Source organism: Brassica napus, chromosome C7 (assembly GCF_020379485.1).
Source record: "Brassica napus cultivar Da-Ae chromosome C7, Da-Ae, whole genome shotgun sequence".
Lineage (NCBI taxonomy): Eukaryota > Viridiplantae > Streptophyta > Magnoliopsida > Brassicales > Brassicaceae > Brassica > Brassica napus.
The window spans coordinates 11108633-11180721 of record NC_063450.1 but is presented as its reverse complement, the minus strand read 5'-3'; the positions used below and the strand labels follow the sequence as shown (position 1 = coordinate 11180721).

The window sequence follows — 72089 nt, the reverse complement described above, 5'->3', positions numbered from 1 at the left end:
ACTTTTACAATTCCAGTAGAATTGCATGGTATGGAACCTAGAATGGATAGATATACTTTGATGGGTCTTGTGTAGGGACCTTAAGTATTGGTGGTGTGGAAACACACACATTATTTGATATTGGAGCTACACATAGTTTTGTGAGTCCAAGTATGATTGGAAAAGGTTTGTTCCAGTATGGAACATGGGATGGTCCTGAACGAGTGAGTGCGGCCGGAGGGCAAGTTATGAACTCACTCGGTCTGGTTAAGGACATCCATGTGGTGATCTTGGATAGGCCGATGCCTGTAGATCTGATTGTTGTCCCCCTCAAGCATCATGAAGTGATCTTGGGCATGGACTGGTTGGGAAAGTATCGGGCAACTCTAGATTGTCACCGGGGAAGGGTGCAACTCGAGAACGAGTTTGGACCCCCGATTAAGTACCAAGGAATCAAGCCAACCTCTTGTAGTTTGGTGGTTTCAGCAGTCCAAGTAGAACGGATGCTTGGAAATGGTTGTGAGGCCTTTTTGGCTACCATTTACACCGATGAGGTTGTAGGGGCCTGTGACCCAGAGGGTATACCGTTGGTTCGGGAATTTCAGGATGTGTTTGGGGCACTACAGGGCATCCCCCTGATAGAGCTGACCCATTCATCATTGAATTGGAACCTGGAACGGCCCCATTATCAAAAAGTCCATATATAATGGCACCAGCTGAGATGGCAGAGCTGAAGAAGCAACTTGAGGAGTTGCTTGAGAAGGGGTTCATACGCCCTAGTGTATCACCTTGGGGAGCACCAGACCTATTTGTTAAGAAAAAGGATGGTAGCTTTAGGTTGTGCATTGATTATAGGGGTTTGAACAGGGTGACTGTGAAGAACAAGTTCCCTTTACCCAGGATTGATGAGTTGTTGGATCAACTCCGTGGAGCCAAGTGGTTCTCCAAGATTGACCTGGCCTCTGGGTATCATCAGATCCCCATTGCACCAGATGATGTGAGGAAGACAGCATTCCGAACTAGGTATGGCAACTATGAGTTTGTGGTTATGCCGTTCGGACTGACCAATGCACCTGCTGCATTCATGAAGATGATGAACGGCATCTTCAGGGAATACTTGGACGAGTTTGTGATCATTTTCATTGATGATATACTCGTGTATTCCAAGACAAAAGAGGACCTTGAAAGACACCTAAGGGCGGTGTTGGGCCGTCTGAGGGAACAGAAGCTCTTTGCTAAGCTAAGCAAGTGTAGTTTCTGGCAGAAGAGCATTGGGTTCCTTGGACATGTGGTGTCTGATAAAGGAGTCTCAGTGGATCAAGATAAGATCAAATGTATTCAGGAATTGCCACAGCCAAAGAATGCTACGGAAGTTAGAAGCTTCTTGGGGTTGGCTGGTTATTACAGGAAATATGTCAAGGGGTTCTCGAGCATAGCTCAACCTATGACTAAGCTGACAGGCAAGGACGTGAGGTTCACATGGTCTGAGGAGTGCGAGAAAAGTTTTGCAGCACTCAAGAACATGTTGACTAATGCACCTGACCTGGTGTTGCCTGAGACTGATCAGCCTTATGTGGTGTATACGGATGCATCCATAACTGGTCTTGGTTGTGTTTTGACACAACATGGGAAGGTGATAGCCTATGCTTCCAGACAGCTAAGGAAGCATGAGGGTAACTATCCGACCCATGATTTGGAGATGGCTGCAGTAGTATTTGCATTAAAGATATGGAGATCATATCTTTATGGTGGCAAGGTGAAAATACTCACAGACCATAAGAGCCTGAGTTAAACTTAAGGCAGAGGAGATGGATGGAGTTTGTTGCAGATTATGATCTGGACATAGCTTATCATCCTGGGAAAGCTAACCTAGTGGCTGATGCTTTGAGCCGCAGAAGGGCTGAAGTGTCATCTGAGAGGGAGGCGGATGAAATGGAAGGGATGATCAGGTCCTTGAACCTCAACACCTTGGTTGGTTCAGATGAGCCATTGGGGTTGGAGGCAGTGAACCAGGCCGATCTCCTGACCAGGATCAGGCAAGCACAGGGCCTGGATGAAAATCTAAAGAAGGTAGCCGCCAATGACAAGACCGAGTACCAGACAACTGACAATGGTACCATCTTGGTCAATGGGAGGGTCAGTGTTCCTAATGATAAGGAACTCAAAGAAGAGATTATGAGACAGGCTCATAAGTCTAAGTTTTCAGTTCATCCTGGACTGAACAAGATGTATAGGGATCTGAAAAGTTACTACCATTGGGTGAGGATGAAATCTGATGTTGCAGAGTGGGTGGCTAAGTGTCCCACTTGTCAACTGGTGAAGGCAGAACATCAGGTTCCCAGTGGTCTACTTCAGAACCTACCCATACCAGAATGGAAATGGGATCACATCACAATGGATTTTGTGACTGGGTTTCCCACGACCAGGAATAAGAAAGATGCAGTATGGGTTGTGGTTGATCGGCTGACCAAGTCGGCTCATTTCCTGCCTATCAAGAAAGGGGATGGGGTCGATAGGATTGTGCAAGTGTACCTAGACGAGATAGTGAGGTTGCATGGTGTTCCAGCAAGCATTGTCTCGGACAGAGATCCAAGATTTACATCTTATTTCTGGCAGGCTTTCCAAAAGGCCTTGGGAACCAGAGTGAATATGAGCACATCTTATCATCCTCAAACGGATGGGCAGTCTAAAAGGACAATCCAAACCTTGGAGGATATGCTAAGGGCGTGTGTGTTAGACTGGGGAGAGTCTTGGGAAAAACACTTACCCTTAGTGGAGTTTGCTTACAACAACAGCTTCCATACAAGCATTGGTATGTCGCCGTATGAGGCTTTGTATGGTAGGCCGTGCAGGACACCCCTATGCTGGACCCAAGTGGGGGAGCATAGCATGTTGGGTCCTGAGATTGTAGAACAGACCACTGAAAAGATCAGGATGGTCAAAGAGAAGATGAAAGAGGCGCAGGACCGCCAAAAGAGCTATGCAGACAAGCGTAGGAAACATCTTGAGTTTGAGGTCAATGACTTGGTGTATCTCAAGATGGTTACCTTTAAGGGTAGGACCAGGGTTTCTGGACGAAAGAAACTGGATCCTAGGTACTTGGGTCCATTCAGAATCATAGAGAGAGTGGGTGCAGTGGCATACAAGTTGGACTTGCCATCAGCAATGGATGCATACCACAATGTGTTCCATGTATCCCAACTCCGGAAATGTTTGTCTGAACAAGACATTGTCTTGCCCGAGATTCCTGCTGACCTTGGTAAGGACCTGGCTTTGGAAACCTTGCCGGTTCGGATTGTGGATCGGTCAGAGAAAGCTATGAGAAAGAAGACAGTTCCCATGATCAAAGTGGTGTGGGATTACAATGGTAAAGACCTCATCACTTGGGAAACAGAAGCAAAAATGAAAGCTATGTATCCGGACTGGTACAGACAATTTCTTCCTGAGGAAACACTTAACATGGATTCGAGGACGAATCCCAAGTTAGTGGGGGAGACTTGTCATGTCCCCGATCCTAGATAGGATCGGGGGGGACGGGCCATGGTGCGGGGAGACGCACCAGTCAGGTCATTGGACCTTGAGACAAGCGTATCATGGCCCTAAATGAAGGTTAAGGGCATCAGTCAGCTGAGACTTAACCAGGATAGGATGGAAACAAGGTTAAAGGAGTTGAGTGAGTGTTTAGGCAGATGGACGAGTGTTGGTTTGAGTTCAATCAGCTCGGTTCAGCTGGTATTCAGTTCAATAAGATCTGTTCAGCTCACGCGTGCTGGTGGACAAGCTCACTCAGCTGGGAACAGCTGGAGGTCAGCTCAATCCGGTGAACGGTGCGTTCTGGTTCGGATCAGTGTGGACGAGTCTGGGACGGTTACTGGGCGAGCCGATGGTCCAGGTGCGGGACAGTTCGACCAAATTGGTCTTAGGCTTGGGACAGGGAGTGGGCAAGCTTCCAGAGTGTGAGCTAAGGCTCAGGTTTCATTTGAAAAGGAAGGAAAAAGAAGAATAACCGCCATGGGCAGTTACTTGGTGGCGGTTATGGGAAAAACTGCCCCTTTTGGTACCTTTTTGGTAACTGCTCGTCCAGGCATTTAGGGGGGAGGTTATGACCGAATTCTTCTTCATTTTTCTGGTCTCTGGTCGAAAATATCATTAGAGAGAAGATAGAAAACTCAGACAAACTTCCAGAGAGAAAAGAGAGGCAAACCGACGGTTGGACGATCTGATCCGTGGTGGTTCCTGGTTGTTTCCGGTGGAGTTTGTTTGTGAGATCAAGAGGATGGATACTAGGCAGAAAGACAAGGAGAAGGAGACGGCCCCTGGAGATCATAACCCTAAGGTGAGAGGTGTGGCCAAGAGTAACCGGACGAGGCCGCGGATGATGGCCGTGTGAGTCTGGCCGGTTTGGATCGATTGGCCACTCCTTACTCTGACTTCTTCTACTCTGTTTCTTCATATATATTGTACTATGGATTGTTTTATGATATTACAGGGAAGGATCTATCGATCTTAAGGCCTCGGCCTGATCAAATCCCCATGAAAGCTCCTTGTTCTTGTGTGGGCTGATCATGGCCGAGATCACTATGATCTGAGCCGGTTCTTTTGAATCTGATTATGGGAATATTTTTCTTCTGAATTGTCATGATTTATCATGAATTTTATTTGGTATTTGGATCTCTTTTTAAAGGGGTCAGATTTGATATTTTTGATGATTGTTCTTGACTAGATTGGATCCCACCATGCAATGTGAACTGATTCTTGTTTTGTAATCTAACCTTGTGATTGTGTGTTTGTCTGTGTTGGATCCAGGACCAGAAATGGACCGTGGTAAGGGAAAAGCACCATGAGGACCGCGGCCATGGGAAGATGTGTGGTGATTGGGTTGATTCGGAAAATTGTGTAATTATTGTAGCCTATTGTGCAACTTGTGAACTTATGCGATTCTAGTGTGTGATCCATTTATTAGGATGATGAATGATGTATGAACCTTGGTTATTATCTATGAAATATCTATTTGCCCTAGTCGATGTTGGATGGTTTGAGTGTGAATGTTGGAACCTCAAAACTCTGAAAAAGACTTAGAATTATTTAACACTTGAACTTGAATATGTAAATGAAACTGGTTGCATTGTTTGGTGAGGCTGCGGTCTGGTTGGATTGGGGAATCCAGGATCGGGTCTTACACACCTGATGGTAACTATGTTCATTATGCAAATGATGATCAACCGGTTTTTTTTCCTGAAAATTACTATTACTACTACTAGCTTCATTCTGATCATAATTAAAACTTTCTCCTTGTTGAAACCAGATATAGTAATTTGGCGTGAAACCTCTATTTATTAAATACTTCCAAACATTTTCACGGTTTGCCAGTTTCGAATTGTTGCATTTCCGACAAGGACATAACATCTTACCACTTTCTTGGGCGAGCGGTGTTGAATCTGCTTGATGCATAAATGTCTCCAGACCCGCAAGGTATTCTTTCGTCACTCTCCCGTTAGCATCTCTATGCATATACATCCACTTCCGCAACTCGTAAATAATCCCGGAGCCAGCCATTTTTTTTTCTTTCACGTTTTTTGTTGTTGGTGTGTTTAAATGATGTTCAAACATCCATATTTATAGGAAATTTCGAATCTGGTAGTTGTAATTTTCCTATGAATTTACGACGAAAATTAATTAGGTGGCAAAAAAAAAATGTGTAACACCTACAAAGTTGGTGGATTCAAAATTTCCTCGCTAAATACACGTAAACTATTTCTTCGTAAATAACACGCAAAGTTTACGTCGTATTTACGAGGAAATAGTTTTTCCTCGTAAAATACTCGCCAAATTACATCCACTTTACGACGAAACACTTTTGTCGTTACGTTACGAGGAAATAACGATGACTTTATTTTTCCACGTAAGTTCCTCGTAAAATCGACGTAAATTTACGAGGATTGTTTTTCCTCGTTAAATTTTCTCGTTAAGCATGTGTTTTCTTATAGTGTCATTTTAACAATTCTAGACAAAATATAATATATATAACTAATATATTCAAAAATAACCCTAAAATAAATCTCCGATTAGTCTCTGATTTTTTTTCCGAGTTTCTACTAACTCGCTAGGCCCGGATCGAACGTACGCGTAGCGCCTAGCGAAGTTTTGAACAAGCGTTTATACTATTGGCAAAATAACGTTAAAAATGCTAAATCCATACACTACAAGAAAACACAGTTTTAGCAAGGAAATTTAACGAGGAAAACTATTCCTCGTGAAATTACGATGACTTAACGATGAAATTACGAGGAAATAAAGTTTCCTCGTAATGGCCTTGTAAAATACCGAGTAAAGCTTTTCCTCGTAAAATCGTCGTAAGTTGACGTGGTTTTTCCGAGAAAAATGTGTTTCGTCGCAAATTCGTCGTAATTTTAGCATGAGTTTTACGAGGAAATAACTTACGAGGAAAGAACGAGAAATCCACCAACTTAACACGTTTTTTTTGCCACCAACCTAATTTTTCGTCGTAAATTCCTAGCAAAATTCAACTACCAGATTCGAAAATTTTCTATATATATGGAGGTTTGAACATAATTTTACGCACACCAACAAGAAAAAAAAACGTGAAAAAAATGTCGGGCTTGGGAAATATTTTCGAGTTGCGGAGGTGGATGTATATGCATAGAGATGCTAACGGGAGAGTGACGAAAGAATATCTTGCTGGGTTGGAGCGTTTTATGCATCAAGCAGATTCTACACCGCTCGCCCAAGAAAGCGGTAAAATATTCTGTCCTTGTAGGAAATGTAACAATTCAAAGTTGGCAAATCGTGAAAATGTTTGGAAGCATTTAGTAAATAGAGGTTTCACGCCAAATTATTATATCTGGTTTCAACATGGAGAAGGTTATAGTTATGATCAGAATGAAGCTAGTAGTAGTAATAACAACTTTCAAGAAGAACCGGTTGATCATCAATTGCATAATGCACATAGTTACCATCAGGAGGATCAGCCGATGGTAGATTATGATAGGGTTCATGATATGGTAACTGATGCATTCGTAGCTCATGATGATGAAGATGAAGAACCTAACATAGATTCAAAAAAGTTTTATGAAATGTTAGATGCGGCAAATCAACCACTTTACAGTGGTTGTAGAGAAGGTCTCTCTAAATTGTCATTGGCTGCTAGAATGATGAATATTAAAACTGATCACAATCTACCTGAAAGTTGCATGAACGAATGGGCAGATTTATTTAAAGAGTATTTGCCGGAAGACAATGAGTCTGCTGATTCTTATTATGAGATTCAGAAACTGGTTTATAGTCTTGGGTTGCCTTCGGAGATGATAGATGTTTGCATCGACAACTGCATGATCTACTGGGGAGATGATGAGAAGTTGGAAGAATGTCGATTCTGCAAGAAACCACGATTCAAGCCGCAAGGAAGGGGACGTAATAGGGTACCGTACCAAAGGATGTGGTACCTACCAATTACAGATAGATTGAAAAGATTGTACCAATCGGAGCAGACTGCTGGAAAGATGAGGTGGCATGCCGAGCATACTCAGACGGATGGTGAGATGACTCATCCATCAGATGCAAGAGCCTGGAAACATTTTAACAAAGTACATCCGAATTTCGCTAGCAATAGCCGGAATGTGTACCTCGGATTATGCACAGATGGATTTAGTCCATTTGGAATGTCAGGGAGACAATATTCATTGTGGCCTGTCTTTCTTACGCCATACAACCTGCCACCGGAGATGTGCATGCAACGGGAGTTTTTATTCTTGACCATATTAATACCCGGTCCGAAGCATCCAAAAAGGTCACTTGATGTTTTCCTACAACCACTGATAAAAGAGTTGAAGGATTTGTGGTCAACAGGGATGAGGACGTATGACTGCTCAACGAAGAAGAATTTTACGATGCGAGCTATGCTTTTGTGGACCATAAGTGACTTTCCTGCCTATGGGATGTTGTCTGGATGGACTACACATGGGAGATTAGCTTGTCCATATTGTAATGGAACGACAGATGCATTTCAACTGAAGAATGGTAGAAAGACAAGTTGGTTCGATTGTCACCGTCGATTTCTTCCAGTTGGCCATCCGTACCGAAGAAACAAGAATTTGTTTAGGCACAAAAAGGTTGTGAGAGACACTCCTCCTCCATATCTAACTGGAGAACAAATTGAAGCGCAAATCGACTACTACGGAGCTAACGAAACAGTTCGCTGGGGTGGTAATTGGCATGTCCCTCGTAATATGCCTGATTCTTACGGTGTTCATCACAACTGGCACAAGAAGAGTATATTTTGGGAGTTACCATATTGGAAGGATCTTCTTCTGCGCCACAACCTTGATGTGATGCATATAGAGAAGAATTTCTTTGAGAACATCATGAATACAATATTGAATGTCCCAGGGAAGACAAAAGACAACATAAAATCGAGGTTGGACTTGCCGGATATTTGCTCAAGAAGTGAGTTACATATAAAAAGCAATGGCCAAGTTCCCGTTCCAATTTTTAGATTGTCTTCAGAAAAAAAGTCGGTTTTGTTCAATTGGGTGGCATCAGAAGTGAAGTTCCCTGATGGGTATGTTTCAAATCTTTCAAGATGTGTTGAAAAGGGTCAAAAGTTCTCCGGGATGAAGAGTCATGATTGTCATGTCTTTATGCAACGACTTCTGCCATTTGCATTTGCGGAGCTACTTCCAACAAACGTACATGAAGCACTTGCAGGTAGTTTACAATAGGACAATAATATTAAATTGGTTTAGTTTACAATAATAGTATTTGACTAACAATGTGTTTAATTGTTTTTGGAATAGGCATTGGAGCATTTTTCAGGGATTTGAGCACACGCACTCTTAAAGAAGAAGTCGTAGAACAGCTTCAGGAGAACATTCCTATCTTATTGTGCAACTTGGAGAAGATATTTCCTCCAGGCTTTTTTGACGTGATGGAGCATCTAGCTATCCACCTCCCATATGAGGCATTGCTTCGTGGACCGGTACATTACGGATGGATGTATCAGTACGAGCGAGCCATGAAATATTTGAAGGGAAAAGCAAAGAACCTCGCCAAAGTTGAAGGTTCTATAATTGCTGGAAGTTTGACAGAAGAAGTTTCTCACTTCACATCGTACTACTTTGCGTCAAAAGTACGTACCCGAAGAAGAGCTCCAAGAAGATATGATGATGGTGGCGTTGCGCCCACATATGCAGTTGTTGGTGTTCCAGAAATCTTTAGCCAGATTGGACGACTTGGTGGGAAATCAAAACAGGTTTGGTGGTCGAGTGAAGAAGACGCTCATAGTGCACACACCTATATTCTACTCAATTGCGAGGATCCATTGATGCGTTATTTTGAAAGGTAACTTAAATTGAGTATACATTATATAATTGAGAGAGATTAATTCATGTAAAATGTGAATTTACAGCATGTTTGTTTCACAAGTCGAAGAAACATTTCCTGGTATATCCACAAGTGACGTAGACAAAAGAAAAGATCAACACTTTGTTAAGTGGTTGAAGAATCAGGTATTAATCAAATACTTTTAAAATTTTCATACATGAATGATTTGTATTTCAACGTTCTTTTTATTTTTAAATAGGTTGATTATGACGACGATGCAGATTATCCTAAGTGGTTACACGAAGTAATTCAATCTCCACTTGTAAAGGTCACCACATCACAGATGTATTTCACACGAGGCTATACTTTTCACACATATGAGTATGGTAAACAGCGGGCTACCAGTAACTATGGAATTTGTGTGAAAGGAGAAACAGATTTCTACGGAATCTTGACGGAGATTATTGAAGTCGAATTCCCAGGGATATTGAAGCTAAAATGCGTCCTCTTCAAGTGTGAATGGTTCGACCCCGTCGTCAATAGAGGTGTTCGGTTGAACAAATTCGGTGTAGTAGATGTCAACGGTGGCCGGAGGTACAACAAATTCGAGCCCTTCATCTTAGCTTCACAAGCAGACCAAGTTAGCTTCCTTCCATACCCACGGATGAGAGAGTCGGGTATAAATTGGTTGGCCGTGATCAAAGTTACACCTCGAGGACGAATCATCGTAGGAGAAGAACCACCATTGCAAGAAGAACAAATAAATGAAGTTCATGAACCTGAACAAGAAATTGATGACATCCTTCTCATTGATCCGCATAATCACGAGTATGAAGATCTTACCGAAGATCCCACGGAGGAAGCTGTTGAAGACGAGTTTCATGTAAATGATGATGTTTCAAGTGATGACGAGAATGTCGATGAATCCGATTAATGTATTTCATATTTGTATGAGTTTGAATTATTATATATAATTAAAGATAATGGGAGTTTATTTATAAATAAGATATCGATATTAATTATAAGTAAAGGAATTGTGTTTTCATAGTTTTCGGTTTGGATTAGAATGAATTGCTTGAGGTTAAAGGATAGAAGTGTTTGATATATGAAGTATAAGATAAAGAAGATGTGGTTTGGGATTTGGGGTTTCGTTTTAGGGGTTTAGAGACATTCGTCGTACTTTCCACGTTACCTCACGGGAACGACTTATAATTCAGTCGTCTCTGGGAAAGTTAAAATTTCACGGTAACAGTAAACGTCGTAAGAGCCTCGTTAACTTACGTGGAATTAGAGACGATTTATAATTAAAAAAGCGGACATCACTTTTTCCACGTAAGACCAAAACGTCGTAAGAGCCTCGTTAAATTACGTGGAAAGAGCGAGGTTCGCTCCAGAAGACTTAATTTAAAGTCGTCCGGGGAAAGCAAAGTCGTCCAGAAGACTTAATTTAAAGTCGTCTCTGGGAAAGTTAAAATTTCACGGTAACAGTAAACGTCGTAAGAGCCTCGTTAACTTACGTGGAATTAGAGACGATTTATAATTAAAAAAGCGGAATTAGAAGTCGTCCAGAAGACTTAATTTAAAGTCGTCCGGGGAAAGCAAAGTCGTCCGGGGAAAGCAAACGCCGTAAGAGCCTCGTTAACTTACGTGGAATTAGAGATGATTTATAAGTCGTCTGAAGTTTTTTTTTTAACAAACAAAGCCGGACGACTTATAATTAAGTCGTCCCTTTTAATTTTCAATTGCAAAAGTGACCTCTTTAGACGACTTACCTCTTCTGGACGACTTAATGCTAAGTCGTCTGCGGCAATGTTTATTGAACTTCTTCATTTTCTCTATGTTTATTGAACTTCTTCAGTTGGGAAACCTTCCAGACGACTTATAATAAGTCGTCCAAACCTTCTAGACGACTTATTTGTAAGTCGTCCAGTTGGAAAACCTTCCAGACGACTTATTTCTTCCAGACAACTTATATATTTACAAATCTATACAAAGACAAGTTGAAATACAAATACTTCGCTCGTTATCCCTCATTTTCTTCGCGTTGCACCTAGCAAAGTCTTTAGGGTCAAAGGAGACCCCAAGAGCATGACATTCAATGTACTTTACAGCGTACACGGGTTTGAGGTTTGGAGATAAGAAAGATAGGGTTTGAGGTTTGGGGTTTAAGATTTTAGGGGTTAGCAAAAAAAGCCTCGCTATTCACACGTAAAATCGATGATAAAAACAAGAATCGTCGCAAGAACGACGTTAAATAAAAGACGGGCCTCTGTATATCCTCGTTAATTTACGTGGCCCTTACGACGAAACGAAAGACGGGCCTCTGTCTTTCCTCGTGATTTTGCGACGAATTTTCGACGAACACTAATTCTATATATAGGCGAAACCGCAGCCCTCTTCATTTCCTCTCTAATTCCACTCTACAGCCTCTCCATTTCCTCTGAAAATGGTAAGTCTCTCATTCCTCTCTAAGTAGTTTAGGGAATTTAGATTAGGTGGTTAGTTTAGGGAATTTAGTTTACGAAATTAGTTTACAAAATTTAGGTTTCCTCATTTTATTAATTACGTAGTTAATACTATTCATAATTTTTTTTAACTCTTGACTTTAATTTATAAATTTAAATTTTGCAGACTATTCGTAGGCACCAGCGTAGTGCTCACTACTCGCAGATGTTCGGTCCACCGGGTAGTCGGTTAGACCTGCCTTCACTTCCCGGTTCTTCTTCAGCTCCCGGTTCTTCGGGTCAGCAGGAGACCGTCCCCGAGACTCAATCTTCTCAGAGAGTCTCGCCTACTTCTACGGCATCGCCATCAGTTCCTCATGTGCCTCCTCCGGTACCTCCTCCTCCGATGCCAGCTCCTCATGTGCCTCCTCAGATGCCCGCCCATCAGGTTCATGCTGATTTGATGGTGCCAGCGAGTTGTCCTTACTCTCAGTACACTGTTGAGGACATTCTCGGTTTCCCAGGCAGAGAAGGCTTACCGATCATAGACCCCGACCGACCTGAAGGAACTCTTTGGTATGTATGTTACATTTATTTTTTAAAATTCATTTGTGATTTTAATAAATATTTAAAACTTTGAATTTGTTTTTTTTTTCCAGGTTTGGGGTTGATAACTGCCTTGCAACAGAAGTAACCGAGACGATTAAAGGTTACTTCTCCATGGCACATCCCAACTGGAAATCCACTCCGATCTACATCAGAAGGACGTGGTTCAAGATTTACGCTGTAAGTTTTTACAATTTATTCCTGATTTATATTTTTTTAAATTTTATTTTTCTAAACTAATTATTAATAATTTTTTTTTTGCAGCAAAAATTTAATTGGTCCATCGGGGTCACTGAGAAGGTGCGGAAAGAGTTTATCGACAAGGCGAAGAAACGTTTGTTGGACACGGTCTCCAACTGGAAGGGTGACTGGATCGTGAAGGGCTATGAGCGGGGCAAACCTTCAACCATCACCACGGACGTGTGGGATGGCCTCATCCGTTACTGGAGGGATCCTGATGCCATGAGAGTCGCCCAGTCTTGCTCCGCCTCCCGTAACTCGGTAGATGAGCACGGCCACAGGGCGATGCAACATAGTACGGGCCAAAAGCCACACGCCCGCGTCCGTTTGGAAATGGTACGTAATTTAAATATTTAACTTTTTGATTTTTAATATATATATATATCTATATATATATATATAATAAAAACTTTCTTAACTGTTTTTAGGCCAAGGAGTTGGGACGTTTACCGACTCTTATGGAACTTTTCGATCGGACCCACAAGAACAAGGCGGGCGCATTTGTAGATGAGAGGTCTGAGAAGATCTACAATGATGTGGCAGCTCGTATTGACGAGCGTGAGACCCAGCTGGCGCAGGAGTCCGCCGACGGATCACCCGTCGTCTTATCCACAATAGAAGTGGATAGAATTTACGAGGAGGTAAATTTTATATAAATTTTTTATTAATTTCATTTTACTTTAAAATTTAAATTTTAATATATATTTTATTGTTTTTTAAGGTCGCTCCTAAGAAAAAAGGACGTGTGTTGGGGATTGGTTCCGTCAACGATGTTCCGAGAGCGACTTCCTCTTATGGCCAGAGACGGGATGATGAAGTCTCTCAGCTGCGCGACGTGTTGGAGACGACACAACATCAGCTGTCGTCGACACAAAACGAGTTGGCCTCGACAAAATCATCGTTCACAGCTCGTATGACTGGTCTCGAGAACTTCTTGGACGTCATAGCGGCCACAAATCCGGAATGGGAGGCCATGTTCAGGACCATGAGACAACAAAACCCCATTCCAGGCGAGACATCCGTGCAAGTCAACGAGGAAGATCTCTCGAGAAGGAGCGAGGAATTCTACGACGCGGCAATGCAGCATTAGTTTTTTTTTTTGTTATTGTATTTTAAAATTCAAAACTTATTTATATATTATATAATTTCATTTTGATTCGGCCAAAAAAAAATTTTCTATTCGATTTAATTTCAATTAAAATTTTATTAATAAATTAAATAAATATAATTTTTATTTATAAATTCAGTAAATAGAAAACAAAGTAATTTTGTCGCTAATTCCCGATGTATTAACGAGGAAAATTAACGACGAAATATCGAGGATTAATTAACGAGGATTTTACGTGGATTCCGTTACGATTCTATTACGACGAATTCTTTTCGTGTTCCTTACGTTTTTATTACGACGAATTTGTTTAGAGGTTTTTTCGAGTCTTTTACGACGAATCCTTTACGAGTTTTTTACGAGGAAAAACAACGACCGCGTTACGTGGAAACCCAACGTGGTCTTTACGACGAAATCTTAATTCTTCTTTACGAGGAAAATTTAACCTCGCTAATTAACGACGAAATGGCGACGAATCTTCTCTTACGACAATCATATAACGACGAAACGCCTTTCATCGCCATTTCCTCGTAACTCTTCTTTTCCGAGGAAATAACGACGATTTTGGCCGTCGTTAAATTTGTGTTTTCTTGTAGTGATAGATTGAATACATGATATATTCACCAAATCTTATTGGTCACATGATGTTAAAGTTGACTAGCTTAAAGGTGGACTGAGGATCGCCACAAAAGACTGTGGAACTATATTTGATAAGATCATGAATCAAGTCTTTGTGAATTCACATATTATACTAGATCCACACTTGTATTCTAAAATAGATAATTTTTTTAATGCACTTTCTAAAATAAATAGATAAAAACTAGAAATACCAAGAAATGAACTCAAAAAAAAAAACTAAAGAAATCCACCTAAAGACTCATTTGATCAAGACATGAAAGTAAAACTTTTTTAAGAGAAAAGCTATATGTTTTTACTATAAATTTATTTGTTTACAATGAGGACAATTGATCTATTTTAAAACTCTTATAAATGTATATTTATAACAAATTTATATCAAAATAAATTATGTAAAGCTTAATTTTGTATTAAATCAAATAATAGTTTCTTGCTATCAATTTTGAATTTAGTATTTGACATTCATTGAGAATTATTTAATTTTTTGCAAATGATAAGGATGAGATTCTGGTAATAAACCATGTATTGAAGACAAATGGATAACTGGTTCTGATAGTACATCAATACACCTTCTTAGAAAATAATATAGCGACAAAATAAATAAATAAATTTAGTATTTTTATTATTGTGGCAAATATTTTGTGTTTAAGAAAATTATATTCTTAAATTGATTACCATTTAATAGTTTTATATTGTTTTCCTTCTATAAATGATAGAAAACAGAAACAAGAGCTAAATAATATATGTGTGCTTATTGCAAAATCTTGAACTGGCAAATACAAAATTTACAGATGAAACATTTTAATTGGTCCTTTTGTTACATGTATCCACTTTTAATATGTAGACTAAGACTTTATATATATTTTATAGGTTAGATGTATCTTTATAGACTCAAATTAGTATACAAGGTGAGAAGGAATGGAGTCACCAGAGAAAAAGACGCTCTCAATTTTAACTGAAGAACCAAAAAGAGCGAGATTTTCATCATCAGGCATGTCTTTTAAAGGGTTGTTTGCCGCAGTCTCCTACATGGCATCCGCTGGTATGTCATAATTGTATTTTTAATACTACTAGATCCGAATTCAAACTCAGATACTACGATACGTTTATGTACCACTCGGATTCAGATTCATATAATAAGATAAAGAGAATATGTATATATATCTCATATTTGTTATTCATATCCTATCATGCAGTTCTTCTAGTAATTTTCAATAAAGCAGCACTTTCTTCATTTAGTTTTCCAAGTGCAAATGTCATAACTTTGCTTCAGGTAACTTTTAAATTTTATTTTTGTTAAAATGTCTAAATGCTCAATTTCGTAAAACTCTAACAACTAATGATTAAAAGATTTCCATACATCTTTTTGTACTGCAGATGCTTTCTTCTTGTTTTATTTTGTATGTAATGAAATATTTTAAGATCATATCCTTCTGTACTGATAAGTCTAAGAGCGAGCACGACAGTTTGTTAACTCTTGTTTCTCCGAGACGCTTGGTTCAGACTATCCCTCTTGCATTCACGTATCTACTTTATATGGTATGCGTAGATTTTTAGTTTACTCTTTGATCATGAAATTATCATAAAAATACATTTTACATTACCGGTTTTATAACAGCTAGTTACGATGGAATCTGTACGCAATATCAATGTACCAATGTACACTACTCTTCGACGCACAACTATACTTTTTACAATGATCATGGAATATTTTCTTTCTGGTCAAACGCATTCAGCTTCAGTCATCTCCAGGTACTATAATATTACACAATCGAAATAAAAATGCTATTACACCATTAGTTAAAAATATATTTCTCCAGTCTTGTACGTATGAGATATTTTAAATTAATATAAGACATTATAGACTATAAGCATCAGTCTTCATAACAATCTGTACTGTATATACATAAATAAAATATTCGACTGTGCTATTTTCTAAAGATCACACACACACACAGATATATATATCTCAAAACAGTTACTGTAAAATGATCAATACATTCTTATTTAGATATAGATTTTTGACACAAATATGTATTTGAATTTATATCATATTTGAACTTCTAGTTGTATATGTACGTTACACAATGTAAATTCTAGTATTCTAGAAAGATCGATGATTCGTGAAACATATTTTAACTAAAAGAATGGATTTGAGATTTTTATACCACTAGCAGTAAAGGAATATAACTGTCTAAATAGAATATATCACTAATGATACAGTTATTCCTACCAGTGTAGGAATAATTCTATTAGGTGCTATTATCGCTGGAATCCGGGACTTATCATTCGATGCTTATGGGTATGGATTGGTGTTCACAGCGAATATATGTACCGCGACTTATCTAGCGTTGATTGCACGTACCGGTAATATGCCTCTCGTTTTACGATGTTCATTAAAGTAAATTTCAATTGCTTAATTTATTAGTTTTTTGTTGTGTTTATAGGAAAATCTAGTGGCCTTAACACCTTTGGGCTAATGTGGTGTAATGGTTAGAAAATTTACTTTCGAACTAATTCTATCAATCTATTTTTTTTTAATTTAATCAAACTAAAACTCTCTTTTCAAATATTTGTAACGTACAGGAATAATTTGCATTCCCTTTTTGTTGTTCTGGACAACTATAAAGGGTGAACTTAAAGCCATGTTATCCTTTCCTCATCTCTATTCCCTTGACTTTCAGGTACTTTTCTATTATTTTTATCGTTTTTATATGAAAGCTTTTCGTTCATTAGAAAATATCTTTACCACTTGTACATTTCTCATGTAATATAATTTCAATCAATATTCTAGCAAATGTACTTGCAAATCAATGATTTAACCCATTCCGTTGTATGGCATAAGTTATTTACTCAACTTGTTTCAGAAAATGATTCATATATAACACATCAAAATTAAATTCATAATTACGGATGTCATGTATAAAGTAATTTATTCGTAGATATAACAACGTATATATACATATTTTTGCTAAAGTATAATGTATATATACATATAACCCTATGGTTTTTAAACTTCTATAAAACAAATCATACAGATATTTACAAGAATATGTTCAATATATTATATCAGGATAGAGTTTCCTTGGAGAATAAAAATGATATTATTAACTGAACTTAATCGTTCAGAAAACTTAGAATGGGAAGAATATAATAAATGATTTATTTAACAAGTTGTGAATATTTTTGCAGGTGGTGATATGTTTTTCATGTTTGTTGGCTTTCTTGATAAATTACTTTGTGTTCCTCAATACAACAGTTAATTCAGCACTAACACATTCAATATGTGGTAATATGAAGGTATATTGAAGCTTGTACTTTTTATGTTTCACAATATTACGAGTTGCTAGAAAATTAATTATGTCCAATTTCAGTAAACATAATTTTCTCAGTTTAAACAGAGGTAGAACTGTTACGTAATATTCAAACACCCTTAATGTTTACTAATAATGGTATATAATATGGATGGCAGGATCTGTTTACAATCTTACTAGGTTGGCTTATATTTGTTGGACTTCCCTTTGATTGGGTAAGTTTGCATCATTCCGTTCTTCACTTTTCTTCTTCGTCTTCATCTTTATTTTTTATCATCTAGATATTCATATTTTCTTTCTTAATTTAATAAGAATCACAAAGCTAAAGATTGTAACCAATTATATCAATCTAATCTTTTTTTTGTCGTTCCTTCTGTTCTAATTTTTTTTTTCGTGGAAAATTATTTGCAATTTTTGCATTTATTTTATTTATTACAAATGTTAAACTTCCAATAGGACTAATTTGCAGTTTTATATGTGATACAGATTAACGTCGTGGGTCAATCTCTCGGTTTTGCTGGATCTATGCTTTATGCATTTTTAAAATATAAAGGCATGTAAAGTTACAAGTTTTTAAAACCAAATAAAATGTTAAATCAGAAGCTATTATGTCAATTTAGAAAACCTAAGACTGTGCTTGATTTGATAATTTTACCAAAACTTTTTGTAACGACCCGAATTTCGGTCTCGAAATTTTGTTAGCGGGCTAAGGCCCAAGAAATACCCGAAGTCCAAAATTTTTGTCTATAAATACTCCATCCTCATTGTTTTCTCCTCCTACACATCAAGAAAAAAAAATCAGAAAGAAAAAGAAAAAAGAAAAGAGAGAAAGAGAAAAAGAGAAAAAGTTCAAGGACAAGAAAAGATGGGAAACCTTTCTAGTACAGTCACCTGAGCTCGTCGCCGGATCTACCACACACAGAGTCGACGTTGAGCTCGTCACCACCATTCGCTGTAGCCTAGAATCGCCGGAAACCGCCACCTCATAAGCTTTGTTTTTGTCCGTTCAGTAATTCAGCCATATCTTCCTAACCGTTGAGAATCTTGCGCATGCAAAGCCACCACCATGTTTCTCTCGCCGAGACAAAGCCGTAGACACCGACCACGCCGCAATCGGAGCCCGGACGAAGCCGCTAGAGCTTCCGGAAGTATCGCCTCTGCGCGCGTGAGTTACACGCGCCACCGCCGGAATTCGTCGCCGCCGTTCCACCGCCGTAAATCGTCGCTGCCGTTCCACCGCCGGATCGTCGCCAGACCGTCGCAGGGCCGCCTCTTCGCCGCTGCCAGAACGCCACTGAACCGCTGTGACTCGCCGCTGCCGGCCGCCGTGACTCGCCGGTAACTCAGTGAGTCAACTCGTTGACCAGTTTAAATTGAATTTGAAATCGGTTAGGGTTAACCGGTCGGTTAGGTCAAATTGATTTCTGGTCAAGGGTTGACCGGATTGACTTTTGACCAGCGAGTTGATTTTTCCATATACCTTGACCAGACCCGTTTTAAACCGTTCGAAAGGTGTTCTAACTCGAATTTTCGCCCTGGTTTCAGATTTGGAGTCTATTTGAGCAGCTAGAGTTCATAGATACCACTTCTCTTCATTGCTAAGGTGAGGGCTACTCTGTTAAATCCCGAGCTAGTTTAGTACTACCGTTATGGAAAGTTTAGTTTCGAAACATGATCAGTCTCTGTGAATCGAGTCTGTTTGAGAGTCTTGCTTGTTCATTATTGATATTGATTGTTAAACCGGAAAGAGGATAATAGAGGATTCAACGGTTGCGTGAAATGGTTGATGTTAAGGACTGTTATATATATGTACATATATAGTTATATAGTAGGGACTATGTGACGAGTGCGGGGGTTCAGAGATGTCTGAGCTAGCGACGCAGATGTTTGGTGTTGTGCGGGGGCCCAGAGACATCTGTGCTAGCGATGCAGATGATGTTAGTGCGGGGGTACAGTGAGGTACCAGCGACGCATATGGTGTTTGTGCGGGGGTACAAAGACGTTTGTACTATCGACGCAGCGGGTGGTTGTGCGGGGGTACAGAGACAGACTGTACTAGCGACGCAACGGGTATGTATATCTTATGAGGAGATGCGTGGTGCAGAGAATACCTATGTACTATAAGCGCATGGGTTTTAACGGCTAGTCCTCTAGCTGCATATTGATTGTTATGTGTGGTGTAATAGGCACCGTATTTGTTTCATGCTAGAGCTAGGCCTACATAGTTGTAGTGCTATAAACTGAGTCAATGGTTTGCGGTTTAGCATCCCATACCTCGCTGGGCAACTCCCCCGTTGCTCACCCCTCATTCTTTCCCCGTTTCAGGTGAGACTGACGAGCAAGAGTGATTATCGGACCGGTGCTATTGGGCTTTTGGGCTTCTATCGCTTTTATCGTTATCGAGATTTTAGGCCTTTGGGCTTTTATCGTTTATGTTATTTCCTAGTTCAGACCTTCGGATTCATGTTATCTTTATATTTCGGACTAATGACGTTATCTATATTTTGGATGTTATTTTATATTATCGATTTCTCGCACGAATGTTGACTTTTAAGTATTTGTAAATTGAGATTTAAGAGCGATTTATTTATCGTAACATTTTATTATGTAAATCGAGGTGTTACAATTTTGGTATCAGAGCGATTTATTAATCGTAATATTTTACTATGTAAATCAGGGTATCACAGTTTTGGTATCAGAGCGGGGTTCCATCCCGGCTCTGACCCGGGATGGCGATTTGTTGGGACGTGATTTTGACTCGGTTTTAATTCGGTTTAATCAGTTTTAAAAGATTTTCTAATCTGGGGATTTGGGAGTTTTAAAAGAAGAAAAATACAGCATTTTTCCGTTCAATGACTTCTAATCCAATTGTCGTTTTTATTGACGATGAGTTTACTCATCGTCATCCGTTCTCTAGCTAACAGGATTTCGGCCAGATGTTCGACAGATGGATGATGATGTCACAGTTTGACAGATTGCGCAGGTGTGTATCAGTTTCATCAATCGTGTTCGGAGATTGTTCGCATGTGGATGTGTGACGTTGTTGCCACCACCCAAACTTCAAGCCATCGCTCCACGAGTTTTTGTACTGGAGATTATGTGGTATGAGATGTGAGCCATGAGCTGGCATGTGTTATTCGTGTGTATGAGTATATTTACTGCCTTGGAGGCATGGTTATTTTGTAAACTCGTGGGGATCGCTTTTGGATTTGGGGTTCGGCAGTTTGCGTTGTGTTGATATTGGAGTTACGCTTGGTATGTTTGCTAGTTTTTGGCATTGTTGATCGTGTCAGAGATGTGTCAGTTCGGATAGCTGACATAGGACGTTGGGAGCTATTTATATTCATCGTGGTGACATGTTGCCTCATTTATATTCATCTTAGTGTACCAGTAATGCTTGGAAGGACGATTGGTTCAGAGACTCATCAGAGATGGAGCTATGTTTTTACGATGTCATCCTTGGGATGGATTGACTGTCATGACCTCGAGAAGTGTTGGATTGCCTGAGGGTAAGAGTTCTGATTGCTGGAGCAGATGGAAGTTCTTATTGCATATATGCTACATGCATAGGAGTTATTGGATATGGGGGGTAAATGGATTTATGGTGATCATTTCGATGGTCAAGATGAGTTGCGGGATCTTATAGTTATCTCAGAGTATGGAGATGTATTTGTGGCCTTTGGAACGGCCACCACCAGTCACATGAGACGCTCTTGCGATTGAGTTGGAACCATGGACAGCACCGGTTTAACGGGCTTTGTACCGTTTAGCGCCAGCAGAGATGGTCGAGCTGAAAGAGCATATGGAAGATTCATCAGACAAGGGATTTATCAAGCCGAGTACTTCACCGTGGGGAACATCATCATTGTTTATAAAGAAGAACGATGGGAGTTTCAGGCTTTGTATCGACTACATAGACTTGAACATGGTAACCATCGTATATATGAATTTTTGGATTAGATGGAGGGATATTCATGGTTCTCGAAGGTTATCTTGGCATCAGGATACCATCAGATTGCTATAGCTGAGGAGTATGTACGGAATGCGGATTTATGTTATGGATATTATGAGTTTTGGTGATACTATTTGGGTCGACGAATGCACCGATAACATTCATGAAGGTTGTGAATGATGCCTTTCGTGAACACTTGGACAAGTGCGCGATTGTACTCATCGACGACCCCTTTGATTTATTCTTGGAGCAGAGGAGAATGATGAGCGTTTGCGGATGGTGTATTGATGCATAAGGATCAGGTCATTGCATATGCATCACGTCAGTTGAGACCTCACGAGACCCACTACCCTATTCATTATTCGGAGTGGCTGAAGTGGTATTTGAGTTATAGTTTTGGAAATCGTAATTGTTCGGGAAGGAAGTTCAGATTCTCTGGGATCATCAGAATCTGAAATTTATCTTCATTCATTAAAACTTGTACTTGGACAGTGCAATTGAATTGAGTTTGTAGCAGGCTACAGTTTGAATATCGCATACCATCTGGTAAGGACAACCAGGTGACAAATGCCTTGGGTAGGCACATGAGCGATGTATTGGGAACACCAAGGAGTACAAAGATATGAAGTGTTACTATCATTGGCCTAGTATGAAAAAGGTTGTAGCTATATTGCGTCGCGGTGTCAGACATGTCAGATGGTTATTTCTGTGGATCAGGTACCTTTCAGGTTATTGCTGAGCTTGCTTTTTTCGGAGAGGAAATGAGGTTTTCTGATTATGGATGTTGTTATTGGATTGTCGATCACCACATGTGCAATGGATGCCACATAGGTAGTCATAGATAGACTTACCAAGTCAGCCGCCATTTCCTGTGATTAAGAAGGCAGAGAGAGTTGAGCAGTTGGCGCAGACCTACATCAGTGTGATTGTGAGGTTGCATGGAGTTCCTAATGTGAGTTCACGTCTGCATTTCGGAGAGCCTTTTGGAGGGCGCTTAGGAAAAAGGTCTATATAAGTACATATTATCACCCGCAGACAGATGATCAGTCAGTGGCGACTACTCAGAACTTAAAGGATATATTCAGGGATTGAGCCTTCCAGTGGCATGGAAGTTCGAAAAGCATCTACCTCTACCAGAGTTTGCCTACAACGACAACTATCTTTTGAGTATTGAGATATCACTATATGAGGGTTGTTTATGGTAGACCTTATCGTATACCACTTTGTTGAACCAAAGTGAGGGAGCGACATGAGTTAGAACCAGCAATGGTTCAAGAGACGGTAGAGCAAATGGAAATGCTCAAAGCTTGGGTTAGGAAGCCCATAACCGTCAGAGGAGTTATGCAGCTAAGCGCCGCAAGGATTTGAAGTTACATATGGGCAATCTAGTGTACCTGTAAATAAATACGTTTCAGGGAGGATCTAAGACTCAGAAGCTAAAGCAACTTAAACCAAGGTACATAGGACTGTATTCCTCGGTGGAGCGAATTGGAGCAGTTGATTGCAGTTATTTTGTCAGCAGAGTATCAGCCCTCCATGACTTGGTTCATATGACAGCATTGCAAAAGTTAAGAAGCTGCCAGAATTATTTTGCAGTAGACGTCAAGTGATTTCAGAAAGATTTTATGGACCTTTGGAAATTTTGGATCACCAAGTGAAAGTAATTCAGGGAAGGTCGACCGTGTTTGTCCGAGTTCGTTGGGAGAGAGATAAAATTCAGGAGGAGCCCTGAAAGGCCGAACGAGGATTAGTATTCGAGGTTTTGCTACGATGACATTGGGCATGTCGCTTATGACTTGAATTCGGGGACGAATTCCTTGTAAGTGGGGGAGAATTGTAACGATCCGAATTTCGGTCTCGAAATTTTGTTAGCCGGCTAAAGTCCAAGCAATACGCGAAGTCCAAAATGTTTGTCTATAAATACCCCATCCTCATTGTTTTCTCCTCCTACACAACAAGAAAAAAAAAATCAGAAAGAAAAAGAAAGAAGAAAAGAGAGAGAGAGAGAGAGAGAGAAAAATCAAGAACAAGAAAAGATGGGAAACTTTTGTAGTGGAGCCACCTGAGATCGTCGCCGGAGCTACCACACACAGAGTCGACGTTGAGCCTCATAAGCTTTGTTTTCGTCCATTCAGTAAATCGGCCATATCTTCCTAACCGTTGAGAATATCGCACATACAAAGCCACCGACGTGTTCCTCTCGTCGAGACAAATCCGTAGACACCGACCACACCGCAATCGGAGCCCGGACGAAGCCGCTAGAGCCTACGGAAGTTTTGCATCTGCGCATGAGTTACACGCGCCGCCGCTGGAAATCGTCGCCGCCACTTTCGCCGCCGTTCCACCGCCAGACCGTCATCAGACCATCGCCAGACCGTCGCCGGGCCGCCGCTTCGCCGCTGCCGGAACGCCACTGAACCGCTGTGACTCGCCGCCGCCGGCCGCCGTGACTCGCCGGTGACTCAGTGAGTCAACTAGTTGACCGGTTTAAATTGAATTCAAAATCGGTTAGGGTTAACCGGTTGGTTAGGTCAAATTGATTTCTGGTCAAGGGTTGACCGGATTGACCTTTGACTAGCGAGTTGACTTTTCCATAGACCTTTACCAGACCCGTTTTAAGCCGTTCGAAAGGCGTTCTGACTCGAATGTTCGCCCTGGTTTCAGATTTAGAGTCGATTTGAGCAGCTGGAGTTCATAGATACCACTTCTCTTCATTTCTAAGGTGAGGGCTACTCCGTTAAATCCTGAGATAGTTTAGTACTAACGTTATGGAAAGTTTAGTTTCGAAACGTGATCCGTCTCTGTGAATCGAGTCTGTTTGAGAGTCTTGCTTGTTCATTATTGATATTGATTGTTAAACCGGAAATAGGATAATAGAAGATTCAACGGTCGTGTGAAATGGTTGATGTTAAGGACTGTTATATATATGTATATATATAGTTATATAGTTGGGACTATGTGACGAGTGCGGGGGTTTAGAGATGTCTGAGCTAGCGATGCAGATGTTTGGTGTTGTGCGGGGGCCCAGAGACGTCTGTGCTAACGACGCAGATGATGTTAGTGCGGGGGTACAGTGAGGTACCAGCGACGCAGATCGCGTTTGTGTGGGGGTACAAAGACATTTGTACTATCGACGGAGCGGGTGGTTGTGCGGGGGTACAGTGACAGACTGTACTAGCGACGCAGCTGGTATGTATATCCTTATGAGGAGATGCGTGGTGCAGAAAATAGCTATGTACTATAAGCGCATGGGTTGTAACGGCTAGTCCTCTAGCCGCATATTGATTGTTTTGTGTGGTGTAATAAGCACCGTGTTTGTTTCATGCTAGAGCTAGGCCTACATAGTTGTAGTGCTATAAACTGAGTCAGTGGTTTGCGGTTTAGCATCTCATACCTCGCTGGGCAACTCTCATGTTGCTCACCCCTCCTTCTTTCCCCCTTTCAGGTGAGACTGACGAGCAAGAGTGATTATCGGACCGGTGCTATTGGGCTTTTGGGCTTCTATCGCTATTATCACTTTTATTGCTTTTATCGCTTTTATCGTTATCGAGATTTTAGGCCTTTGGGCTTTTATCGTTTATGTTATTTCCTATTTCAGACCTTCAGATTCATGTTATCTTTATATTTTGGACTTATGTTGTTATCTATATTTTGGATGTTATTTTATATTATGGATTTCTCGCACGGATGTTGACTTTTAAGTATTTGTAAATGGAGATTTCAGAGCGATTTATTTATCGTAACATTTTATTATGTAAATCGAGGTGTTACAATTTTGGTATTAGAGCGATTTATTAATCGTAATATTTTACTATGTAAATCGGGGTATCACAGTTTTTTCATATATATGAGTATTATTTTGTTAATGAAATTTTTAGAAAACCATGTTGTTATTAAATAACCATGTGGAATTTGACGAACTCACCCACATCGTGGTGGTCTAATGGTCTCCACTAGGAGAAGAGTTTCCATGTTAGTTCATACCATGTATCGACTCCCCTCTAGTGCGAGATTATTAGTTTCGCATGCGACCATTGAACGATTTACATGAGGGAATCACCAGCTTTCCAGAATCGCATTTCCGCAGAAATGTCATTAACGGCTAGTTAAGTCCTATATGGTGTCTGGATACTCTAGTCATCAAAACAAAAATTGACGAACTCACGTTTGAAGCCACCAATCAATGTTTCAGGGGAATGTTTCACTGGTGACGAACATATATATGTGTGTGTGTAGATCTTAGATGTAACATCCCATTTGCAAACTCTAAAATGAGTATTCTCCTTGATCGAATTTTGTTTTCTTTTATACTAATTTCAAAATTGATTCTCGTTTGTTCATTCATATCCACCGCAACCTGATATCACTCAAATTATCCTAAAGAGTGATTTATACTCTCTCAAATAAGAGGTCGAGTTATAGTACTTAGGGATCGAATCCACAGAAAGCTAGGGCACACAATAGACTATAAAAATCAAGATTAAGCTAGGCAAACAGTTTATAAAGCAGTAAATCAGTGAAAGCAAGATGAACAAAGTAGTTGTTCGATTGGTTGATTGAGGTTGTAAACAATTAGGAGAAATAGCTAGACCTAGAGATTTATCAATCAAGAGATTCAAAACTAAAATTCAAGGATGCTAATGGTTTTTAGATCAATTCTAGAACTAGATTTTAATAAGTAAGCAATCCAGCTTTCGCATGCAATTGCTAATCAGATATCTAAGTCCAGTCTCAGCTATCGCTTGTTGACTTGGAGCGAGCGTCGATCGATGCTATGGCCTGAGCGTCGATCGATGCTTCCTTAGACAAGCATTAACGACATAATCTATTAAGTTCAACTAGATTCTTAGACCAACTCTCGTATGCGCCTAGGTATATAATCCAGCAGCGTTCGGGTTCCGATAATTGATTGCACTTTCGTGCCTCTCAACTATCCTATGATTCTAGGTTCAAATAATTAGTCACACTGTCGTGCTATTCTAACTATTCCAGATCCTAGTATTACAAATCACCCTGGTGTAGAGATCTATAGATAATCTAGCAATCCTAATTTATTATCAGTTTGACATTAAGCTCATGAAATCCCTAAACCTAACAAGATGAATTACTCAGACATGCAAGCCATAACACAAATCATAGTCTGAATAATATAATAGATAAGAAATCAATAATAAAACCAATGGAGTTCCAATAAATCTCTGAAGGAGAATTGATCTTATCTCCAAACCTAAGAGAAAACAATAGAATAGGATAATAGAAAGCTTGTTGTCGTCAACAATGGCTTAGAAATACATAAATAGGGTTTCTGGTCGTCCATGGGTATTTTGGTAACTTGGTGTGGCTTCTGGGCTTCAAACGGTCTTGAAATATGCTTGGCCCACATTCTGGCATCACTGTCGATCGATACCAATGCTGTGTTATCGATCGACAGTCTTTCATCTCCTCGACAGCTTCTTCTTGCGAGGCAGACTGACCACTCTTCAGTAAAACAGTCATAACTTCTGCTACAGGATGCTGATTGACCTTAAACCGGTGGCATTGGAAAGCTAACGCAAATTTCTATCTTTTATATAAAGATGGGCTCAATTTAACAATGAGAAGGTCTCCATGCATAGCTAGACATCTGACACATCTGTGCAGCTCTACACTCAAAAGGCTCCAAAAGACACCAAAATCACCACATTCCTCCAAATCGTCCCTGAACCTGTAAATACTCTATATAGTAGTAAATATTTATTAAAACACTTATAGACCATGGCTAAAAGTGGGTATAATCCATGGTCTATCAACTCCCCCAGATTTACCCTTTTGCTTGTCCTCAAGTAAAACAGACATGCAGTCTCTCTGAAAGAGGTTTGAAAACAGTAGGGACTCACATGATTTAAAACTTAGAATCATCACCTCTGCAATATTGCAATCCACATCTAAGAAGTCATAATCACAAAAGCACATTATACCATATCATAGCTTAGCAACCAAATTCACCTAGCCAAGAACTTAGCAAATCATGTCTGACATTCCCCTCTACCAACCTCATTTCTTAACATAAATAAAAGTGCAGGCTTTACCTTGGGAGTATCGATCACAAGATGCAAGGATTTTCAAACAAGTATTTGGATCTGCAGGTAAAAGTTAGTTCATATCTTTTCTCTCTACTAATTTCTCTCTTTGGCCAAAGTTTGCTTCCATTGCAAGATCATTGACCAATATTGGACATGCTTCCATGAATCAAGCCTTAATGGTGGTTGCCACCAAGTCCTGTTCACTGCTTTTTGACATATATCCAAGAATTCATGTGAATCGAAACTTGATGATTGCCGCCACCGAGTCCCGTTCGAATTCTTTTTGTTGGAATCCTTATGAAGCAAGCCTTAATGGTTGTAGCCACCAAGTCATGTTTGGATTCCACCTAACTAACACCTATTATATATATATATTTTTTTTTTTTTGAAAATAAATATCTCTACCTATAAATCTAGGGTTGAAATAGAGAGAGAAAAGGTAATAAATCTACACAATGCTTTACCTTCCAGACTTGTTTGAAGAATCCGATCCCATGTATACCAAGCCCCAAGACAAGCAGTTGTGTCAGGTTTAGTGTTAGAGGTCAGCTTTGGTTCCTTCAAACAATCTCAGCAAGTGTGAATAGTTGACAGGTTGATCCACTTTAGTATCTTTAGTACTATCTGCAATAAGTAAGTCTAAAATGATGCTAAAAAGTGGTTAGATAACAAGCAAAAATCTAATAAGTTCATTATCCCCTTCTTGACTCAATAAAACTCTTTTGAAAACATTTTGATAAGACTCATGAACACACTAATATCAGTAAACATCCCCCCAGACTTAAGTTACACTGTCCCCAGTGTATATCTAGTCGGAGTTATGGTGATAACATAAACATAAGTACACAGTTTAACGACTAAGAACGATAACTTGACCGGGTTAAGTGTCGATCGATGGAAAGGAGTTACCATCGGTCGCTGCAGATGTTGTACTGTCGATCGATATCGACATGCTCTCATCGGTCGATATGCTGGGCAATCGTCTACTCGGATCTTTTTTTTTATACCTAACTAAAACACAATATTAGTAGAACCTCCCACAGACTTAAACAACATTGTCACCAGTGTTATACAGACTAAGATCAGTGGGGAAATAAATCATAAGGACAATATTTAACAAGGAAAAACGGTATACCTGACTTTGATGTGAGTGTCGACCAACACAGTTAAGTGGCGATCAATACTCTTGAAGCTCCGTCGATCGACACAGTTAAGTGGCGATCGATCGATGCTAGTGATGCTCTGTCGATCGATGCTGCGCAGCCATCGTCGATCCTCGTGCAAACTCGTCTTCCTCAGATTTTTTTTTTTGGACCTGCAATAAATAAAAACTTTAATCAGTAACAATCTAAACTAAACTGAACGAAATTATCTAATTGTGGGTTGCCTCCCACTCAGCGCTTTGCTATAGTCATTTAGCTTTGACTTTGGAGATGTGATTTAGTCTGGATGAGCATGAGAACTTGCTCCAGAACAAGTCTCAGTGTCTCTCTTTCTCATCTTGTTAATGCAGTTGATAAAAGCTCTTGCAAAAGCTTCCCCTTTCTCTTTCAGTTCTGGATCACATAGCACTCTGGCCTTGGTAAAGGATTCAGAACCTCCTCTGCAGCGCACTCTATACTCAAGACTACCGTCTTGCCATTGCAAAGGAACTATTGTTAGGGAATCTGCATCTGCATTCCTTTTCTTTTTCTTCTTTCTATTCTTGTTCCTTCCCCCAGACTTAGACTTCTCAGTCTCGGGTTGTTCTGAAACTTGGAGGCATCGACCGATGCTGAAGGCTTCGTGTCGATCGATTCTGAAGACTGAGAGTCGTCAGATTCTGAAGGCTTATTGTCGATCGATTCTGAGGATTGGAAGTCAACCGATGCTAAAGTTCTAAAGTCGACTGACGCTGATTCTGGTATTGTAGGCTCGCAATTTGAATCAGTTGTAGGTCCTGGATCTTCAAACATATCTATGCATGAAATAAGCTCCTCACTTTTCTTCTTTTCCATGGGATCATAGAAGATGGTTTCATCAACATTAGTCAGACACATCTTATTTCTCTTAAGATCACAAACTACCCCTACTGTAGCCATGAAGGCTCTTCCAAAAAGAAGTGGAGATGTCTTGCCTGATTTGATATCCATAGCATGAAAGTTCACAAGGATAATGCATTCCCCTATCTCCACCTTAACTTTCTTGATCATGCCTGCTGAGTTTACTCGGGAGCTATCCACGAATGTGAAACTATCTTTAGAAGGTTCCATCTTTAGTCCTAATAGCCCAGCAGTGTCTATGGCCATGATGTTGACTGCAGATGCAGTATCGCATAGGGCGTTTGGTAAATGGTGGCTATGTATAGAACATGGAATCAGGAACTTTCCAGGATCTTGTTCCTTCTTCAGTGTCCTCTTGGGTTTACGGCTGACTTTGTTGAATAGGAGCTCAATATCCTTATCAGTCTCTCTACTCTCTGAAGAAATTACCAAGTCTATACTTATGATATGCATCCTCGAAAAACATATCCTTAGGAACCCTCTTCACCCTCTTGTGAAATCCTTCAAGTTCCTCTTTGTTAACTTCTAGCCTGAGGTGTTTGGGAATATAGGGTTTCCTAGATTTAACTCTCTTCTCAACTGGAATTTTGTTCTTTCGTTGCCTGCTTTCCCATGGCAAGTTCATATCCGTCTGTTTGGTGTCGATCGATACATGATAGATGTCGTTGATCGATACCTGGTAGATATCGTAGATCGACACTCTCAACGAAAGAGGTTTCAGCTAGGGTTTGCTTTTGCTCTCGTGCTTCTGCAGATTGCTGACTTATCTTCTTTGTTGTCTTCAATCAAACTGATGTCTGAGATGGATTTCGAGAGGCCTTCAAGCGGTGTGCATCAAGATCTGGTAAACGTACTCGGTATGGTATTGGCGGTTGTCGATCGCTCCTCTTCTGTTCTTGTCAATCGATGTTCCCATGTTGCTGTCGATCGAGTACATTGTGTTGTTGTCGATCAATGTTGTCCCTTTTAACTCGAGCTAGGGTGGGAGGATGCGGGTGTCGAGCGGCAAAATCTGAGTGGCTCTAAATTCGAACAGTTTTGTCCGATCCCAAAAGTGGTGTCGATCGGTGATCAGCTGATGATGTCGATCGGTGCTCAGCTGTTGATGTCGGTCGACACCAGTACGAGCTGCCTATGGACATGCAGCTTTCGACTAGGAAAGCATCTTCTTCTAGTTTTTCCTGCTTGAGCACTTCCCCAAAGTCATCATCTGATATGGCATTAACCTGGTGCCTCTCACTTTCCACAGCTTTACCTTTGACCAGAGCTTCTTGCTTCTTCACAGCTTCTGCGGTCTGAGAAACATGGGCATCTAGCATCATGACATGGGCATCTAAGGTTTCAAGTTTTCCATTCAACTCCTTGTAGAGAACATCCAACCTCATATTTAAGTATGCACTCGTCTTCTGCTGAATTTTCAGGACCTTCTCTATCATAGATTCCATCTTTTCTATATAGCCCTGATCCTCATCCTTATCTACAACATGTTCTACCAACAAGACTTCATGTACAGAACCAATCTCAGCCTCAACAATCTAGTCACTATCCATTGCAGATGATTTTATCCTGTGCATATCCATATTTTTGGAACTCTTGCTAGACATCAAGTTCTCAATCAGTCTCTTAGCTTCCTATGGGGTCCTTGTCTCGAAGTTTCCTTCGCTTGCAGTATCCAGCATCACATGATATCGCACATGAATACCCTTGCAGAATTTTTTCAACAGCTGAATCTCCGTAAAACCATGATGTGGACAGTCCCTTTGGTATCTCATAAACCTTTCCCAAGAGCTTTTGAAAGCTTATGTAGGTCCCTGAGAGAATGTCGAAATTTTATCTCTCATCTCTTCAGCCCTTGCATCATCTAAAAATTCAGTCATAAACGCAGTCCTGACATCATTCCATGTAGTGAGAGATCCTGGTGGTAGGCATCTCAACCAATTTTTAGCATTCCCACAGAGAGAATATTTGAACAGTTTGCAGAAGATGTAGTCTTCGGTTGCTTCATCCTACTGGATGCCAGACACAAAGTCTTCGAGTGTCTCAATATGGTCCAGAGGATTTTCATTAGGAAGACCACGATAAGGGTGCTGACCCACATGAGACAAGTGTGTGTGGTGAATTTGAAATCCCTGGATTTCTAGAGGTCGAATCGCAGATATGTTGGTGTACAACTGACTAGGCCTGGTCAAATCTGCTAATGATCTCTGAAGAGGAACTTTATCCTCGGTGGCAGCAGATGGCTCAAGGATTTCAGTTCCTTGTCCATCTATCTTCTGACCTGCTGCATTACACAGATGACCTTCAGGGTCATGCAGGTCTCCATTCTCGTCCCTCTGTAGCACAAGTGTCGCGACCATGTCTGCTCGCGGATTGGTATCGATCAATGTTCGAGTTGAACTGTCGATCATTGTTCTGTCACAAGTGTCGATCGACGTAGTAGGGGTGGTGTCGATCGACGTAGTAGAGGTAGTATCGATCGACGTAGTAGAGGTAGTGTCGATCGATGATGTGTGTTTTTCTTTGCTGATCGAGCGTTCCAAACGTGTTGGGTCTGAGAAGAAAAGTAATTCCTCCTTGCTGCTTCTGGTACTGATAGGCATGTACCTGAAAGACAAGAAATATTTTTATGTAAGTAACTATGACAATAGATAAAACCTAGACTAAACCTATTAATCAAGTCTGATGGCGATCAAAGCTCCCGGCAACGGCGCCAAATTTGATATCACTCAAATTACCCTAAGGAGTGATTTATACTCTCTCAAATAAGAAGTCGAGTTGTAATACTTAGGGATCGAATCTACACAGAGCTAGGGCACACAATAGACTATAGAAATCAAGATTAAGGTAGGCAAACAGTTTATAAAGCAGTAAATCAATGAAAGTAAGATGAACAAAGTAGTTGTTCGATTGGTTGATTGAGGTTGTAAACAATTAGGAGAAATAGCTAGACCTATAGATTTATCAATCAAGAGATTCAAAACTAAAATTCAAGGATGCTAATGGTTTATAGATCAATTCTAGAACTAGATTTTAATAAGTAAGCAATCCAGCTTTCGCAAGCAATTGCTAATCAGATGTCTAAGTCCAGTCTCAGCTATCTCTTGTTGACTTGGAGCGAGCGTCGAACGATGCTATGGTCTGAGCGTCGATCGATGCTTCCTTAGACAAGCATTAACGACCTAATCTATTAAGTTCAGCTAGATTCCTAGACCAACTCTCGTATGCGCCTAGGTATCAAATCCAGCAGAGTTCGGGTTCCGTTAATTGATTGCACTTTCGTACCTCTCAACTATCCTATGATTCTAGGTTCAAATAATTAGTCACACTGTCGTGCTATTCTAACTATTTCAGATCCTAGTATTACAAATCACTGTGGTGTAGAGATCTATAGATAATCTAGCAATCCTAATTTATTATCAGTTTGACATTAAGCTCATGAAATCCCTAAACCTAACAAGATGAATTACTCAGACATGCAAGCAATAACACAAATCATAGTCTAAATAATATAATAGATAAGAAATCAATGATAAAACCAATGAAGTTCTAATAAATCTCTGAAGGAGAATTGATCTTCTTTCCAAACCTAAGAGAAAATAATAGAATAGGATAATAGAAAGCTTGTCGTCGTCAACAGTGGCTTAGAAATACACAAATAGGGTTTCTGGTCGTCCATGGATATTTTTGTAACTTGGTGTGGCTTCTGGGCTTCAAACGGTCTTGAAATATGCTTGGCCCACGTTCTGGCATCACTGTCGATCAACACCAATGCTGTGTTATCGATCGACAGTCTTTCATCTCCTCGACAGCTTCTTCTTGCGAGGCAGACTGACCACTCTTCAATAAAACATGCATAACTTATGCTACAGGATGTTGATTGACCTCAAACCAGTGGAAATGGAAATCTAACTCAAAGCTCTATCTTGTGTCAAAAGATGGGCTAAATCTAGCGGTGGAAAGGTCTCCATACATAGCTAGAAATCTGACACGTCTGTGTAGCTCTGCACTCAAAAGGCTCCAAAAGACACCAAAATCACCACATATCTCCAAATCGTCTCTGAACCTGTAAATACTCTAAATAGACTCTATATAGTAGTAAATATATATTAAAACACTTTTAGACCATGGCTAAAAGTGGATAAAATCCATGGTCTATCACAACCACACACAAACAACTCTTTTCAAACATTTTATTGGATCGGCGAGCTATTTTTCTTATGAGATTCACCACCAGATATTGTTTAAAATATTAAAAATTATCTATCATTATTCAAAAATACACTTAATCAAAATACCTTAACATTTTAGATTTATTGTTTACTAATTATTTTTCAAGCTTTAGTATTTAGAGGGTAGAGTTGAGTTTAAATACTTCTATAAATGTTTTATAAATTTTTTAAAACGTTTAAAAATTATTTAGAAGAATTAATTTAATATTTGTAATCACAAATTTAAATTATTTTTGAAAATAGTTGTCCTTTAAAACATAAATTTGAAAATAATATCAAATATTTGATAAAATTGAAATACAAACAAAAATCATCAAACAATTGAAATTAGATTTATTCGATCTGCTCAATAGCATCCATCGAAATGCACAGGCAGCCCAACCACTAAAGTCTTTACTCATTTCGTAAGGAACGAACATTTAACTAATTTTCAAATGAAGTAACAAACTTTGTTTCTAAGGAAATATTTTCTTTTCTTTAACACACTTGTAATCCAATTTACATAACTATCTAGAGAAAATGCCTTAGATAACATCAAATTAAGTTTTTGTCCCCAAACTAGCACTCAAAATCTAAAATCACAAAAATAAGTTTCATTAAAAGGGATCATTTACCCTTACGCCCTCTCCTTTGATTAATTAAAAAAAAAAATCGAAAATCTAATCGTCGGAAACAATCCCGTCGTGTTCATCTTCCTCGTCCTTCACCTACGATGGATTACCATTGCTCCACCCTGTTTCTTTCCGTCGTCATCAGATATACCGTCTTCAGGTCAGCACATCCGTCGTCATCAGATTCGTTGTGGCTGTCATCAGGTTCGTCGTTGTTGTCCCCGAGCTATGGATGCTGGTGTTAAGTTACATGACGCAGACTTTAGATTGCAGATATCAGCTTTGTGGTGATGTATCTAGAAGCCGTGCCTCCGATCGGGTTCATCCTCTCTCTTGCTTCCCTCTTATCTCCAAATCATTTTGCAATGTCCTGTGTAGAGAATTATGAATCCGAATCACTGAGATATTTATTCTCTAGGTATAAATCGTGTGTTCGATCACCGATCAGATGATTGTGGTTTTTGTAAATGTTTGACAGATAAATAAAAGAGGAGAATCAGTGGAAGATAAGATTAAAAAGCTTGATGTTGAGCTCTGCAAATACAGAGAGCAGATTCAAAAGACACGATCTGGTCCTGTTCAACAAGCTCTCAAAGCTCGTGCTATGAGGCTTCTCAAGCAGAAGAAAATGTAAGGGATTCATTAGGTTTACAGCTAGCTCTTTTCATTAGCTATTGTTGATCAATTACATTACTTTCTTATCAGGTATGAAGGACAACGCGACATGCTTTATAATCAGACATTCAATCTCGATCAAGTCTCTTTCACTGCTGAAGGTCTCAAAGATGCTCAACAAACTGTAATGCATATCTCTCTTTGTTTCTAAGCTATTGTCCACGCCTGTGGACGTGGCTAGGTTATATATGCGAGCTCGTCTGCCATGGGGATCTCCGTCTGTGAACAATTCAAAGTTTTGGTCACCATCATCAGCAGGGACGCAACTTCTTAAGGAAGGAACACCATTTTCTTATAATGCTGGAAACTTATCCTCTTCCAAGGTACATCAGAAAGGTTTCTAATATATTATGCATTGCAGTGCAAACTTTTTTGTGATGTTAATTCCAGTTTTCCAATAGAAAGTTTGCATACCAGCATGTATTTCTAATGGCTCTCTCAGAGTTATGGCTCTCTCAGATTTTAGCATGCGTCTTTATTCACTATTGTATTTGGCCAAGCAGGACTTTGAGTAGGAACAAACTTAACGGGACTATCCCTGTGTCACTTACTGGTCTTCCAAACCTAATAAATCTGTAAGTTACTGCTCTCTCTGTCTGTGATCCCCTTCTTTTTTTGGAAGCTCCTCTTTCTTAATCAATTTGAAACTATGTTTTTACAGTCTTCTTGATTCCAATAATCTCAATGGCCAGATTCCTCAAACTCTATTTCAGATCCCAAAATACAAGTACGTACCACTACTTTATGTTAAATCTGTTTTTCTTTAGCAGTGATCTGATATGGTTTTATCAACCTTAGTTTCACAGGAAACAACTTGAATTGTGGTGTTGGTCAACCTCACCCTTGTGTACTGAGGTTGTCCGTTCAGGTAGCTACATTACTGTGCGCCATTGCTTGAACCATATCTTCTTTACTTCCAACAGATTCAAAAGTATTAAAGTTTTCTAATTTATTTCTGCTGATGGCGTCTTGTCTGTGGTGAATAGGTGATTCAAGCAAGCCAAAAACTGGTATTATTGCAGGAGTTGTTGCCGGAGTTACTGTCCTCCTCTTTGGAATCTTAGTGTTCTTGTTCTGCAGGGATAGACATAAAGGATACAAACGTGATGTGTTCGTGGATGTTGCAGGTTGGTTCGTGGATGTTGCAGCTGTACCACCTCAAATCAGTTTGGTCTGTTTTGTGTTGTGGTTTGTTTGAACTTTAGATAGTGGTGCTGCTCAGAACATCAACATCAGAACCAGAATGAATTTAAAAAGTTTTACAAAGTTTAATCTATATTTGCTGTCAAGATTTGCTTACTGATCATCATCACTCAGAAAGAGAAAAAGGATCAACGATCGTTTTCAAGCACTAAAAGAAAGAGACATGGACAAGTCACCCACCTCAATCGTTTGATTTGGTAGTGGCTTTAACTAAAAATCAACGTGATCTCTATGCATATTTAAACTATATCTCAATAATGTTCTCATTATATGGCGGCAATATTTAATCCTTTGTGTGATGAGTGCTTTTGTTGGTTAATAAAGAAAATAGCATTAGATGTGACAAGTTTTATCCTAAGTCTTTGTTATATACTTTTAATTCACTAACCTGTAAAGTACTATTGGAAAGTAATTGAGATTATCTTCTTTTTCATGTATGTGATTCATCTTTTTGGTCATGTAGACACTATCTCTTGATAGAATTATTGAAAATGTTTCAAGCTATCTCATTTTAATGTTCTCGGTTTGATATATGTTCTCTATTTTGTAGACAACTAACTATATTTGATGATTTCTATAGCCAATGAATTTTCTTATAGATTTTGATTATGTTTTTTTTTTGGAAGATTAAGTTCCAATTTAGTATAGCCATCCTGAACAAGGATTGTCTAATATTCCTTACACGCTTTTGATTCTCTTCGACAACAGATTTATGCAAGAAAACACACTCATTTTATTTTTCTTGAAACCCACCCTGAAAGTGCCAAAAGATATCCTATATAACATATGTGTTTTATAATTATACCACATTTAACAGTTTCTTGATAGAATTATTGAAAATGCTTTAAGCTATCCTATTTTAATGTTCTTGGTTTGATATGTGTTCTCTATTTTGTAGACAATAAACTCTATTTTGGTGATTTCTATAGCCAATGAATTTTCTTATAGATTTTGATTATGTTTTTTTGGAAGATTAAGTTCAAAATTAGGATAGCCATCCTGAACAAGGATTGTCTAACATTCCTTACACGCTTTTGATTCTCTTCGAAAACAGATTTATGCAAGAAAACACACTCAATTTATTTTTCTTGAAACTCATCCTGAAAGTGCCAAAAGATATCCTATATAACATATGTGTTTTATAATTATACCACATTTAACACTTTCTTAATAGAATTATTGAAAATGCTTCAAGCTATCATATTTTAATGTTCTCTGTTTGATATGTGTTCTCTATTTTGTGGACAACTAACTCTATTTTGGTGATTTCTATAGCAAATGAATTTTCGTATAGATTTTCATTATGTTTTTTTTTTTTTGGAAGATTAAGTTCCAAATTAGGATAGCCATATTGAACAAGGATTGTCTAACATTCCTTACACGCTTTTGATTCTCTTCGAAAACAGACTTATGAAAGAAAACACATTCATTTTATTTTTCTTGAAACCCATCCTGAAAGTGCCAAAAGATATCCTATATAACATATGTGTTTTATAATTATACCACATTTAACAGTTTCTTGATAGAATTATTGAAAATGCTTCAAGCTATCCTATTTTAATGTTCTTGGTTTGATATGTGTTCTCTATTTTGTAGACAATAAACTCTATTTTGGTGATTTCTATAGCCAATGAATTTTCTTATAGATTTTGATTATGTTTTTTTTGGAAGATTAAGTTCAAAATTAGGATAGCCATCCTGAACAAGGATTGTCTAACATTCCTTACACGCTTTTGATTCTCTTCGAAAACAGATTTATGCAAGAAAACACACTCAATTTATTTTTCTTGAAACTCATCCTGAAAGTGCCAAAAGATATCCTATATAACATATGTGTTTTATAATTATACCACATTTAACACTTTCTTAATAGAATTATTGAAAATGCTTCAAGCTATCATATTTTAATGTTCTCTGTTTGATATGTGTTCTCTATTTTGTGGACAACTAACTCTATTTTGGTGATTTCTATAGCAAATGAATTTTCTTATAGATTTTCATTATGTTTTTTTTTTTTGGAAGATTAAGTTCCAAATTAGGATAGCCATATTGAACAAGGATTGTCTAACATTCCTTACACGCTTTTGATTCTCTTCGAAAACAGACTTACGAAAGAAAACACATTCATTTTATTTTTCTTGAAACCCATCCTGAAAGTGCCAAAAGATATCCTATATAACATATGTGTTTTATAATTATACCACATTTAACACTTTCTTGATAGAATTATTGAAAATGCTTCAAGCTATCCTATTTTAATGTTCTTGGTTTGATAAGTGTTCTCTATTTTGTAGACAATAAACTCTATTTTGGTGATTTCTATAGCCAATGAATTTTCTTATAGATTTTAATTATGTTTTTTTGGAAGATTAAGTTCAAAATTAGGATAGCCATCCTGAACAAGGATTGTCTAACATTCCTTACACGCTTTTGATTCTCTTCGAAAACAGATTTATGCAAGAAAACACACTCAATTTATTTTTCTTGAAACTCATCCTGAAAGTGCCAAAAGATATCCTATATAACATATGTGTTTTATAATTATACCACATTTAACACTTTCTTAATAGAATTATTGAAAATGCTTCAAGCTATCATATTTTAATGTTCTCTGTTTGATATGTGTTCTCTATTTTGTAGACAACTAACTCTATTTTGGTGATTTCTATAGCAAATGAATTTTCTTATAGATTTTGATTATGTTTTTTTTTTTTTTTGGAAGATTAAGTTCCAAATTAGGATAGCCATATTGAACAAGGATTGTCTAACATTCCTTACACGCTTTTGATTCTCTTCGAAAACAGACTTATGAAAGAAAACACATTCATTTTCACTACAAGAAAACATCACCTTAACGAGGGCGGTTTTCCTCGTTATTTCGTCGTAAAAGAGGCTTTACGACGAAATAGCGAGGAAGCGCGTTTGCTCGTTACTCGTCCGTCGTAACACATATTTCCTCGCTAATTCGTCGTAACTTAGCGAGGAATATATTTCGTCGTAAAGACGAAGTAGGGCGATTCGTCGTAAAGACGAAGTAGGGCGATTCGTCGTAAAGACCACGTCAATATTCCACGCAAGGACGTCGCTACAATTCCTCGTAAATACCTCGAAATGAGTTCCTCGTAACCTACACGTAAATACCTTGAAAGAGTTTCCTCGCAAAATACACGTAACAACCACGAAACGATTTCCTCGTAAAATACTCGTAAACTTTTCCTCGTTATTTCCTCGCAAATGTTTCCTCGTAAAATAGTCGTTAATTGTTTCTCGTCATTTCCTCGTAAGGTTTCCACGTAAAGAGGTCGTACATTAGCTACGAATTTACTTCGTTTTTATTATTTTTACAGAATTTAAAAATATAATTAAAAAATAATTAAAATTATTTAATTTAATAATAAATTAAAATTTAAAATAAAAATAAATCAATATGAAAATATTTTATATATAAATAAGTTTTGAATTTATATAATACAACAACCAAAAAAAAAACTAAGGGTCGTTCATCGCCCGGTAGAATTCATCACTCCTCCTCGTAACATCCGCCTCGTTATGTACGTCGGATGACTCGCCTTGAATGGGATGTTGTTGTCGCATGTTCCTCAACATGGACTCCCATTCCGGATTTGTGGCCGCAATAACGTCCAAGAAACCCTCGACTCCACCCATACGAGATTTTGTCGCGGTCAACTCGTTACGCAGCTGAGCGGACTCTCTACGCAGCTAATTGACTTCATCATTCCGTCGCTGACCATAAAACGATGTCGCTCTCGGAACATCGTTGACGGAACCAATCCCCAACGTTCGTCCCTTTTTTTTAGGGACAACCTTAAAAACAAAAAATAAATATTGTTAGTAAAAATTTAAAGTTATATTAAATGAATAATAAAAAATTAAAAATTTTGAAAATTTACCTCCTCGTAAATCTTATCCACTTCAAGTGTGGATAAGGTGACGGCTAATCCGTCGGTAGACTGCTGGGTCAGCTGAGTCTGGCGGTCTTCAACCCGAGCAACCACGTCGTTGTAGATTTGCTCGGACTTGCCATCTACAAATACGCCCGCCTTGTTCTTGTGGGTCCTCTCGTAAAGTTCCATAAGAGACGGGAGATGTCTCGTCTCTTTGGCCTAAAAAACAGTTAAGAAAGTTAGAATAAAAATATATATATTAAAAAATTTATTTAATAAAATATTTAATTACCATATCCAAACGGACACCGGCGTGGGGTTTTTGGCCCGTAGTGTGAAGCATCGGCCCGTTTCCGTGCTCATCGACCGTGTTACGGGAGTTAGAGCAAGCCTGGGCGATTCTAATGGAATCAGGAAGGCGCCAATAACGGATGAGGCCATCCCACACATCCGTGGTGAGCTCAGCGGGTTTGCCACGCTCATACCCCTTCACGATCCAGTCACCTTCCAGTTGGAGACCGTGTCCAACAAGCGAACTTTCGCCTTCGCGTTAAACTTCTTCCTCGCCCTCTCAGTGATCCCCAAGGCCCAATTAAATTTTTAAAATTAACATCAATAGTATATTTCCCAACATTATCCACCTAATGAACACTAAATAACATAAAATCCGTAAACCTATCTAAATTCCCTATACTAACCACCTAATCTATCCTAAACTAACCAAATTAGAGAGAAATTAGAGAGACTTACCATTGCTACGAAATGGAGAGGAGGTGGAGAGGAAGTAGAGAGGAAAGAAAGAGTGAGCGCTCAGGGGTATATATAAGATTACATATCGTCGCAAATTCGTCGTAAAATTACGACGAAATAGCGAGCAGTTACAAAGGCCCGTGTTTTTCAATACGAGGAAATTACGAGGAATCACAAAGTCCCGTGTTTTTATATACAAGGTATTAACGACGATTTTGCTTACGTGGAATTAACGAGCCTTGCTTTCCTATAAATATACCCACAACTCTCATTCTCAAACCACACACAAACTCCCAAATCACATCCTATCTGAAATCACATTCCTGAGTAAAATCCTATTCAAATTATAAATATTTGAAAAAAATAGGAAAATGATAAGATATTAGAATTCATGTGGGCGAGACTTACGTATTATAATTGCTGGAAGTCTTGCCACATGTTAATCTGGTATTTTTTATCCTTTTTCCTTTTTTCTAGTTTTTACACTACGAGGTATTTACGACGATTTCTGCCTACGTGGAATTTACGACGATTTCTTATATGGGGTCTTTACGACGATTTCTGCCTACGTGGAATTTACGACGATTTCTTATACGTGGTCTTTACGACGATTTGTGCTTACGTGGAATTAACGAGTATTATGTTTAAATCCCTAAAATCCGAAACCTCCAAACCCCAAACGCCAAACCCCAAACCTGAAACCCCAAACCCCAAACCTCAAACCCCGAAACCTCCAAACCCCAAACCCCAAACCCCAAACCTGAAACCCCAAACCCCAAACCTCAAACCCCGAAACCTCTAAACCCGAAACCCGAAACCCCAAACCCCATATTCCAAACCCCAAACTCCATATTCCTTATTTTCATATATTCCAAACTCCATCTTTATTTTTAAATTTCGTCGTTATTTCCTCGTTGGCTTACGAGGTATTTACGACGATTTCTGCCTACGTGGAATTTACGACGATTTCTTATACAGGGTCTTTACGACGATTTCTGCCTACGTGGAATTTACGACGATTTCTTATACGTGGTCTTTACGACGATTTGTACTTACGTGGAATTAACGAGTATTATGTTTAAATCCCTAAAATCCGAAACCTCCAAACCCCAAACCCCAAACCCCAAACCTGAAACCCCAAACCCCAAACCTCAAACCCCGAAACCTCTAAACCCCAAACCCGAAACCCGAAACCCCAAACCCCATATTCCAAACCCCAAACTCCATATTCCTTATTTTCATATATTCCAAAATCCATCTTTATTTTCAATTTCGTCGTTATTTCCTCGTTGGCTTACGAGGTATTTACGACGATTTCTGCCTACGTGGAATTTACGACGATTTCTTATACGTGGTCTTTACGACGATTTCTGCCTACGTGGAATTTACGACGATTTCTTATACGTGGTCTTTACGACGATTTGTGCTTACGTGGAATTAACGAGCATGCGTTCTTTATTTTAATATTTCGTCGTTATTTCCTCGTTGGCTTACGTGGAATTAACGAGTGTTATGTTTAAATCTCTAGAATCCGAAACCCCAAACCCCATATTCCTTATTTTCTACTTCATATATTCCAAACCCCATCTTTATTTCTATTCCAAACCACAATTCCCACATTTGCTTATTCATAAAACAAACTCCCACATTACCTTATTCATAAAACAAACCCCACGTTATCTTATCCATAAAACAAACTCCCTCATCTTATTCATAAAACAAATACATCAATCAGATACATCGACATTCTCGTCATCACTAGAAACATCATCATTTTCATTAAACTCGTCTTCAACAGCTTCGTTTGTGGCATCATCGGTAAGATCTTCGTACTCGTGATTATGCGGATCAATGAGAAGGATGTCATCAATTTCTTGTTCAGGTTCCTCGACTTCATTTATCTGTTCTTCTTGCAATGGTGGTTCTTCTCCACTGATGATTCGTCCTCGAGGTGTAACTTTGATCACTGCTAACCAATTTATACCTGAATCTCTCATCCGAGGGTATGGAAGGAAGCTAACTTGGTGGATTCAAAATTTCCTCGCTAAATACGAGTAAACTATTTCCTCGTAAATAACACGCAAAGTTTACGTCGTATTTACGAGGAAATTGTTTTTCCTCGTAAAATACTCGTTAAATTACATCCACTTTACGACGAAACACTTTTGTCGTTACGTTACGAGGAAATAACGATGACTTTAGTTTTCCACGTAAGTTCCTCGTAAAATTGACGTAAATTTACGAGGATTGTTTTTCCTCGTTAAATTTCCTCGCTAAGTATGTGTTTTCTTGTAGTGTTTATTTTTCTTGAAACCCATCCTGAAAGTGCCAAAAGATATCCTATATAACATATGTGTTTTATAATTATACCACATTTAACACTTTCTTGATAGAATTATTGAAAATGTTTCAAGCTATCCTATTTTAATGTTCTCTGTTTGATATGTGTTCTCTATTTTGTAGACAACTAACTATATTTTGGTGATTTCTATAGCCAATGAATTTTCTTATAGATTTTTATTATGTTTTTTTTTAGGAAGATTAAGTTTCAAATTAGGATAGCCATACTGAACAAGGATTGTCTAACATTCCTTACACGCTTTTGATTCTCTTCGAAAACAGACTTATGCAAGAAAACACACTCATTTTATTTTTCAAGAAACCCATTCCGAAAGTGCCAAAAGATATCCTATATAACATATGTGTTTTATAATTATACCACATTTAACACTTTCTTGATAGAATTATTGAAAATGCTTCAAGCTATCATATTTTAATGTTCTCTGTTTGATATGTGTTCTCTATTTTGTAGACAACTAACTCTATTTTGGTGATTTATATAGCCAATGAATTTTCTTATAGATTTTGATTATGTTTTTCTTTGTTTTTTGAAAATTAAATTTCAAATTAGGATAGCCATCCTGAACAAGGATTGTCTAACATTCCTTACACGCTTTTGATTCTCTTCGAAAACAGACTTATGCAAGAAAACACACTCATTTTATTTTTTTAGAAACCCATTCCGAAAGTGCCAAAAGATATCCTATATAACATATGTGTTTTATAATTATACCACATTTAACACTTTCTTGATAGAATTATTGAAAATGCTTCAAGCTATCCTATTTTAATGTTTTCTGTTTGATATGTGTTCTCTATTTTGTACACATCTAACTCTATTTTGGTGATTTCTATAGCCAATGAATATTCTTATATATTTTGATTATGTTTTTCTTTTTTTTTTGAAAATTAAATTCCAAATTAGGATAACCATCCTGAACAAGGATTGTCTAACATTCCATACACGCTTTTGATTCTCTTCGAAAACAGACTTATGCAAGAAAACACACTCATTTTATTTTTCTAGAAACTCATTCCGAAAGTGCCAAAAGATATCCTATATATATATGTGTGTTTTATAATTATACCACATTTAACACTTTCTTGATAGAATTATTGAAAATGCTTCAAGCTATCTTATTTTAATGTTCTCTGTTGGATATGTGTTCTCTATTTTGTAGACAACTAACTCTATTTTGGTGATTTCTATAGCCAATGAATTTTCTTATAGATTTTGATTATGTTTTTTTTTTTTTTGAAAATTAAATTCTAAATTAGGATAGCCATCCTGAACAAGGATTGTCTAACATTCCTTACACGTTTTTGATTCTCTTCGAAAATCAAAAACAGACTTATGCAAGAAAACACACTCATTTTATTTTTCTAGAAACTCATCCTGAAAGTGCCAAAAGATATCCTATATAACATATGTGTTTTATAATTATACCACATTTAACACTTTCTCGATAGAATTATTGAAAATGTTGCAAGCTATCCTATTTTAATGTTCTTTGTTTAATATGTGTTCTCTATTTTGTACAATCTTGGTGTCCACAACGGTTCCTGACAAACATTTTTTATGATAAAAGAGTTATGATACAAAAATTGAATCGTAGTGTGACTGATGCAGAAGATAAAACGTATCCTCTTTACCTGCATGAACATTTTCATGACCCTTAGCTTGAAACAACTTGGTGTGGTGTCTTTTCTGAGCCACAATGACAGTGAACTTTGGCACATCGGTCTCACCAAGACGTTGATACGCCAGCATTGCGTTAAATAAGCAAACTGTTCAATATAATACTTTCACTAGAAACATAATTTGATAGAAGCCAGATCTGGCCAAGGAACTTTGAAACACGACCTTTATAATCTGATCCACCACAATGTTTAAGACTTGGTTGAACTGTGATTCACTTACTCCATCCCTAACCAATACGCCCATGATTGTGTAAGAACATTTTTTAGATACTGGAGGTTAAACAACAAAACAAACGACACAGTTTTCTGCTAGTACCTGAATATGATAATCTGCTTAGGCTTTCGTGCATTGCTTGTCTTGAAAAATTCCACAAACAATTCGCTGTTGGAAACAGAAATTTGGCCAGAGCAAAAGAGAAGACACTTAAATATCTTGTGATAATTGGTTGCTTCCTGATTTAACAAAAAATCGAGCTGACTAAATAGCATCCACTTACTTCATGATACCGGTTGTCTCCGTTCACAGGGTCGTCAACTGGTTGGAAGAGCGAATCAATCATTTCCAGTTTTGGTGACTGACTTCTCACAGCTGCCAGTTTTTTGAACCAACAACCTTACAGCACAAGCTGAGACATGAAAAGTAAACAGACGAGGAATCAGATCCTATGGGAACCAGACACAACGGCAAATAAAGGACAAGCAAAGTAAGAATAAAGCAATACCGCTGCTACTGAAGGAACATTTGCATGACCTGGAGACCCATGAGATACATCCATACCCATGATTAAGGTGGGAATTTTGTTAATCAATGGGATGCTGGAAGAGCACTCTACTCCCAACAGAGAATTGATTCCACCAAGCTAGATTAAGACAGTAAAAGAAGTTAAAGAGAACACTACATTATATGCAAATCCTATAAAAACCGAAGGAAGAATACCAACAGAGACACATTGTTGGGTGATGTAGAAACTGAAATCACCGGTGCTGCGGTTGCGTAGGACGGCGTAGACACGGTGTTGGGTGATGCCTAGCTGAGATCGCCTCTTGTAGAGCTTAGACGAGGCGGTGAGATTCCTGAAACTCTTGGAGACGAGGGAGAGTGTCGGGTAGTGGCTTCTGGGCACGCGAGCGACGATGTCAACGGCGAGGTCGTCGGGGAGTGAATGAATCAGACGATGTCAACGGCGAGGTCGCCGCCGTCGCGTCGCGTCGAGAAGAAGAATCACTGTGCTTGGCGGGAGAGAGAGGTTGTTCTGATTTATTTTATTTTTTTTTGTTTGTTTAATTAATTTTAAAAGAATGGTATTAGAAACATTTTGTCTATTAATGAATGTCATTTATGTGACTTTCTCCTTCTGGTGTTATTTTGGAGACAAAAACTTCAAAAGTACTATTATGGAGAATTGTCCAACTATCTATATGAAATTCCTTTATTAATATCTTGATGTAAAGTTTCACACGCAAGTCAGATAAGTTCGAAGGATATAGATAGTTTGATATCTTTATATTTAAATGGTACAATTGAGGGCAATTCTTTTAAATAGTCTATTTTTAAGTTTTTATCACCGGCCGTCAAAAGAAAAAGAGAGAAAGTCAAAAGAAAAAGAGAGATTTTTTTTTTTAGTTTCAAGCCGATGGCCGGAGGCTTCTATAGCTCCGACATCGGCTTGTTTGATTCGCTTTGCTTTTTTTTTCTTTGATTTGCTTTATTTTCTATCACTTGGTTTGTTTGTTGTCAATTTATTTTAAATCTGATAAAGTTTTTTATTGTTCTTTTGTATGTTTCTTCCAATGGATTTGGTAAAACAAAAACTTCGTTTCAATTGAACCATTTCGAAAAGGTAATTGACAGATCTACCGTGGATAGTCGCGACGGGTCTTACCGGTTTCAGTCGTTGATGATTCTTCATTTGATGGAGATGGAGTTCTTACTGCAAATTATGGTTACTTCGAAAAGCAGCATGAAATTCTATGGAATGGTAATCTCTTTGACTCTATTATTTTGAATAGAGCAATATAAAGAGTTGTCTCGTCTCGGTGACTCCTACTGGAGTATTAAAAAGAGAGTAAAAATCGTTCCCAATTCAGTTTGAAACGTGGTATTTTTGGATTAATTTGAAGATTATCTCCCTTGAGATTCAACTATTCCAAAAGCAAATATGGAGCTTTTATATGAAAAAACTTTGGTCATCCACACACAATATAGATTTGTGTTAGTTTACTTTGGATCCCTACTAGTGTATCCCTTTTCTATATTTGTTTTGGTAGTTCTCATTGTTTAGAATTCTTTGCCTAGAAGGCTTAATAATACAATCGACCAAAAAAAGGAAGTTTTTATCACTAAAAGAGATTCCAAGGAGAAAAATAGGCATGAACATTTTATCTAGACCCGAAAATCCGAACTGGAACCAAACCAAAATATCTGACTCGGAATAAAATTTTATAAGTACCTATTTGAGTCTAAAAATACTCTAACCGAAAAAACTGGAACTGAAAAGAACCGACCTGAATAAATCTGAACCCGAAAGAAGCCAACCTGAATAAACCCAACTAGGTAAGAACCAATTCATAAAAAATCATGAACTTACCATATGATTTTTAACCCATAAATTACGAAAAATTGATCTTTTTTAAATCCGATTTCTTGAACGATTTGGTGCAAAGCGCCACGGTTTAGAGCAGTTCAACGTATAATCGCCGAGTAAACGCTCAAACGCGGCACGTTTTAGAAGATGGATATTTAGTAAGTCACAAGGTAGAGATTCACGCTTTGCGTAGGTAAACGTGTATAGAAAATACTGAAATTTGATTTACATATTAGTTCATTATTTCCATTACACATTACATAGAAAATTTACATTTGCTGATTTTTATCATATGCAATATTATGTTTAGTATGACATGAAACAATAAATATTGTATATTCAGCTATTTTTGGATCTTAGTTGTAGAAAATGTAGAATAACATTTTCCCTCTCTCGTAGTGTGGGGAAGAATTAATAGGCGAAAAATGATGGGCTGATAAGCTGAAGAAATAATCGTTAGGCCTTAGCAAACAGAATATTAATAACAGAACAAAGCACAGTTAATACCTAGGATCTAACTGGTAACCATTATAGGAACATTAAGATTAAGTAAGAAATAAATGCAAATGAATAAAATTATAGGAATGAAAGGGAAGATTATTCCTTATCAATTTTAGTGAGGAACAAATTTATTCTGCATTCCTCTAGAATGAAAGGAATGAGAAGGAATAAAAACGAAAAAAATATTCCTTATAAATGGTAAAAAAAATTAAGAATAGTAAGGAATACATTATACCTTTTCATTCCTTGGTCACCAGTTAGACCCTTAAATATGTGGAATTACTAATTCATGTTAATGCATAATATTTAGTATAACTTGGTTAAGATCCGCGTCTTGCGCGAAATGAACATTATACATATAAATTATTTAATGTATATATGTTTTTACATATTATAAAATAATAAATATATATTGAATAATTAAAAGTCAGTAATTATTACATATATAATTAAATTGGTGCAAACATATAAACCAATTTTATTAATCCAAACAATATTTTTTTTTGATAGGATATGTAATTAAATTTAAATCATATTAACATACATAGTACATTTTAATATTAATGTGTATTAAATGATGATTTCTATTCATATGGTTTTTTGATCATTTGTATCTTTAATAGCAAAAACTTTAAATTACTCATAACAAAAAAATTCATTACGGGATTAATAATTTTAGTAATTTTAAATTTTTAAAAAACTAAGTCGTCAATGTTTGTTCAAAGCTTTTATCAAAAAAATTGTACAAAGTAAATTAGATTTGTATTCATTTGTATTTTGTCATAACAAAAATTTTAAACCATGGATACAAAAAATTTGAATGTGAGACTTTTAAAAGTTAGTCTTTTAAAAGTTAGTCGTTTTTAAAAATTCAAAATATAACATATAAAAAAAAATCTAAAATTTTATTATATGGTTATTGAAGTTGTTTAATTTATTTTAATAGTTTAAAATTAAACAAATATGATAGAAGATACACTAATATTTATCAAATCTTTATTATTCAAAATCATTAATTACCATATATACTTTAGCCACATTAGGCAATTCTGTAACTTTTATTTAAATAAATAATAAAGAACATCCTCCTATACATTAAAAGAGAAGTCACTTTAGTGATTTCTGCTGACATGTCATTAAAATAGAGCTTCTTAGAAAAATTGTTATAATTCTATTGGTCGATTTTTTGAATTTTATTTTTCATTTATTTTAATCAATCCCTTATGTAGACAAACCCAAAACTATTGTCGATTTCGTTAAGCCCATATATAGCTAGGGGATAATAATTATCGATTTAATTTAGCATTGAGCAAGATTTAGAACTAAGACAAATATTAAAAACTTTCCTTATTATTCAAACAGTAAACTTGCGCATGTTGATATCATATTAATTACATTTGCTTAGAAAATATTATAATGTTTCTAATTAGTAGGGGTGGGCGTTCGGGTACCCGTTCGGGTTCGGATCGGGTATTTTGGATTTTCGAGTATTTCGGTATAGAGGTGTAGAACCCGTTCGGGTATTTCTATACTTCGGGTCGGGTTCGGGTATTTTTAGTTTAGATTCGGTTATTTCAGATCGGGTTCGGATATTTAGATTTTGAAAAAAAAAAATTAAAATTTTCATTTCTCAAGTTTCTTATATTTAAAAATATAACTTTCAGTTAACTATTTTTTTATTTTTAATAGATTGAATGGTTAATATATTTAGACATAAAAATTTAAAACTAAAAAGGCATTAATTTAGTTATTTTTTAAAAAATTTGGATGTAATTTTTTGTTAATTTTTTAAATAAAAAACTTGACATGCATTTTCGGATCGGGTTCGGGTGCCACTTCGGATATCGGGTAAAGTGTCAATCCCTACTAATTAGGTTGTTTGTTTTTAATAACTTACCTTTCTAATATGGATTACTTGTGTAAGTTGAAATCATTAAATATGCAAATAACTTATTGACAAAATTTGTTTTTAATAACTTACATTTCTAATATGGATTACTTGCGCAAGTTGAAATCATTAAATATGCAAATCACTTATTTACAATATGGATTACTTGCGCAAGATGAAATCATTAAATATTATCGATTTAGTTTACCCTTGGGCAAGATTTAAAATTAAGACAAATATTAAAAACTTTCCTTATTATTCAAACAGTAAACTTGCGCATGTTGATATCATATTTATTACATTGCTTACAAAATATTTTAATGTTTCTAATTAGGTTGTTTGTTTTTAATAACTTACCTTTCTAATATGGATTACTTGCGCAAGTTAAAATCATATCATATGCAAATCATTTTTTGACAATACACATTTAATATCTTTCTTTAAACAATTTCATTATTTATTGTGCAAAATATTGTGCGTCATTAATATGAGAAATAAATCGACTGTATATATATATGAGACACCCAAGGTTTTAAAATACAAACATTCTCTTTTCATTCTTTAAAGTATTATTCACAAATCTCTCCTCTCATACTATTAAGGTATTACGACGATGATGTTTGTGTGCTAAGAAAAATGTGTTTAGACGCAAAGGCTCCTCATCTTTCATCGACTGTGCCACCCACTTTGCCTTGGAAGTATTATATGCTACTTGATGAATCGACTCTGCCACCCACTTTCATCGACTCTGCCACCCACTTTACCTTGGAAGTATTATAGAAAGATTAATAATGAGGAGCCTTTGCGTCTAAACACGGTTCGTAATTTTAATCTATTTTTTTTCAAATACAAATTTTAAAATAAATAAATTGTTACAATTATTTATTTTTTGTATTTGCCAGATGGGTTGTGATGAGTTAGGAGACCGATGACGGTATGCCAATTTAATATTATTTCATGTTCAATAAAATTTATAAAGTTATAAATCTATCAAATAATGTTAACCCGTCAAATTGCTTACAAAATTTATTTAATTTTTTGCACGTTTCTAATTGAATTTGCTTTCTTTATCGAGAAATGTACTTCATAATTTATATTATTTATGGATAATATTTTGATTTTTTTATATTTTCTTTCAATATGTCTACATAAATTTTTGTTTATTATTTATGGAAAAATAATATTATTCACCTAAATAAAGAATTACGACACATATACAATCCTCCTATACATTAAAAGAGAAGTCACTTTAGTGATTTCTGCTGACATGTCATTAAAATAGAGCTTCTTACAAAAATTGTTATAATTCTATTGGTCGATTTTTTTGAATTTTATTTTTCATTTATTTTAATCAATCGCTTATGTAGACAAGCCCAAAACTATTGTAGATTTCGTTAATCCCATATATAGCTAGGGGATAATAATTATCGATTTAGTTTAGCATTGAGCAAGATTTAGAACTAAGACAAATATTAAAAACTTTCCTTATTATTCAAACAGTAAACTTGCACATGTTGATATCATATTAATTACATTTGCTTAGAAAATATTATAATGTTTCTAATTAGTAGGGGTGGGCGTTCGGGTACCCGTTCGGGTTCGGGTCGGGTATTTTGGATTTTCTAGTATTTCGGTATAGAGGTGTAGAACCCGTTCGGGTATATCTATACTTCGGGTCGGGTTCGGGTATTTTTAGTTTGGATTCGGTTATTTCAGATCGGGTTCGGATATTTAGATTTTGAAAAAAAAAATTAAAATTTTCATTTCTCAAGTTTCTTATATTTAAAAATATAACTTTCAGTTAATTATTTTTTTATTTTTAATAGATTGAATGGTTAATATATTTAGACATAAAAATTTAAAACTAAAAAAGCATTAATTTAGTTATTTTTTAAAAAAAATTGGATGTAATTTTTTGTTAATTTTTTAAATAAAAAACTTGACATGCATTTTCGGATCGGGTTCGGGTGCCACTTCGGATATCGGGTAAAGTGCCCATCCCTACTAATTAGGTTGTTTGTTTTTAATAACTTACCTTTCTAATATGGATTACTTGTGTAAGTTGAAATCATTAAATATGCAAATAACTTATTGACAAAATTTGTTTTTAATAACTTACATTTCTAATATGGATTACTTGGCAAGTTGAAATCATTAAATATGCAAATCACTTATTTACAATATGGATTACTTGCGCAAGTTGAAATCATTAAATATTATCGATTTAGTTTACCCTTGGGCAAGATTTAGAATTAAGACAAATATTAAAAACTTTTCTTATTATTCAAACGGTAAACTTGCGCATGTTGATATCATATTTATTACATTGCTTACAAAATATTTTAATGTTTCTAATTATGTTGTTTGTTTTTAATAACTTACCTTTCTAATATGGATTACTTGCGCAAGTTAAAATCATATCATATGCAAATCATTTTTTGACAATACACATTTAATATCTTTCTTTAAACAATTTCATTATTTATTGTGCAAAATATTGTGCGTCATTAATATGAGAAATAAATCGACTGTATATATATATGAGACACCCAAGGTTTTAAAATACAAACATTCTCTTTTCATTCTTTAAAGTATTATTCACAAATCTCTCCTCTCATACTATTAAGGTATTACGACGATGCTGCTTGTGTGCTAAGAAAAATGTGTTTAGACGCAAAGGCTCCTCATCTTTCATCGATTGTGCCACCCACTTTGCCTTGGAAGTATTATATGCTACTTGATGAATCGACTGTTCGACTCTGCCACCCACTTTACCTTGGAAGTATTATAGAAAGATTAATAATGTTTTATTTATTACTTTTAATATTTATAAACTATAAAATACAATGAACAAAATTTTATATAAGATAATTATAATAGTTTTATACTCTACTTGATGAATTGTGTTCGAATATAATTATATAATAACTATTTTAAATATTACAAAATCCAAAAATGTTTGTTAATATTATTTTTAAATTATTTATCGTTGTTTAAAGAATAAATTTATCATAATTTTAAAATAATTTATAAAATGCTTACAAAATGCAAGGCAAAGTTGCACTTTCAAGAGTTAAGTCGAGATCTGGATTAAAAATCCTAATAACTGGTAAAGAAGGAAAGCCGTAGACAAAAATATTGAATGTTGTCTACAAACAAGTTTTTCAGAATATTTCGTAGTCACGGTACGTAATTTTAATCTACTTTTTTTTTCAAATACAAATTTTAAAATGAATAAACTGTTGCAATTATTTATTTTTTGTATTTGCTAGATGGATTGTGATGAGTTAGGAGACCGATGACGGTATGTCAATTTAATATTATTTCATGTTCAATAAAATTTAGAAATTTATAAATCTATCAAATAATGTTAACCCGTCAAATTGCTTACAAAAATTATTTAATTTTTTGCAAGTTTCTAATTGAATTTGTTTTTTTATCGAGAAATGTACTTCATAATTGATATTATTTATGGATAATATTTTGATTTTTATTATATTTTCTTTTAATATGTCTACATAAATGTATGTTTATTATTTATGGAAAAATAATATTATTCACCTAAAATAAAGAATTACGAAACATATACAATACAATTCTAATTAATGATAATATAAAATCTGTTACTTCTAGAACTATACACTATTTATTCTATTTTTTAAATGAAAGTATCTTCGTAAACACACAGAATATTTTGTGACGTTGCAATTATACATACACACAATATCTGCCTCTTCATACCGAGTTCAAATGTTCTATAGGAACCAAACAATAGCAACTTTTAGAGTAATGTAGGTGAACCAGTTTATATAGGTGTTATCATGTTTTTCTCTGTTTCACAAAGTATGTAAATCTTGTTATAAATCATGGAGTGGATTGCCATTAACTAAGACAAGAGGAGAAAGCCCGTCGGCCACATCAAACCCAACCGTGGCCGCAAGGAGGAGAGAGAGTCGGCCAAAGCCTTAGCCGACTTAGGATATAGATAGTTTCTTTTTCCTATATTTTAGTAGTTTTCCTATTTCCTCTTGGATAAGGATATGTACACTTTTCTTTTATCTTTATCTTGTAATCCTTATATAAAGGAACCCCCTTGATCATTAATAAGAACACAGAAATATTCAGTCTTCTAAACTCTCTAATTACAACACGTTATCAGCACGATAGACTCCAAAACCCTGAGACAAAACCTAACCTAAAATCCGTCACACATAAACCCTAAATCATGCGCAACTTAAAATCGATCTATCTCTCAAACCCTGAGGAACCAGATGACGAGCCACATATCAAATTGAAGCTCTTGACGAGAAGAATCCATCAGCGTAAACCGTTCGTCGATACGATCTCAGACGCGCCCTCACTTGCAGAAACAATACACGGCGCCGTCTTGGTCTTTTGAAACCCTAATCCCGAAGAACCCTAAATTGTTCTTGCTTGTGTTCCGGCTTGCAAACTCCGATCAAGCTCAGCTCCGATCAAGCTCAGCTCCAGACGTTCCCTGTCCGTGATCAACGTCCTCAGCCTCAGCACAGCTTGCGTCCAGCTCATACCAAATCCCTGACCAAACACAACCGTCCGCGAGAAGAAACAAGCTCGCGATAGCCGTCGGCAACGCGACCCGATAGGAGCCGACTCGAGCCCGTTCGTCTCAGCTCGTCTCTGATCTTTGGAGGTCCGGTGTCTACAATCTGCAAAACAAGGGTAATCCTAAATTCTGAGAATATGAATTGAACCTGGTTGTTTTGTAAAGATTGAAACCCTAAAATCAGAACTCTAAAGATGAAAGCCATAGGAAAAATAGATCAAATCCTAAAGAGTAAATCGGAGCTCGAATACGTCCGTTCTCCTAAACCATAATTCGAGATTGATCCATTGATCAATTAAAATAAAAGTTTTAATGATTTTGAATCTCAAATCAAATTCCCTTGATCAAATATCAAAGTTTCGAAAACCCTAAAACCCTAAACTGGAAATCGGTTTTAATTGTTTGATTTAAAACTTGATTGTTTTATTTGATCACCTAGAAAGATTGCTAGGATTGTTTAAACTCGAATCTGAATTGCTTGACTTGTTTAAACTAAAAAACTTGATAAGCCCTTGATTATATCATCTCGTGGCCGTGTGGCCTTATTGCCTTCATACTCGAACTTGATCACTACTGATTGATTGCAATTGAACTTAGATCTAATTCCAGGGATGATGAATTGAACTAAAATAGCCGTGTGGCTCATCTTGGCCGTAAGGTATTGCTTGAATGTTTAAATGTTTAAAAACACTTAATCTCGATTTATATTCCTAAAGGCTTTGAAACCTTAATCTTAAAATCGAATCCTACTAATGTTTAAACCGAAACCCTAGAATTGATTAAGATTATTTGCATACAAATGAATCTGAATATGGATTGCATTCATACTGTTTAAAAGGAATCGACCAGCATGTAGTTTATAAAATCTTGAAACCGTTTGCATTAAGTAGAACTACATGGCCGTGTGGCTTGATGATTGTTTCGCACCATGGTCGATTAGATTGCTTGATTTTCATAAATGCGTAAGACATGTTTGTGGCCGAGCTTGTCGATTATCTTGCGGCCACATGATCACATTGTGAGACTCAATTTTGAATGATGATGTGATTCAGATGTCGAAAATCTCAAACAGAGACTATGCAGCCCTTAATCTCTCCGGAGATAACTACTTGCAGTGGGTGCTAGATACAGAGATCAGTCTAAGGTCAAAGGGACTTGGTGATACTATCATCAAGGGCAACAATGAGACCGATAAAAATCGGTACATGGCTATAAGTATTATACGCCATCACCTCATTGAAGGTCTAAAAGATCAGTACATCACGATGGAAAATCCACTGGAACTTTGGGATGCTTTACAGCATAGATATGATCACCAGAAAACGGTGTTACTTCCAAAGGCTAGAAACGACTGGAAGAATCTTAGATTCTTGGATTATAAGTCGGTGGATGAGTACAATTCAGTCTTATTTAAGACGGTCTCGATGCTGAGACATTGTGGTGAAGTAGTAACCGAAGAAGAGTTACTTGAGAAGACTTACTCTACATTCCATTCATCGAATGTGATACCGCAACAGCAGTACAGAATGAAAGGCTTCACCACATATACTGATCTGATCTCGTGCCTGCTTCTGGACGAGGCAAACAATGAGCTCCTGATGAAGAACAGTGAAGCTAGACCTGTTGGAACAGCACCATTACCGGAAGCTAATGAGGTTGAAAAGAAAGAACCCAACGAGTGCAATTACGTCCAAAACAATAAGAGATCACACGGCAATGGCCGTAGTGGTTACAAGGGGCGTGGCAGTGACAATTACTCGAACAGCCGAGACAACTACTCGACCGGCCGGAAAGGAAACCACAATAACCATGGTCGTGGTTCCAATTATGGCCGTGGCCGAGGTAGTTATGGCCGTGGTCGAGGCGGCATATCCAAACCGTCTTACTCGACCAAATATGTTTGTCACAGATGTGGAATGGGAAACCATTGGGCCAAGAACTGTAGAACCCCTAAGCACTTATGTGAGCTCTACCAAGAAAGTCTGAAGAACAAGAACCCGGAGGCTCACATGGTTCACGATTCCGGATATGAGGCCGATAATGATTCCGACATTGCTAAAGATGACCAGAAGGACTTTGAGACTTCTGATTGTCTCAAGGACTAAATTTTGATACGACTTGTCTTATTGCTTTATGATTTGCTTTGATGTTTCACGATTTTATATATATAATAAGAATTGATTTTGAATTCATTATCTTGCCTGATCTTACTTGAACATATAAATAATTTTAAAGAGTTGCCTAAAGGGCATAAAACCAAGTAAGAAATCATGAATGGGTATAGTAAGCATAGTAAAGAAACTATGGCTAAGGCATTGCCTTAAAAGGCGTTATACACACCGAAAAGAACATGTGACCCTTTGAAGTTATAATGTATGGTTTCCAAGTAGAAACAATGGGTAAGGAAGGAAACAAGTACATTTAGATTTTAAGAAGAAAAACGCCTAAGACCTTGAAAGAAAGTGGTCAAGACTATACCGATGATCTCTACTGATCAAAACTATGCTACAGATCAGTATGATAAAGAGGCAAGAGATGTGGTAACCATATTGAGATAACACCACGAAATTTTACACTATATGGCATGATAGGATTAGCCATCCTAAAGTCTAAACCTGATGCAAAGATTGAAAAGGCACAGAGTTATCCCGTAAAAGATCTCACGTTGTGAAACATGTACACAAAGGGAAACTCATTAGGCTTAATTGTCCCAAGAACCACGACCTTATAGTATGGTCATGAGGGGGAGAGAGGATAAACCCATGATCAATACTACAAGTTCGTATACCACTATGGTCTAAGACAATCTTATATGGCTCGGTAATTACTCGACCATAAAGGACCATTCCTCGGCTGTAGAGGCCATGATACAAACGGCCAAATCTAAGAGGCCATTACCCGGCTGAATAGAACCATGTTATAAACGACTTGACCGTGACTTGGCCGTGAATTGGCCGTGACTTGGCCGTGAATTGGCCGTGTAGTGCAGGCTTGACCGCACACAATCCATTACCTATAAAGGTTCGGCCAAGTAAGCTATTACCTATAAAGGTTCGGCCATGTAAAGCTATTATCCATAAGGATGAGATTATAAAGTCTATAAGCTTGGGGACATTATGAATTTACATGTATAGGATGATAATATGCATCAGGCCATATAAGTGAGCATGGATATTCTCATCTCAGATTGAATACGGGTCATAAAACCAGACATACACCATCTTAAGAGATTTTGAATAAACCACCACATACATACATGTGCCGTCTAAAGATGGAACCTCAGAAGAGGATTGGGAATATATAATAATAGGACTTTCTCCACGAAATCAAAAGGACCGAGAGCCAAAACATGGGTGATCAAATAGTGGCCAGGTACGTATTGCATGAAACAAATGAATCCGAATATTAAAGGAGAAAGATTATAAGCTGGACAAAGAATGATTAAAAGAATGATAAGAATGGTTTTAACCATCATTGTCTTGGCAAAGATCCTCGGACTAGTGATTATAATTTAAGACGTCCAAAGAAAGATTATATAAAGCTAGCTAATTGAGAAGCTAATCGAAATGCCAGACACTAACCCGAGAAATGACTAACCAGCTTAGCACCAAATGAATGTCCTAGAAGAGACATAATCAAGTTGCTATAAAGTCTATACAAGATAGACCAAGTGTTCCATAAGATAAAGGAATCTCGGATAGAGAAATGGTGCATAGAATACAGATCCGAGATTATAAGAGAAACCATACCAGACATTGAGAAAAGGCTGCGCAGCTACACATCTAAGGTACCAAACCATGTGGCTTGGGACGCCAAGCTACTAGGTAACAAAGGTCCTGGATAATGAAATCTCAAAGTAATCAGATCATGTCTGGAACATAATGGAACCACATGAAAGTGTCGACACACACACACATTTGTATAAAGATACATAAAGTTATAGCACTTGAACATAAAGAAATGAACGAGGATCATGAACCCACGAAAGAGTACTCATACAATCATAAAAGATCATAGAGATTAGTAAAGATAAAACGTGGAGGTTCAAAGTATCTAAAAGAGAGATGGGCGTATTGGCCATATACATATACAGAAACGCCATCTGATAAACCAGTGAAATAGGTGGATCTTGTGAGAAGAAAAGAAACCGTGAGAGATGTACATGATGAAAAGGTATTCATGTTTTCCTACTAAACAACATTAGATTATAGCTTGTTACACAAGGTACTCACAGAGATCAAAGGAACAGATTATAAGGAGATAAACTCCTATGTGGTGGATGCTGCTACAGATTTTCGAAATTGAAAATGGTCTGGTCATAAGAAAGAAATTAGATAGAATGATGTAGTAAGCAGCATATGGATCACTGGATAAGATGAAAGAACAGCTTCGTTCCTAAGCTGATTCATGGACTGAAACATAAAGCAGCTACATATAGAAATTGATCACACATAATCATTGATCTTGGAGTTGTATAAAAGACAATCCAATACAGTCCATATATTTGAAATTCCTTGTGATTATACTAAACCTAAAAGAGGTTAGTAGGCATAGAATAAATCTATGTGGGTGTCCGACCAAAAGCGTTCGGCCCCCGGCCCTTCAAACTAAAGATGTCCGACTCTGTCCGTCTAAGAGCGTCCGGCTCTTCAGCAAAGAACGTCTGACTCTTCTACTAGATGCGTCCGGCTTTTAAGACTAAAAGGCGTCTGGCCCTTCTTCTTGATCACGGGCTAGTAGAGACAAAAGATCAACCGGATACAAATGTATTGTAGTCCATAAGCTTGTGAGAGCCGAGATCTATGACCTAATAATATATATTTCAGTGTGTGATATAATCCACAGCAACAGAGGTCATGAGACACCATCAAGAGATGGATAAAGGACTACAATGTCCGAGATAGATATGGTACTGCCTAAGGCAAAGAAATCGATGTCCACATCCATGAGAGTGTTCGGCCGCAGAGCCATAATAAGAGATTATAAACTCACAGCAATGATCATTGATTTTGAACACTCATGAGACAAGTAGTGGACATGTATAGATGAGGTCTATGACCCAGACATAGATCGGCCAGATCGAGACATAGGTTCATGATAACCATGTCTAGTACATTGTCCATAAGTACTTATTTTGTCTGATCAAAGTAAAGAGTTAACAATAGACAATCACGTCTAGACTATGGACATATGCAAACACGATTTGCAAAGACCCAATAGTGATCTCCGAGGACAATGTGATTCACATTACTTAGCACATATGCTTTACCGGGACACTCGATGTCAAAAGACATGAGAAACGACCTAAGAAGTCGAAGTGGTCTAATTACGGTTCAGTAATGAAACTGGCCGATTACTCCCATCCTATACATACAGGAAATATCACGCACCAAGATGCGTAGAATGTAGAACCTACACTGAGGTTCACATAAGGGGGAGTAGTGCGTGTTGTACTCTTTTTCCTTCATCATGGTTTTGTCCCACTGGGTTTTCCTGATAAGGTTTTAATGAGGCAACATGAAACGTACTACATAACATGTATGGTTATGGCATCCAAGGGGGAGTGTTATAAATCATGGAGTGGATTGCCATTAACCAAGACAAGAGGAGAAAGCCCGTCGGCCACATCAAGCCCAACCGTGGCCGCAAGGAGGAGAGAGAGTCGGCCAAAGCCTTAGCCGACTTAGGATATAGATAGTTTCTTTTTCCTATGTTTTAATAGTTTTCCTATTTCCTCTTGGATAAGTATATATACACTTTCCTTTTAACATAATTTCATAGTTTTAACAAGAAAATTTATAATTTATAATTTTGGCGGGAAAACATAATATCCCAATTTTCATGGAATTCTAAAGTTTTAGCTAGAAAATGTAATTTCACGGTTTTGGCGGAAAACACACAATTTCACGATTTTGGTAGGAAACCGCAATTTCATGGTTTTTGCGGGAAAACGTAAATTTATGGTTTTGGCAGGAAAAAATAATTTTCCGGTTTTAGAGAAAAAATGTAATTTCACGGTGGCGCGAAAACATAATTTTCATATTTGGCGGAAAAACATAATTTTCAATTTTGGCGGAAAAATGTAATTTTCAATTTTGGTGGGAAAATGTAATTTCCGGTTTTGGCGGGAGAACACAATTTCTCTGTTTTGGTGTAAAAATATAATTTCTGATTTTGGCAGTAAAACGTGATTTCTCAGTTTTGGCAAGAAAACGTAATTTTCGGTTTTGCGGAAAATATAATATTTTGATTTTGGCGGGAAACATATTTTTGTTTTGGGAGGAAAATATAATTTTTCGGATTTAGCCGAAAAACAAAAATTTATGATTTTGGCGAAAAAACATAATTTTCGATTTTTTGTGAGAAAACGTAATTTTCCGGGAAAATATAATTTATAGGTTTTGGCGGAAAACATAGTGTTATATATAGTTTTGATAAGAAAAAAAAAGTATTTTGTCATTCTGGAGAGAAAACATAATTTCAAAATTTTAGAGAATAAAATATTTTAAATAATAATTGAAAAAAACAATTATAAATATTATTGGATGTCTATGGACATGTGGACATTTGTCCAATATAGACCACCGTTATTAACCAAATCTGAAATGGTCTAATTGGTCGGGCTCTACAGAGCCGGACCACTTGACAGCTGCTGCATCTATCTCGAGATCTTCGAACTCGAGGTGTAGCGAGTCAGGGTGCAGGAGTCACGTGATTTTGACAGTATGAACGTGGGCAATAAACAACTTCCACGTGTCTATAAGTCCGGACCAGTAATATTTGATTATTGACAAAAAAGTAGATCTAGTTCACTTTAGTCATAAACAAAGAGTTTCTAGTCATTTAAATAGTTCAAAAGCGTGGGTGATCGAATTCTCCACAATCTGGAAGACACTTTATGTTAGGACCCCCTAAATTTGAGAATCTTTCTAGAGGTAACTCGGATTAATAGATTCACTGAAAAGTCTCATTTTCAATTAAATTATGATGAAATTATAATAACGTTGTATACATAATACAAAGATGCCTCTCTAGACAGTACAAATGAAATGCTGATCCATAACTCTTATGTCCTTGCAGAATGGAGCAAGCAAGATGGTTTCAAGCTTGGTACTTGGATCTATTCTCGTTTGGTTTATGATTTAAGCGGGACTCTTCCACACGGTGTTCATTGCATTAATTTTTATGTCGACGTCTGTTTGTTCCATTGTTATTAGTTTATTACTTTTGGGACTGAATTCTTTTGGGATTATTATCTTTCGGAGAGGATATTATTGAGAGTTGTGATGGACTGAATTCTTTTGTGGCTTCCCTTCTCATTCTATTTGATTGTTAGTGTACTAAAACTCTTTTTCTGCTTTCTATTATCCCAATTCTAAAACACATAAACACTACAGTCCTTCATCTAAATCCATAAGTAATTCATTAAATAGATAATAGATAATAGATCTTGGTCTTATTTGCCTTTAACTAGCCGTAATTATTGCATTGAACTATGCACGAGAGCAAACAACGTGGAAGACTTCTTTTCATTAAAAGAACAATTCATCTGAAATTCTGAATCTTGTGTTCGTGATGACATCAACCAAATCATTTTGACGAACCCAAGACTTCGAAGTTAGAACCTAGAAGAAAGAACACCTGATAATAGAAAACCGCAACTTAACTGCACATTTATCTGGAAGTCACTAAACCTCAACCTCTTTATATTGCTTCAACTAGAAGAAACCACCAAAAAATAACAGTGCAAGACAAACCGAGAGGGTCACTTATTCAAAGCTGGTGAGAAGGGCTCCTTTGCAGCTGGAAGATTGATGTAGTGTACATCGTCTTTTCCTATTTCGTTTGGTGTTATGATGTTTTCCTTTTGTTTCAATGTCCTTTTCCTAGTTAGGTTTGGTTGTTTTTCATATTCCCTCTACGTTTATAAGTCTCATACGAGATCTTATAAATAGAGAGTTAGACATCATGTTTTCATTACCTTTGATTTGATATTTATAAAAACTTAGAGTTTTGTGTTTAAACAACTCTTAATTTCTTTTATATGGCATTCTATAAGAACTTAACAGATTAAAGAATGCTCAGATAACGGGTATTCTGAGAATTCAACGCTACCGCTGCAACTATCGTTACTTTCGCTCCGTTAGTTAGAGACTTTAACTATGATTCAACTCATGTTTTCGATCTAGGATCTCAATGGCACCTCGACCAGCGAATGATTGGACACACTTCCAACAGTTTATGGAAGATTTTCAAAAATCCTTTTCAAGGCAATGGCTGAAGGACAATGGCTGAAGCAATTTAGGCTGGAGTTCAAGCCGCATTCACAGCAAATGCGACAAATGCCGCCAACGCAGGACATCAACAACGCAACAATCGTCATCACAACCCCGTATTTGAAGAACAAGATCACGAATCCGATGCTGATAATCCGTTTGGCGACGACGTCAACAACCGGCACCAGCAACAATATTGTGGTCATTAGAACATAAATGGGGATGACGCTCGATGGGCTTCATGCATCAAACTCGACATTCCTGAGTTTCATGGTGGAGCACAACCTGAGGACCTCCTAGATCGGCTCGTAATAGTTGATGAATTTCTTGAATTCAAAGACGTCTTTGACAACAGACAGGTTTCTCTTGTTACTACTCGATTATGCGGTCATGCCACCTCTTGGTGGAATCAACTCAATCTTTCCTGCAATTGACGAGGAAAAGAAAAGATCTCCTCATGGGACAATCTTAAGAAACATATGCTGAAATTTTTTATGTATAATTTCGAGCGTCTTTTGTTCCAAAAGTTTCATAACATTAGTAAGGTTCTCGCTCTTTTGGAGGTGCTGACCAAAATTTTGAATTTCTTGTATAGCACGCTATGTTATCCTTGTCTGATGTACGAGAGCCTATCCTTATGGGGATGGCTAAGTCTGTTTAGGACGTTAGAGTTCGTTTGTTGTGATCAGCAACAAAGAAACTGGCGTTAGACTTAGACTTCAGTTTTTGGAATTAGTCTGTTTCGGTTCGGGTCTAGTGACATTTCCAAAAACTGTTGAACCCAATATAGTTTCGGGTTTCATATCTTAATTAGGTTTTCGGTTCCAAAATACCTTTTTCTTTCTTTTTTTTTGTCAACTACCCATTTTTAGTTAGATTAAGTGGTGGTCAGACGATTTGATTCTCCGGGGAACACCTCCTCTGCCCGTATCTGATATATATGGGAAAACATATAGCCTCTGGTTCCAGCCTCTTTTGCCAACGCATCCGCCCGACCATTCATATTTCGAGGAATATGAATAAGACTCACATCCTCGAAATCTTCCTGTAGCCTCTAGAGAATCTCGATCTCTGTGGCGAAAGTTGGCCAATCCATCGGATTTGTAGTCATGTCCACTAGGTCGGAGCAGTCTGTCTCGAAACATATCGAAGTAGTCCTCATGTCTCTCATACATGAGGTTGCCCGGAGTAAACCTTCCATATCGGCATGCAAAGGTGAGAGGCTCCTACCGCATGCCCGTAGTCCAAAAAAACTCTGATCCCATCTGATCCTTAAGACTCCACCCTAAGCCACTAACACTTCCATTAACGATCCATGATGCATCGACTTGACATGTAGGGATTTGGGATATCCTAGGGAATATTGTCTCAAACTCTATCGTAGGAGAGTCATCTTGATCCTCATCTTCTTGCTCTTTTTCGTTAGCCTTCCTCCAACATTCTGCCTCGAGGGACGCATGTTGGAGGGTGTCAATCGGGGATACGACTTTCCCATTAAAGAGTTTGCCATTCCTTGCTTTCCAAATGCACCAACAGATCCATGGGAAGGTGTCGAATTGTCGAACACTTCCAAAATAACTTTTTATACTTTGTTAAACCCAAAAATCAGATAAAGATCGAGTGAAACAAAGATGAAAAATCAAAAGTTTAAAATGATAAATGTTCATGTCGCGATTTTTTTGGTTCTAGAGTAAATTTATGACGAGACAAATTGACGAGTAAAGACAATGAAATTAGAGAAGAAAACTCAAAAACTATGTGCAAAACATCATATCCAATGAATCCAAAACGAAACACATCAAACCCAATAAATTTAATATAAAGAAGAAGGCAAAGCACCAAATACCAAAATATATTAAATTGAGTATTTGATTTAATTATTCATGTAATAGATATTTATTTTAAGTACTCACTGAAATTTTAGAGTATTTTAGGGACTTATTTGGGATTGAATTCGGGTTTGGTATGAATAAATTTTTTGAATTTTTAATATTTCAGGTTTATGAGATATCCATTCGGATTAAGGTTTGGTTCAGATAAAACTCATAATATGGAATACTGTAAAACAAGTCTCATTCAGTATTTATGTCGGATTTGACTTTGTTCGAATTCATTTTTTTTAGGTTGGGTTTGGTTTGGGTTTTTGGATTCGGTTTATTTACTTACTCCTAATTTGGTAGAAAAATTTAATTCATACAATTCTCATTTAGGGTCTGACTGGTTCAAACGCAGCGGTTGCGGTTGCGGGAGTTTGCGGATGCGGGTAGTTGCGGTTTCTAGCGCTTTTAAGAGATTTGTACGACTGGCTCTGTGGTTAGAAATTGGTGCGTTTGCGGGATACTTATGACTGGTTGACTACCTAATGCAGCAGTGGTTAAATAATAAATTAACAATATTTACATTTTATATAATTATAAAAATATCAAAAATCATAATATTATAATAAATATAAAAAATATATTTAGAAAGTTATAGTTTTAAATTTTTAAAAATTATAGAAAATATTTTTATTTTAAAATTTTATAATAGTAATTAAAATATAATAGATATATTTTAGTATTTTTATAATTCCAATTTAAAATTTTTTATTGAATATTTTTATTTTTGTATTTATATTGTTTAAAAAAAAATTATCCTCTGCAACCGCAAACGCTAACTGGAACCAGCTTTTGAATTAATGAGGTTTAGAGCGATTTGAAACGGTTTGGAGCGGTTTGAACGATTGTTGCAAAACGCCAATAACTGCTACCAACCGCAAAAGATGCGTTTGCGTTTGCAGCTGGTAGCGGGGAAACGAGTCATAAACTTAATCTCATTCAATCTTATTCAATATATCATACGCTCATTTAGGTAAATTACATACATTACTACATCAGCCCAACAATTGGAACCCATCTTTATGTTGTAGCATTGTTTTTGTCCACGTGCTCTGCTCCATGAGTACGTGTGGAAAATGGCCGTAAGCAATAAAATCGTCTAATGCAAAACGAATGATCTCATCTAAAGCCGCCTCATATGCTGAAATGAAAAGGCCCATTAATGACAAACTACAAGTCCAAAATAAAAAAGAAACTCGGATCCTTAAACCCTAGTTTCGTCATTGCCGGTAAGCGGACCAATGGCGAAATCGCTATCACGCTCCACCGTCTCCCGAGTCGCCACTCGTATCTTTCCCACCTCCAGGGCCGCCTCTCCCTTCTAACCTCATCTCCCGTCGATCCTCACCAACGCTTTTCGGATTCATCCCCACTTCGTCCCGCCTAACTACGATCCGAACCCGGATGGATAGATCCGGTGGTGGATCGTATTCTCCCGTAAAATCCAACCTCAGCGACCGACAACCTACCGAAATGGCGCCGCTCTTCTCCGGTTGTGACTACGAGCATTGGCTTATCGTCATGGACAAACCCGGCGGCGAAAACGCTAGTCCACAGCAGATGATCGATTGCTATGTTCAAACCCTAGCCAAAATTGTCGGCTGGTAAGATTCTTCTTCTTCTTCTTCTACAAGCTCGTAGTCATTGTAATTTTTTGTTGATCAGTGAGGAAGAAGCCAAGAGGAAGATCTACAATGTCTCTTGCGAGAGGTATTTCGGTTTTGGCTGTGAGATCGATGAGGAGACATCAAAAGGTAATCTCTCTCTCTCTCTGCTTGAACACACAAGATGATGTATTGATTGTGATTGATTCTTGTGAGTTTCAGGAATTCCTGGTGTTCTCTTCGTTCTTCCGGACTCTTATGTTGATCCAGAGTACAAAGATTACGGAGGTACTAGTGCGTCATTGATCTCACAGAAAAAACAATCATAACTTTTATATATTAATTACCTCGTCAACTCCTTGGTTAATGTGTTTGGTGAATGTTGCAGCTGAGTTGTTTGTGAACGGGGAAGTGGTTCCGCGTCCACCAGAGAGACATAGGAGGATGATGGAGCTAACGACTCACAGAAGCTCTGATAAACCAAAGTACCATGACAAAACTAGATATGTCCGACGGAGAGAAAACATGCGTTCACTCTAATTTTCAAAGTCTAAGCTAAACATCTTTCCCCTTGAACTCGTATCTAGTTGCCTCCTTGCTATTTTATTTGCTCCAACCTGTGCGAATAATAATCATGATGATGATGGTGGTATTATGGATGGTGTTGCTTTTTTTAAGGCGCGTTTAATCTTAGTCCGTATATGACGTACTTTAAACCCATATATCAGTTTTGTCCAGTCAATAAAACTTCGAAGCTATAGATTGTACTATAATCACTTTTGTCCATTTTAAATGATAGATTTTCTTCATTTCGATTTTCACCTTTGTTTCCATTGAGTGTTAAAGGAACTATAAAAATAATTGGAACAAATTTCCTTTTATTTAAAATGGATCTCAAATTCATCCAAAGACCGAACAACATAAATTAAAGGGATGGCTTGAAACACTGAAGCAGAAAACAAACAGACACCATAAAGAAAAGAGTACCCAATTTTCTACTTCATCGCTGTCAAAATTTGGTATCTCCAAGCGTCGCATCAGCGACTCCCAATGGAAATGGAAATGGAAAGTTTGCGTCGTTTAACTCTCCAGACCCTTTCCTGACGTATGTACATGCCTTAGGAGTACCCGTTTGACTGGATAGCACACCGGCAGAGATGGGTTCCTTTTCTCGTTTCTTTGCCTCATCATCATCAGTCATAAGCTGTTCCAAGAGAAGACTCAGCTTCCCCATTTTTAGCTTTTATCTCCTCTAGACTATGCTCAATGGTGCGATCTTACTCACCTTCTTCTGCAACTCTTCCACCGTCGCCTCCATATCAGATTTTTTTCCTAAGGTGCCATGAAATTGATCGTATGAGGCTCTGATAACATGTTTGTTACGTGTAAAATGTAAAATGCTCACTTTTAAGAGAATTACTTGTATTGATATCAAATGATAAAGTAAATTGGATAGTTATGAGAGTGTTTCAATGGATCAATTGAAACAAGCAAATTAATTTCTTATAATTACGATACAATTGTTGGAAAATAATCACTATAACAAAAAAATTAATTTACAAACGACGTTGATTTGAGTTGTAATCCAAAACATTTATCGATAATGCTAAGTACTTTATGCATCTTTCCAATACAAAAAAAAAAAAAAAACCTCAGAGGATAACCCATTGTGCTGAGCAAACGAAAAGCTCTACAGCTATTAATAATTAACGAGATTCCACGGAAGTTAAATTTCTAAAACGAAAGTAACATAACGATTAAGATTTTTTCTGAGGTAACCCCACTCTTTGGATCTCTTACACACCTTCAAAGTAACTGATGCATGCACTGATGCATTATACACTCTCAGCCTCTTCAAGTACCTGTCACACGTATAAATTCCAAGCATCAATTCTTCATTGCCCGCATCACGTATCATGTATAGTATATTCGATACTGATTTCATCCTTTTTGTATGATAAACAAGACTACTTGTTTAAAAATAACAACACAACTCAGAACACCATGAAACTAAACACACGAAATTGTTGTATAACCCAAATTTTATCAGGATCAAAATCAAGAACTATGTAACTTTAAGTCAAGTCAAAGACAGCTCAATTCAGTCTATTCACAACTCTTATCTTAAGCTTGAGTAATGACTGAAGTACAAAACTGGCTGCTTAAGTGAATAAGATGTTATCTGGTACAAAAAATAAGCTTTAGTTTGTCCATTGTGACAACACCTAAAAAGAAAACGGAGTATTTTCAAAAAAAAAAAAGACAAAGAAAATGAATAAGAACTCCCTCTCATCCACTTGCATCACCCACCATTTCAATTCTTTATCAATCCCAATCAATTCTTTAATTGAAAATTCACACAAACAGACAGAACCACCAAAAGAAAGGACATCAAATGCGCAAGAAGATCCGTAGTTTTAGCATGTTCAAACAAAGAAAAATTCCCGCTTAATTCTCATATTATCTGACGAAATCCTAAGAAACGTAACACTCAACTATTAGCGATCTTGACAAGTGCGTGGGAAGGTACCATTAGACAGCTCGCAGAAAGCCCGCAAGTTAACATTAAGGTGGGAGGTGAGTTGAGAAGCAGCCACAACACTGTACAGCGGCAAGAAAGATTGTGTGCAACCAAGTGCTCCTATGTTCCTGAAGATTGGTATAATATTTAACATTTTACCAAAAAAACAAAAAAAAAAACAAGTGTTTGAGATCTCAGGTGACAACGGATCTCAAATCACAATAGAACATCAGATATCAAGAACTACTAAACTAGAAAGTTTCAAACTGATTGAGCTAATTTGACGAAGCTAGGTCAAACCTAGAGGGCAATGAAAAGGAGGAGCGACGGCCAGGTAAGGAGGATGGGGAAGGACGGAGGCGAGGAAGCGCCGCCGTAGGAGAACGGAGAGACGGTGCTCTTGCGGCGGCGGATACAAAAGAACGAGCGGTAGATCCTGCATTGCGCCAAGCCATTTTTGCTCACCGTATGTGATAGAGAGCTCACAAGGTTTTGCTAGGGTTTACAGGAAACTCGATTCGCAATGATAATAGGTAGCCCATGTTCTAGGCCCGACATACATAAGAGATACAGCCCAAAAGAGATCGTCATGTGTATTATTTTTATTTTTATTTTCGAGAGCGACTAAAAACCTCAGAGCAGCTCCATCGGCCCAGAGAGAATTCTAACCATTTAAGAAAAATAAAAAATAATTAAAATTGGAGAGAGAATAAAAAAAAAATTCTAAACGTAGAAGATTTAGGAACTGGTTCTTAGCTCCAAGTGACTGATGTTACTTGATTAAGGTTTCAATTGGTTTTACAGAATTAAAGCATAATTAAATTATTATAATAGTATTATTTTTTTTTGTTTCAGAACCTCTTAGGAGTTGTAACCGATAATCTTACTCTCATACCTTCGAGGAACTTCGACTTCCCCTAGTAAATAGATGCAAACTCGGTTAGTTCAGCCCGGTTCAATTCGGTTAGTTCCACTGTTCTTATTCTTTTACTAAAATGAACCATCTTTTTAGTTTTTTTGTTTGTTTAAATTTGGTCAAAATCAATTAAATTAATATAAATTAGAATACTTTGGATGAATGCAATCAATTCAACTAGTTTGGCTTTTCCGATTCAATGGTTTAATATATTTGATCAAATTTGGGATAGTTTGGTCAAATTTGGTATAATTTGATTTCAGAAAAAATGAAAATTTTGTTGATTGACTACTGGTTTGGTCAAAACGAACGGGGTAATCATATAGATTTTAAAATTTTGCTGATCGATTCGACTAGTAGTCAAACCAGAATTGAAAAAATAAGCCAAAAGCCTAAAACCGATTTCGATTCTGGTTTTTACATAGTCACCAAACCAGGTATCAACCATGCTCCAATTAATGAATGCTATAAGCGAACCATGCTCCAATTTTGTGACCAAATTTTGTAGGACAAAGCTATTCTTAGAGAGAGAGAGAGAGCACATCAATAGTCAATGCAACTGAAATTTTAGTTGCATTTAGACATCTTATATTGGTCTAATGCGTCTTATGTTGAATCTCATATATTAAAATAGAAGTCATGACTTCTTTTATGTGTAATTTTTTAATTTGGACCATCACTTAAAAATCTTATTAAATGTATTTTGTTAAGACTAATAATACATATAATCTTTAAAATACTTTAATCATAATATCTTTTGATATCTTTTCATTTTAAATATAAATATATCTTATATATTAAAATAGAAGTCATGACTTCTTTCATGTGTGATTTTTTAATTTGGACCATCACTTAGAAATCTTATTAAATGTATTTTGTTAAGACTAATAATATATATAATTTTTAAATACTTTAATCATAATATCTTTTGATATCTTTTCATTTTAATTTAAAATTTTAACAAATCTGTTTTAAAAGAATTTTACAAGATCTTCATTTTTGAAATTATATTTAAATACTTATACTAATTTCGAAATTAGTTTGAAATATTATTATACATTAATATATTCAGTTATCGTTTATAAAATGAAAATAAAATATTCTATAATATTTTATCTATTATATAATCATAATCAATCATATTAAAAGAAAATTAATATATTGAGGTAAATATAATAAAATTGTATTAAAATTATAAAACTATAAATTTTATTTTCGTAAGTATAAAATATATATGTTCAAAAATAAAAACTAATACGTTGGTAAAATGGGTTAACATTAGTAAACTATATAATATATGTAAAAAAATTAACATGTATTTCTTTAAAGCTAATAATATAAAATCTCTGTAACTACTTTAATCATAATATATTTAATCATAATATATTTTCATTTATATATTATATTTTAAAATTCTAATAAATCTGTGTAAAAATATTTTAACAGTAACTTAATGTATTTGAAGTTATTGTTTATAAAATGAAAAATAAATAAATTATATCCTATTTTATCTACTTTATAGTCATGATCATGTTAAAATATAATTATTATACTTAAATAAATATGATAAAAGTATATTCAATTGATAAATTTATAAATTTTTATTTTTATAAATATAAACTGTTTATTTTAAAAATATAATATGATGATAGAACGGCTTAAAATTAGCAAACTATATAATACTTGTCTAAAAATTAACATATCTGAGACTTTTGTATATACAATAATATATTATCTAAAATGAATAAGTATAAAAATATTAGTAAAAAAGAAATCCAGCTTTGAAAGACGGGTCCGAATTTAACATAAATTAAATACAAAATAATTTTCAAATATGTTTTCTCATGAATATATTAATTTGTTTAATAATTAAATGCAAATACAATAAGATAAATATATAATTTGAAGTGACAAATACATAGGGTTTTAAACAATTGATTAATTATAACATATAAATAATAAAATTATTGTGTTTTAAATAATTATATAAACATTTAAATATATGATTTACGTTAAAAATATATACCACTTATGTTCTAAAACAATAATTTATGTATAGAAAAATGAAAACAAACATCCGCGCGGTTGCGCCGGTCAAAATCTAGTTTTGTGTTATTTCAGCTTATAAAAATGAAAGTTTGCATGCAAACTAGTGTTATAAATAAGTGATAACAATACAGAGCGTAGTCCAACATATTTTAAA

The 72089-nt window shown here is 36.8% G+C and overlaps 4 protein-coding genes, 2 long non-coding RNA genes and 1 pseudogene across 9 annotated transcripts; 4 read left to right on the top strand and 3 right to left on the bottom strand.

The window, feature by feature from the left end:
• Positions 1-13792: 13792 nt before the first annotated feature.
• LOC111207606 (UDP-N-acetylglucosamine transporter UGNT1-like) lies at positions 13793-19220 on the top strand. Its single transcript, XM_022705808.2, has 10 exons — positions 13793-15391; positions 15546-15622; positions 15727-15888; positions 15968-16101; positions 16586-16716; positions 16797-16841; positions 16936-17033; positions 17542-17649; positions 17822-17878; positions 18150-19220. The coding sequence occupies exons 1-10, from the start codon at positions 15268-15270 to the stop codon at positions 18222-18224; spliced, it is 1011 nt and encodes a 336-aa protein (XP_022561529.1). The 5' UTR covers positions 13793-15267; the 3' UTR covers positions 18225-19220.
• A 9897-nt stretch (positions 19221-29117) lies between these two features.
• Positions 29118-30172, bottom strand: LOC106384211. The gene is made up of 2 exons (XM_013824212.1): positions 29401-30172; positions 29118-29311 (listed from the first exon to the last, which is right to left on the bottom strand). The coding sequence occupies exons 1-2, from the start codon at positions 30170-30172 to the stop codon at positions 29118-29120; spliced, it is 966 nt and encodes a 321-aa protein (XP_013679666.1).
• Positions 30173-33796: 3624 nt separating this feature from the next.
• Positions 33797-39225, top strand: LOC106372739. Of its 2 annotated transcripts, XR_007326569.1 has the most exons (5): positions 33797-34878; positions 35038-35189; positions 35265-35961; positions 36033-36102; positions 36221-39225. It is a non-coding gene; the product is annotated as an uncharacterized LOC106372739 (long non-coding RNA). The 2 variants fall into 2 exon arrangements; XR_001274790.3 differs by lacking the exon at positions 33797-34878 and having other exon boundaries at positions 34932-35961.
• Positions 39226-43395: 4170 nt separating this feature from the next.
• Positions 43396-47284, bottom strand: LOC106384212. 2 transcript variants are annotated; one of them, XR_007326707.1, is made up of 6 exons: positions 46071-47284; positions 45856-45993; positions 45631-45759; positions 45450-45515; positions 45086-45360; positions 43396-44995 (listed from the first exon to the last, which is right to left on the bottom strand). It is a non-coding gene; the product is annotated as an uncharacterized LOC106384212 (long non-coding RNA). The 2 variants fall into 2 exon arrangements; XR_007326706.1 differs by having other exon boundaries at positions 46075-47269.
• A 7031-nt stretch (positions 47285-54315) lies between these two features.
• LOC106388236 lies at positions 54316-57206 on the top strand. The gene is made up of 2 exons (XM_013828266.2): positions 54316-56194; positions 56273-57206. Exons 1-2 carry the CDS (start codon positions 55745-55747, stop codon positions 56795-56797), a joined length of 975 nt encoding a protein of 324 aa, XP_013683720.1. The 5' UTR covers positions 54316-55744; the 3' UTR covers positions 56798-57206.
• An 8865-nt stretch (positions 57207-66071) lies between these two features.
• On the top strand, positions 66072-67264 carry LOC106410335 (annotated as a pseudogene).
• A 705-nt stretch (positions 67265-67969) lies between these two features.
• Positions 67970-69541, bottom strand: LOC106410180. 2 transcript variants are annotated; one of them, XM_013850766.3, is made up of 3 exons: positions 69271-69541; positions 68980-69098; positions 67970-68311 (listed from the first exon to the last, which is right to left on the bottom strand). In XM_013850766.3, exons 1-3 carry the CDS (start codon positions 69423-69425, stop codon positions 68304-68306), a joined length of 282 nt encoding a protein of 93 aa, XP_013706220.1. In that variant the 5' UTR covers positions 69426-69541; the 3' UTR covers positions 67970-68303. The 2 variants fall into 2 exon arrangements, with proteins under 2 accessions (XP_013706220.1, XP_013706147.1); XM_013850693.3 differs by having other exon boundaries at positions 68946-69098; positions 69271-69507.
• Positions 69542-72089: the final 2548 nt, after the last annotated feature.

Bases quoted from the DNA above. Each gene is read 5' to 3' on its own strand.
- LOC111207606 (XM_022705808.2), top strand. From the start codon at position 15,268: ATGGAGTCACCAGAGAAAAAGACGCTCTCAATTTTAACTGAAGAACCA. The intron at 16,717-16,796 runs GTAATATGCCTC...TTGTGTTTATAG, and splicing joins AGCGTTGATTGCACGTACCG to GAAAATCTAGTGGCCTTAAC. The intron at 17,650-17,821 runs GTATATTGAAGC...TATGGATGGCAG, and splicing joins CAATATGTGGTAATATGAAG to GATCTGTTTACAATCTTACT.
- LOC106384211 (XM_013824212.1), bottom strand. From the start codon at position 30,172: ATGCATATCATAAGTATAGACTTGGTAATTTCTTCAGAGAGTAGAGAG. The intron at 29,312-29,400 runs GTCTGGGGGAAG...TGCAATGGCAAG, and splicing joins CCCGAGACTGAGAAGTCTAA to ACGGTAGTCTTGAGTATAGA.
- LOC106388236 (XM_013828266.2), top strand. From the start codon at position 55,745: ATGTCGAAAATCTCAAACAGAGACTATGCAGCCCTTAATCTCTCCGGA. The intron at 56,195-56,272 runs GTGATACCGCAA...CTTCTGGACGAG, and splicing joins CTACATTCCATTCATCGAAT to GCAAACAATGAGCTCCTGAT.
- LOC106410180 (XM_013850693.3), bottom strand. From the start codon at position 69,425: ATGGCTTGGCGCAATGCAGGATCTACCGCTCGTTCTTTTGTATCCGCC. The intron at 69,099-69,270 runs GTTTGACCTAGC...ACCAATCTTCAG, and splicing joins TCCTTTTCATTGCCCTCTAG to GAACATAGGAGCACTTGGTT.